At 41.7% G+C, this 60,948-nt stretch overlaps 1 protein-coding gene across 1 annotated transcript; it reads right to left on the bottom strand.

The window, feature by feature from the left end:
* Positions 1–18,565: 18,565 nt before the first annotated feature.
* On the bottom strand, positions 18,566–34,072 carry LOC145346989 (uncharacterized). Its single transcript, XM_080194875.1, has 5 exons — positions 33,968–34,072; positions 27,899–28,044; positions 27,724–27,804; positions 24,038–24,175; positions 18,566–21,033 (listed from the first exon to the last, which is right to left on the bottom strand). The coding sequence occupies exons 1-5, from the start codon at positions 33,975–33,977 to the stop codon at positions 20,884–20,886; spliced, it is 525 nt and encodes a 174-aa protein (XP_080051001.1). The 5' UTR covers positions 33,978–34,072; the 3' UTR covers positions 18,566–20,883.
* Positions 34,073–60,948: the final 26,876 nt, after the last annotated feature.

Here is a 60,948-nt window from a genome sequence, read left to right as displayed (position 1 = left end):
GGTAATTTGGAACACCTCTTCTTAGTGGTGTATATTCAATTTAGGTCAATGTAAGAAAAGATAGGCAAATCAGAAGGGAACAGTACAGTCATTTTGTGATCAATTCATAAAGAATATGAAACAAAAACAAGGATTATAATACATTGCAACAGGACACTTAACTATACATGCTGCTGTGTACACATACCCTCATAACTGTACCCCTTATTCACAATTACCTATGTTTACGTTTTGGATTTTAAACAACCTTTTAAACAAACCTCTTCTGGGTGTTCCAGTTTCCCCCCCTCAGTCTGAAAGACATGCTGGTTAGGTGCATTGGCCATGCTAAATTGGTACTTAATAGAATTGAGGGTTATAGGTAAGCTTAGCAGGTATGGATATCATCGGTGCAACTTGTGGGCCGAAGGGCCTGTTTGTGCTGTTGTTTTTCTATGTTCTATATTCTTAAATTCTCCCTCAGAATACCAGAACACGCACCAAAGTGTAGCAACTAGGGGATTTTCACAGTAACTTCATTTCAATGTTAATGTAGGCCCCCTTGTGACAATAATAAAATAAAACTTAAAAACTTTTAGTAGTAATTTTTTTTGGGAGGGCTTGCTTTCTGAAACTGGGTATGATTAACATGATGTGGAGATGCTGGCATTGGACTGGGGTAAACACAATAAGAAGTCCCACAACACCAGGTTAAAGTCCAACAGGGTTATTTGGTAGCAAAAGCTTTTGGATTTTAGTGTGACCAACATGGCAGCCATTTCTCTCTCTACCGTTCCTCTAGTTAAGTTACTATGGATATATCATTCTTTTCCTTTGATGTTATCCACCCTGTGAACCCAGCTTTTAGCATAAAAGTGCCAATAACCTTCTTGACTTTGAAGTCACCTCTTCAATACTCCATTGTTTTTCCTAGTCACGTAGGTAAAAACTTGATTTTCACTACTGGAATGCTGATTCGGATATCAATATACCCCTTCAAACAACTGCACTTATCAGTTCCATTTCTTTAATTCCAATTTTGATTTTTAACCTTAATTTTCCTCTATTCTTGACAGATCTTTCCAAATAAAATGTCATAATTTGAAAGAGAAATTTCATTTTGCAACCATTTATCAGCTCTACCTTATTTAATATTATGAAGAGTTAAAAGCATGCATTGACATAAAATATACCCCAAAGTATTTATACACAAGATTCCCATTAGCTTATTTTACACTCATGACAGTGCACCAGCAATGATGTTTTCATAGAATCCTACAGTGCAGAAAGTGGCCATTCAGCCCACTGAGTCTGCATAAACCACAATCCCACCCAGGCCCTATCCCCATTTTCCCATATGTTTACCACTAATCCTTCTAACCTATGCATCCCATGCCATTGTCCGGAAATAACTTTATGCATTAGTCTCTGTAAATGCATTCTTCATTCCAAATGACATAACTTTAAATTGATAAAGTCCATTTGGTCCAAGAATGCTTAAATTTCCTTGGACAAAGGTACTTGCCGATGTCCCTTTCTTAAATCTATTTTTGTAATGAATTTAGGCTGTCCAATTTTTTCAATGCAATCCCCCCACTATAGAAAACAAATCCCTCTTGGTGACAACATTCACTTTCTTGTAGTCCACACAAAGTTTTTGTGTTCCATCGGCCTTTGGCACCATTACAACGGGTGAACGCCAATCACTGGAACTCAATTCAATTATGTCATTTTGGAGCATATTTTCAATTTCCTTCTGTATTTGTGCTAACTTTGTTGGCTTTAACCTATAATATGTTGCTTTATTGGACCTGTTTCACCCTTGTTTACATCATACATCACTATCTGCATTCTATCTAATTTATTCCCGCAAATGCGTTGTTAAGGCTGCAGTAACTCTTCCAATTCCCTTTGGCTTGTATCTGGAAAATAACTTAGCAGCTGTTTAAATTTCCCAGTACTTCCTTATAACTCAAATAAATCAGAGGAAAGCCATTCCAAAATTTGATAAACAGGATGTGGAGGCATTTTTAACGAATTTGAAAAAATAGCAAGACAAATGAAATAGTTGCACAAGATATTTAGATGGTAGCTGTTACAGAGTAAACACATAGGTAGGGTTAATTAACCCTACCTATGTTTGTCAAGAAAAAGATCTGAGGTGTGTGATACAGTGAAGTAAGCTACATTGAGTGCTTATGAGTTAGTACTGGAGGCTTGACAGTCTGGATGGACTGGGATGGCCTGGTGGCATAGTGGTTAGCCTTGCTGCCTTACAGCACCAGGGACCCAGGTTCAATTAAGGCCTCGGGTGACTGTGGAGTTTGCACGTTCTCCTCGTGTCTGCATGGGTTTTCTCCGAGTGCTCCGGTTTCCTCCCACAGTTTAAAGATGTGTGGGTTAGCTGGATTGGCCATGCTAAATTACCCCTTGGTGTCAGGGGGATTAGCAGGGTAAAATACTTGGGATTAAGGAATAGAGCCTGGGTCGGTTTGTAGTCACTACAGACTCGATGGGCCAATGGCTTCCTTCTGTGCTATAAGGATTCTATGATCTGTATTGAATTTGAAAGCATTAAACAAAGTAACTTTGATGTGGGTAAGAGCATTAAAAATGCAAGGAACCTATGAGGCTCTGAGAGAAGTAATTCTGTTGGAAAAATTCAAAGATTGATTTTCTGCAGTGAAGGAACAAAGAGTAAAAACTGTGAGGGAAGCTGCAGAGGTTGCTGATGGCTATGAATTGGCTCATTAGTCAGTTCCTTTTTCAACACACTTTTAAATCTGAGAAAGATAGAAAATGGGAAGGTGCAAGAAAAGACAGTCAAGGAAGATAGGGAGAGGTCAACCCTCCAAGGAGACTTCACCTCAAAGTAAAAATGAGTGCTGATGGATATGAAGAAAGTTAGATGCTTTTGTTGTACTAAATGTGCCACACAAAATTTATTATGCTGGCATTAAAATGGTAAGTCCGTTGGAGTTATAAGTCTTAAGAAAGGAGATATTAAATCAGAGACTGGAGAATGAGAGAAACTGTTATTGTTTGTTCTTCTCGGTGTACAAACCCTTGGAGTGAATGAAAAGGTGAAGATAAGTGTGCAAATTGTACAGGGGGTAGAGTGAGCAGCAGGAGACTGATGTGTTTAAGGATTTTGTATGTGAAGGAAAAGTCTTTTAATGTTTACAGAATGGAATGGGGAAAGATATTAACATTGAGATACAGAAGCAAGTCCATCTCTCATGTTGTGGGATAGAGATTTTTGTTGTTCAGAAGGGATGTTGATAGGAAAGATTTTGATTAGCAGTATTCAAATAGAGATTAGAAAAAAATCCTCAAAGTAGGAGTGGTAGAAACATTGCCAATTGCAGGGATTCAATTCATACTAGAGAATGATATAACAGTTCACAGATAATAGTAATGTCTACTGTGGTTGAACAGCTGGTAGATAATCAAGCTACAGAAACATTGCAAATGGACCATCATGGGGTATTTCCAGCCTGTGTGGTTATGCAATCACAGGCACACAAGATGAAACAAGAGAGATAAGAGCGCAGGATGAGAAAAATTAGATCAGATTATCTGGTTGGGGTGGCACAGTGGCATTGTGGTTACCACTGCTGTCTCAGTGCCAAAAACCTAGGTTTGAGTCTGGCCTTGGGTGGCTGTTTGTATTGGAGTTTGCTCATTCTCCCTGGGTCTGTGTGGGTTTCCTTTGGGTGCTCCACTTTCCTCCCATAATTCAAAAATGTGCAGATTAGATGGATTGGGCCATGCTAAATTGTCCCTTAGTGTGAAAAGATGGACAAGTTAGGTGGATTAGCCATGGTAAATGCATGGGGTTACGAAGATAGGGCAAAGGAAATGCTTTTTCAAAGGATCAGTGCAGACCAATGGGGCAAGTGGCCTCTTTTTCTGTGCTACCATCTTTAGTAAGCCGAATGATTATGAAGGAGAAGAAAAAGAAATAGACGCGTTTAGCTCAAAGAGGTTACAGGATTGTAGAAGAGCTTTTCCCAATTAAAACAAATTTATTAAAAGGCTTACTAGCAATTGGAAACTGCATATTCCTTAATGTTATAAGAATTGCATATTAATAAGCAAATGAAACCAAAGCATATCAGTAAAAATAGATAAAAATAGATTACCTCTTGACTATAGGAAAGAAATTCTAAGATTAGCTCAAAATTCCATTTGGAGAACATTTTAGAATAAAAGAAACAAGCAATGATACAGAAACAGTTTTACTGGTTGGGAGTATATAGGGAAACCACAAGCTGCAATAAAGCACAATGGGCTGCAGGATGGCGCAGTGGTTAGCACTGCTGTCTCTGAGCCAGGGATCTGGGTTCAATTCCAGCCTTGGGTCATTGTCTGAGTGGAGCTTGCACATCCCCCGTGTCTGTGTGAGTTTCCTCCGGGTGCTCTGGTTTCCTCCCACAGTCCAAAGGTGTGTGGGTAAGGTTGATTGGCTGTACTAAATTGACCCTAGTGTTAATTGGAGTGAAGCTGGAGCACCCGGAGGAAACCCACGCAGACATATGGATTAGGAGGGTAAGTATGTAGGATTATTGGAATAGAGCCTGGGTGGGATTGTGGTTGGTGCAGACTCGATGGGCTGAATGGTCACCTCCTGCACTGTAGGGATTCTATGATCCTTCGATTCCTATTCCAGCTTTGAAATAACCTCTTACAAGAATTCTAGTCAACTGTGTTGAACCACTTTCAAAAACACAAAGTGGAAATCAATACTTGTTAACCATCATGGATATATCCATTGGATTTCCTGAAGCCACATTATTAAAAACAATTACAGCCAAGAGAGTGGTAGCGAAATCAAACAAGTTCTTTGCTAGATAGGGCTTACCAAAAGGGATACAATCTGATCAAGAATCAAATTTCACATCAGGATTATTTAAAGTCATGAATATCTTGGAAATAAAATAACATAAATCATTGCTCTACCAACCAGAGTGACAGGAAGCATTAATAGAACCCTACAGTGGAGAAAGAGACCCTTCGGCCCATCGAGTCTGCACCAACCACAATCCCACCCAGGCCCTTTCCCCCACATCCCTACATATTTTACCTGCTAATTCCTCTAACCTATGCATCTCAGGATACAAAGGGGCATGGCCAATCAACCTAACCTGCACATCTTTGGACTGTGGGAGGAAACTGGAGCACCAGGAGGAAACCCACGCAGACATGAGGAGAATGTGTAAAACCTCACACAGACAGTAACCCAAGCCAGTAATCGAACCCAGGTCCCTGAAGCTGTGAAGCAGCAGTGCTAACCACTGTGCTACCATGCCGTCGAGCGGTGGCATTAAACTTTGAAAACAATGATGAGAGCATGTAGTCACGATTACCCTCATGAATGGGATAAAGTGTTTCCACTTTTGTTATTTGCCATTAGGGATGTGCCAAATGGTTCTACAAGATTTACCCCTTTTGAATTGATTTGAGATACAAAGTTAGCAGACCATTAAAAATTAATTCATGAAAAGTTAAGAAATTAGACTATATATCGAATTTCAGAGAAAGACTGAAAGAGGTTTGTGAGATGGCAAAGGAGCAATTAAAGATAGCGTAGCAGGGAATGAAAGCAATAGCTGAAAGAGCAGAGGACAGACTCCGTTTTGTAGCAGGGCAGAAAGTGTTTGTGTGGAGCAAACCTTTCAAAGCTAGATTTTGTAGACCATATCAGAATGAAAGAAAACAGTGAAGTATCTTGTACACACAACCAATGAATATATTAGGAGCATGTCATTTAAATATGCTTACAAGGCATTGGTATAGAGGAAATGATGACAGTATGAGATCTTAATAGTAATGAAGTTACCCCTTGTTACCAACTACCTATGGTTCCTGAACTCTCAAATGCTGTTTTTCCCAAACAACATCCAATGTTATATAACTGAGCTAAATCCAGCAGATGATTACCACCAACAGGTGTAATGTTGGCCAGCAAATCCTGTAAATGGGTCATTCCTAGTTGCCTGAGATTTTCCAGGGGCTTGGCGGGGAGCAGGGGGACATGTAAGGGCTATCCACTTAAACACTTGCTGATTCTTTCAGTTTGCTGCCCTCAAACCTGTGCCCAGACGTTTTCTCATTCAGCAGACCAAAGGACTGCTGGAGATGCACTTAAGATGCCTGGGCCGCTCAGGTGGATCACTGCAATATACCCCAGAGAGGGTTACCCATATGATCACACTGTACTGTGCCCTTCACAATCTGGCTGTGCATAGGGGTGAGACCTTGCCAGAGAGTGAACTAGAGGAGGTTCAGAGCTCATTGCAAGATGATGATGCAAAGGTTCAGGTAGCCCAAGGGGCTACTTTGGACCAATATGAGCACGCTGATGCCATGGAGCAAGGGAGTGTGGGAAACTTGTCTATGATACATTAATAGCTGATAGATTCCAGGAAGAGTGAGGTTAAGAGAGGTCATCAGGACACGTCTCCCGTGGCCCTCCCATTTCCTGTCATCGCAGGAGATAGTAGAATCATCACTAAGAACAAGTTCTTCTTTCGTATTTGTGCACTCTGACCTCATGACTCACTAGGACAAGGTCTTAACTTTGGTCAGTGGTGAACAGCTAGTATGCTCACTCTGTAAACTTCAATTCTACTAAGAAACGTCAGTGATGTGGGATGAGGCTTCATGCATTTGACGCCATCTAATAATGCAAACAGTGCCATGAATGAGATGTAGACCAGATTAGGGCTCTGATCCTAAAATGCACGTCCTGGGTTTAGACACTAGCACTGAGGTGACTCAAATGCTGAGAGAGTATCTTTGCTGATGAGGTGCTCTCAACCATTGCCTCATCAACCAACCTGGGAACAAGGATTCAAAACCTTTCGATCATACACTAATAAAAATCTAATTGCACTGAGGGTGCACTAGGTATATGTTCATCTTATAATGGGATGTTATCACGTGAGTGGGAGGATGACTAAACCTTGAGATAAGAGGATACCAAAGTACAACAGCTTCAGTTCACCAGGACATTCACATACTATTCCAATGAGTTTCAAGAAGAGCAATTCCTTAACACTGATAGCACATGAACCAGAAGTTGAATCTAAACTCAGGGTCTTTCCAACTTAAAGGTGGCCCCTGATTCCTAAACAACAGCTTATTCCTTTTTTACCCTTGTTTGCTTTTCAAGTCATGAACTCTCAAATCACAATGCCAGCACTGTCTGAAATTAAACCAAAATCCCCACACATGAAAACATCTTTATTTAACATGAATCCAACTGAACTTTTACCCTTTCTTACACAGAAACACTAAATTAAACTTGTTTAAATCTATACCTTATTTCTAATATTCAACAATACAAACATATAGTACTTAAATCTTCCTCTTCTCCCTGACTCTCACATTCCTTGTTTCTTGTACACAAAACATCTGTCCCGCCACCCCTTGATCCAGCCGAGTATTGAAGTCCAGATCCTGATGGACTTTTGAAACTGTCATGAAAGTCTTAAATGTACTTTGAAGTTCCGAACAGTTTCAAAAACATAACTTGTCATTGAGCTGAGTGCAGACCTAATTGGGCAATTTTCAGATGGCAATGTCAAAGGGCTGATGACTTTGCCGGCACAATGCAGCTCTCAAAGCCCATCTTGCCCACTGGAAGCCCAATCTGCTTCCCCTTGATGGTGGGCCCCGCTATACAATGAGGAGAAAGGTTCCCTTGCAAGTAGGTAAGCCACTATTTTCTTTTGTGCAGTCAGCAGCATACAGCTTCATCGGCTCATGGGAAATTCTGGGCCAAAAGTGCACCATGAATTGGAGTTCTTTCAGAGCATGTCAGCACAATAATCATTAGATGTACAATAAACATTTCAAAACAACGACTAACCTTAGATGGACATATCAGATAAAATCACCTTTTCTCAATGCAGTGATTTAGCCACACATTAGAATATATTATTTATACTGTTCCTGTATTTGACTCTGTAAAGTGCAACATAAATTAATATAATTCTATTGTCACATTTAAACCAAGACTATTTCTTAAGCACACACAATATTCTCACTAAATGAACGTGGACAGTGGCTGGGCATTGGCTGCCAGACATAAGTACGCAGAAACACTACTTCTAAATATACAACAAGCTCAATAAAGATCACCAAATATTGGAGAATTTGTAAGAATAAAGTAAAGTTTACTTATTAGTCACAAGTAGGGTTTATACTAACACTGCAATTAAGTTACTATGAAAATCTCCTAGTCACCACAGTCCAGCACCTGTTTGGGTCAATGCAACTAACCAGCATGTCTTTTCAAAATGTGGGAGGAAACCAGGGCACCCGGAGGAAACCCACGCAGACATGATGAGAAGGTGCAAACTCCACACAGACAGTGACCTAAGCCGGGAATCAAACCTGGGTCTCTGACGTTGTGAAGCAGCAGTGCTAACCATTGTGCCACCTTGCCACCCCAATTAAAACTGATTATTTGCCAAACATGACAAAAAATACATAGAAATATGAACCCATTCTACTGATCCCACAGCTGTAAATCTGACAGAACCTCTATAGAATCATTGGAAATGGCTGGCAGTAACTATTTAAGGCAAACACAGGTTGAAATTAACGGAGAATAAAATCCAACAACGTGCTTTGGTGAAGCTTTTCTATAGTCTATTTTGAGCCACCACCCAGTGTACTTATAACCTTTCATTTCTACAAAGACATAAATTAGGATTTAATCATATATTAAGAAAAAACACAGCAAACATTCGCTGGAAAATTATGCCATTATATAGACAGTTTGATAGCCCTCACAGTTATTAATTCATGAATTATTCAGGAATCTGCCGTGAGGAGAGAAATGTCAGGAGTTCCAATTCTTTGCGAATTGCTGGAAAATTTGTGCTGTTCCACTGTTAGCCTTGCCTGAGTCAGTGAAAGTTCCTCCCATTGGAGTTAATAGTGATCATGAAATTGCTGGATTGACTTCATTCTAACAAATTATTCCTGCTGTAGCTATTTCAGGCTGCTGATTAATGTCACAGCGGATCCTGTTAATGATGTGATTTGTGCTCCTCACAAGACACTGAACCTTGGGAGATTCAGAAAGGGAATCGGTGAAGCTCCGGCGTCTCTCTCTGGCAGGCAGTGAATTGTTCCCATAGGTAATTTTTGTTGTCTTTTTTGTGCCAGCTTTACCACCCCACCCCCCCCATATTTCTGTAGCTATTGGAAGGCAATTATTTTCAGGACATAAAGCTGTTTCAACATTCAGACAAGGGTCACTCATTCAGATGCAATTTTCCAAGAAATTAAGTGGAACATTCCTAAGGTTCCAGCTGTCACAATGATATCACTGTGTCATTTACTCAGTGCTGGGCTACCTGTGGCCCAGCAGGGTTTCAAGTTTGGCCAACGAGACATTTTGTCAATTGTTGCCCACTCACAGGATTGCCAGACTCACTGGTTTCTGTCCGCATAGTTTTTTCCTATGTTACTTTACACGTGTATCATTGAAGTAAAGGCAAGTGAAGTGAGATGCATGCTGATCTCACACAATGACTGTATGAGCTGTGCACTTCCTCTATGTCCAATTGGCACATGTCGCAATTCTAAGTGTGGAAGTGCAATGATCAGAATGACCCTATCCTGGGAAACTGGCTTGTTTAACGACACCAGAGGGCATGGGAACTTGTGCTTTTTTAAGTACTTTTACTTGAAGTAAATATTTATTTTGTTTTTAACCATTTGGCATGATGACAGCTCTGTTAATGTATGAATGAGTAAAACATTTCCTATAACTTGTTATGAAATATTCAGCGTGTATTAAATGTAATTTATCTTGTTCACGGGGTCATGGTTACTGCACAAGCCTGCTTTCAATCTTGTGGCCTACAGGAGAGCTACTCATACAGCCTACTCCATAGCCTAGGTTTCCTGTGCACGCGCAGCTGGAGGCGCCGATTGGAGCTGCAGGGTTTCAGGCATGTTGAGCCCCGCCCACAGGATTCTGCAGTGCAATTCGGACTCACTGATATTTTTGCAGGCAGAGTGCACATGGGGACTCCTGAGAACAGGTCTAAAAGTTGGATCTGAAACACTCCCAGTTTCAAGTCTGTCCAGCACTTAGAATCAAAATGGTAAAATAGGGCCTGTGGTGTCATGGCTGGCAGCATGGCACAAGGACTTTGAATTATTAACTCATTAGTCTTTTAATGAAAACCTGGCAGACAACTGAGAGAGGTTTAAACAGGAGTGGCTCATTCTGCGGTGCAATGCTTTATGACAAACCAAAAAAGGCACAGATGTGCATTTTGCTAAATGTATTCGGGTCCCAAAGCGGTAGCAAAATTTCAAACATTTACCTTCCAATCCAATGACAAGAAAGACGACCCTGAGATCATTTCGAACAAAATCAAAGCCACAAATCCTCTGGTTAAGAACCACATTCTTGATTGCCTTCCACCAACCAAAAAACACAAGTCTGTTCAGTCTTACATTGCCGCTTGGACAATTTTACTAACAAAATGCATGCCTGGAAACTTCACAGATGAGTTTGTTAAGGATGGTTGGTTTATGGAATAAATAGTGATGTGGTCTGAAAACAATTACTGTGATAAAAAAAATTTAATAGACGTGGAATCCCTACAGCACTGAAGGAGGCCATTCAGGCCTTTGAGTCTGCACTGACAACAATCCCAGCCAGGCCCTAACCCCTTAAACCTACATATTTACCCTGCTAATCCCCACTAAGGGGTAATTTACCATGGCCAATCAACCTAATCCACACATCTTTGGAGTGTGGGAGAAAACCAGAGCACTCGGAGGAAACCCAACAGGCACAGGGAATATGTGCAAACTCCACGCAAAAACACACACACTGATGCAAGGTCTGAATTGAAAATCGGGTCCATGGCACTGTGAGGCAGCAGTGTTAACCATTATGCCACAGTCTGAATTGGAAGTGTGGCTGCTCCAGGAACAGTCTGTCACCAAGCAGAGAATTTAGGCAGAAAATGGTGCAGTTTGGTTGGAAGATTGAAGTTATTGCAATTCAGGGGCACCAGCACAACTTCAGTGGCCAGCACCCTGAACAAAGCACTTTGCTTTGCATTGAAATGTGATCGTTACAGCAAGTTGAACCACTTTGCCGAATGCCGCAGGTCCGAGCAACATTAGCCCTTTTCCATTAACAGCAGCAAATCTGCAAATTGATCTCCAAGGGTTAGGCCATTAGTAAGATCGATGAATTACAATTAAACCAAAGTAGTATGGTTACAGAACCAGCAACAACAACATCAACACCAACATCATATTGCAAAAGTGTGGAATCTGCCTCTGAAAAGGATGAGATCTTCACTACCCTACATGTACTTTCTAATAATACCAGACTTCCCCTGTAAGTTGCAAATTCAGGGTAAATCAGGTTTCTTTATGTCGGCCACTTACTTATGGCTGATGGCGTGAAAGCTGATTCAGACAAGACTGCAGCCATAAAACAAATGGCTATTCCTGTGAACAAGCACACTACCACATTTTCTGTGCATTACAACTCTCTCCAAATTCATTCCATGTTATAGTGAGCTCACTGGACCACTTACCAACTCCTTCTCCAGAATGTTTCCAGGGGGTGGCACAGTGGCACAGTGGGTTAGCACTACTGCCTCACAGTGCCGGTTTCAATTCCAGCCTTGAGTCACAGTCTGTGTGGACTTTGCACATTCTCCCCGTGACAGTGTGGGTTTCTTCTGGGTGCTCCGGTTTTCTCCCACAGTCTAAAGAAGTGCAGAGTAGGTGGATTGGTCATGCTAATTTGCCCCGAAGTGTCAGGGGGATTAGCAAGGGTAAATACGTAGTGTTATGGGGATAGGGCCAGGGTGGGATTGTGGTTTCTCAATGGGCTGAATGGCCTTCTTCTGCTCTGTGGAGATTTTATGAATATATGTTGAATGGCCTTGACAAGAACATCACACAGCATCTTTCAAGATTCAAACAAGCATTAGCCATTCCACTGGTATTATAATACTTTAATGTTCAAGAACCTGTCCTAATCTTGGCAGATGCCTCCAATATGAACTCTTGCTGCATGTATACAGAATGGCAGCCCAATAGCCTTGCCTGAAGGGCTGTCACCAACACTGAGACTCTTTACTCACAGGAACACCTTGCCTTAGTTTTCATGGTTTCACACATAGCCATCGCACAGCCATTGAAACAGACCAAAAACTGCTCATAACCATCCTAAAGAAGCCTTTCTATACTGCATCTGCACAGCTACAACACATGATGTTAAAGTTACAGCGTTATAGTAACAGCGTCATATACAAATGCAGAAAGGAACTCTACTTGGCCAGCCTTCCTACTCTCCACAGAGCTGGCTAATCATGAAATGGAAGGGGACATAGGGAATTAGAGTTGTTGCCCTCTTGTTGTGCGATGAAGGCTTTACAAATAGACATCATATGTACACGACTGCCTGACGTAATAATGAAAGGTTGACCAAAATCCTCTAGGGAACTTCCTCATGAAATCTGCATATATTTTTCCTTCAGAATAAAACTAACCATACAAGATGGCTGAATCCCGCATGGTCAACAATTTGGCCTGCCCTCTTCTGGTACTACACCCAACAGCTATACTAAGAGCATTCTGGGTGGGAAGCAGGGCCAAAGAATCACTGCTGTGACCTTCTGTGTACATTGATATAGACAGGGTGGAATCAAGATGCTCACACTTTGGCAAATCAGACCACAAGGCTGCGCTCCTGCTCCCGGCTTACAAGCAAAAACTGAAGCAGGAGAATCTGTCAAAGAAAGTCATGCAATGTTGGTCCGAGGAATCGAACGATCTCCTATGGCGTTGCTTGGAGTCAGTGGACTGGTCAGTATTTAAAAATTCTGTGATCAGCCTGAACGAGTACCCAACTACAGGAATTGACTTCATTAGTAAGTCTGTAGAAGACTGTGTGCCATAGAAGCAAATCTGCATTTTTCCTAACCTGAAACCATTGATGAACAGAGATGTCCACTGATATTGGGTCTGAGGCATTCGAGTCAGGCGACTCTGATCTATACAAGAAAGCCAGATACAATCTAAGGAGATGCATCAAAGAAGCCAAAGGACAGTACCAGACCAAGCTGGAGTCCAGGTTAGCCACACAGACCCTCACCAACAGTGACAAGGTTTGCAAGACATAACAGGCTACAAGATAAAGGCATGTAAGATCGCCAGCCCCAATGCACCCCTCCCTGATGAGCTCAATGCATTCTACACCTGTTTTATCAAGACGTCAGCAAGATCATGCCCTCCATCCTGGAGCCTCAGATGAACTTGTACCGGAGACCATCATTGCAGATGTCAGAGCATCTGAAGGTCAACCCACAGAAAGCGACTGGCCCAGATGGTGTGCCCAGATGAGCACTCAGATCCTGATAGGGATATTCGCAGACATCTTCAACCTCTCTTTACAACAATCTGAAGTCACTATCTGCTTCAAGAAGACGACCATCATCCAGTACCAAAGAAAAGCCAGGCAGTTGCTCTGATATCCATCATTATGAAATGCTTTGAAAGGTTACTCATGGCATGAATCAATTCCAGCCCCCCAGACTGCCTGGATCCAGTACAGCTTGCCCACTGCCGAAACAGGTCCAAAGCAGATGTCATCTCCCTGGCCCTGCACTCAACTCTGGAACACCTAGATAACATAGATACCTATGTCAGATTACCTATGTCAGACCTATGAAACTCATTTCCAAACTCCATGGCCTGGGCCTCAGCTCCTCCCTCTGCGAATGGATCCTGAACTTCCTAACCCACAGACCACACTCAGTAAAGATAGGCAACAACATCTCCTCCACAATTATTCTGAACATTGGTGCCCCACAAGGCTGTGTTCTCAGCCCGCTACAATATTTCTCATATACCTATGACTGTGTGGCCAAATTCCCCTTTAGCTTGACTTTCAAGTTTGCTGATGATGCCACCATAGTGGGTCGAATCTCAAACAATGACGAGACAGAGTACAGCAATGATAGAGAATCTGGTGAACTGGTACGGCAGCAATAATCGCTCCCTCAATGTCAACAAAATGAAGGAGACTGTCATCAACTTAAGAAGGTGTTGAATAGAACATGCTCCTGTCTACATCAATGGGGACAAAGTAGAAATGGTCAAGAGCTTCAAGTTTTTAGGTGCCCAGGCCACCAACAACCTGTCGTAGTCCCCCCATACCAACACCATAGTTAAGAAAGCCCACCAACACCTCTATTTTCTCAGAAGACTAAGGAACTTTGACATGTTAGCTACAGCTGTCACCAACTTCTACAGATGCCTGGCAGAAAGCATTCTTTCTGGTTGTATCACAGCTTGGTATGGCTCCTTATCTGCCCAGGACTGCAAGAAACTACAAAGGTTGCGGATGTAGCCCAATCCATCATGCAAACCAGCCTCCCATCCATTTATTGTTTGCACTTCCCGCTGTTTGAGCAAAGCAGCCAGCATAATCAAGGACACCACACACCCCTGAAATTCTTGTACCAACTGACTCAAGAACAACTTCTTCCCTGCTGCTGTCAAACTTTTGAATGGACTTATCTTGCATTAAGTTGATCTTTCTCTACATCCTATCTATGACTGTAACACTACATTTTGCACCCTATCCTTTCCTTCTTTATGAACAGTACGCTTTGTCTGTAAAGCGCGCAAGAAACAATATTTTTCACTGAATACAAGTGACAATAATAAATCAAATCAAAATTGTAATACACTAATGTCACACCAAACAAAAGAACCACTACATCGGCACGAGATCCCAGACCACCCATGGGGATTCACAGCAGCTGATATTTTTCAGTGGCATGACTTGGTCCTCATTGACTCATATTCCAGTTGGTTTGAACTTGACCGTCTTCCAAACGCAACCAGCAGTTCGGTGATTATAAAGTTCAAGAAACACTTTGCCACATACAGCACCCACAGAAAATCATGCCAGATAAGTTTGTCTCTGCAGAGTTTCAGAATTTCACATGCAGCTGGGACTTTGAGCATGTCAGAAGCAGCTCACACCACCCACACTCAAATGGGCTAGCAGGTACACTCAGACAAATTCCTCTTAGAAAAAGATGCATGGGACCACAATGTATACTATACTGCACTACTCAGTCTGTGTAATCTTCCGTGACAGGGTCTGCCCTCGGCTGCACAGTACCTTTTCTCCAGGTGCGCAAGGGCCATCATTCCCACAGCTAAGGCTCTGTTGCAACCAAACTTAAATCTAATGTACAAGATGCACTGCTGCAATGCAGACCATGCAACAAGGCTCAGTATGATCAACATGCTCACAGCCTTAGCTCTCTAACACCAAGCCAAACAGGCTGGATCCAAACAGCACACAGCCATGACCAGTGGGCAGTGGTCTCTGCAATCCAATAGTAACATTGTGGCTTCCTATGGCAACCAGTATGTATGCATCGCCATCACCTCTTGCAAGTATCAAAGCCATTACCAACAGGTGACGCTGCAGCTCAACCATCTTAGCTTGACCACAGGTCCTCATCAGAGTCTGATGCTGTTGGTTCCACATCTGTACAGCACACGCTTCATGAGTCCAGCAAATGGACACGACCCATACAACAATGCCCCCTCCACTTGTCGATGTTATCACATGCTCTGGGTGTCTAAACAGGCCCAACACACAATATCAGGATTTTGTCACCACATAGACTGTTTGGACTAGCAAACTTTACTTTTGTTCCCTCTGCTGTTCCGTCCCACTACATGTTGAAAGAAGGGGGAGGAGTACATGTAAAGGAACATGCAAGAGCCCAATCTGTGTTTCATTGTTCACTGTTGAACAGGTAACTGCTTTTGTACACGTCTGTATATAGTTTTCACTGTGTACACTGTTGCATCTCATGCAGAGCACATGTTTTCTTACAGCTGCAGAGTTAGTTAACCAAACTCACTGTTACTACAGTACTTGTTGTAACAAATCACAGGAAACTACAATTACCTTCTGTATTTGTGTTGAACGTTTCAGCATTTCCTTCTTTCGACAGATGTGATAGCACAATTATCAAAGAGGGTGTACATATTCTTTTAACTTGGAATTTATAAATACAGTCTTATTAATTTATAAATAAATCACTATTGCCAAACTGAAAATTCTATTTACTTGGGACAAGGTAACTTCATAGGAATCTCACGTGACCCAGTTTTAAAAATTAATTGCATTCATTAGTATTTTCCAGCATTCTTTGCTTGTGTTCTGCCAAGTTAGGGGCAGAAAGGTGACACAGTGGTTAACACTGCTGCCTCACAGTGCCAGGGACCCAGGTTTGATACCCGCCTTGGGTCACTATCTGTGTGGAGTTTGCACGTTCTTCCCATGTCTGTGTGGGTTTCCTCCAGGTGCTCGTTTCTTTCCACAGTCTAAAGATGTGCAGGTTAGGTGAGTTGGCCATGCTAAATTATCTCTTAGTGTCAGGGGTTATGGGGATAGGGCCTGGATGGGATTGTGGTCAGCTGTGACTCGATAGGCCAAATGGCCCTCTTCTTGTAGAAAGATAGAAAAGAAAGGGCTACTACAAGATTGCCAGATTCTACTAGGGTTTTTGTTTAATCAACTTGGATGTAGAATTCACTTTATAAATGGGGATCAAGTTTGCTAGTAATTGTAATGAGGTGTTTTAAACACTTTGTAGTTTTAAAGGTACATGTAATACCTTTAATTAGTCCATACATATAAATATATCTTCTATATACTTTTAGAAGTTAAAAAAAGAAACTTAGATACATAGTTACAGAATGCTCTTTGATACTTAATACATGTTGTTAGGTACAGTCCTTTGAAGTACCCAACTGTTGGAATCACAAGACACCTTATCAAAAACAACTGATACAAGAGTGAGTTTTAATGAAGCTGCCTTCACAGTTTCTAATCAAAAGAGAGTCAGAAAGATATTAACGTCTTAGCCAAGGGGGATTGAATATAAAAGTAGGGAGGTCTTGCTGCAGCTATATAGGGCATTGGTGAGGCCGCAGCTGGAGTACTGTGTGCAGTTTTGGTCGCCGCACTTACGCAAGGATATTTTGGCCTTGGAGGCAGTGCAGAGGAGGTTTACTAGGCTGATACCGGAGTTGAGGGGGTTGAGCTATGAGGAGAGGCTGAATAAACTAGGCTTGTTCTCGTTAGAGTTTAGAAGAATGAGGGGAGATCTCATTGAGACATATAAGACGATGAATGGGATGGATAGGATAGAGGTGGAGAGACTCTTCCCGCTCAGAAAGGACAGTAGGACTAGGGGGCACAGCCTCAGGATAAAGGGGGGGGCGGTTTAGAACGGAGCTGAGGAGGAACTTCTTCACTCAAAGGGTGGTGAATCTCTGGAATTCTCTGCCCATTGAAGTGGTGGAGGCTGCCTCGCTAAATATTTTTAAGACGCGGGTTGATAGGTTTTTGATAAGCGAGGGGATTAAGGGTTATGTGGAGAGGGCGGGAATGCGGAACTGAGCCACGACAGATCAGCCATGATCTTATTGAATGGCGGGGCAGGCTCGAAGGGCTGGATGGCCTACTCCTGCTCCTATTTCTTATGTTCTTATGTTCAATGAGTTATGGTAGAGGACTTAGTGGGAACTGACAAGAATTAATGGTAACATGATGACACCCCTTTTAATTGTAGGTAGTGATAAAAAGCTCATTCATTGAATTGATAAGCAATATATAGACATATTTCATTGTGTTGGCAATAAACAAAACTTATCAGGGCTATAAATCGAGGAATATCCTGAAGGCAACTTGAGTTGACCACATTACTTAGAGATTCAGTTAACTTCACTGACAAGGCCATAAAATGCTAATGGCTTTTGTAGACCCCCTTTATCAATTAAAAGGTACTATGTGAGACTATTTTAGTGAAGATGCTTTGTGAGGCTGCTATCAAAATAGCGTCTAAGAGACTAGAGGACAGGCTTAGGGTTGATATATGGGGTATCCCACGAGGTATTGTGATCTCATAAATCAGGGTGGTTCAGTATTTTTTCTATTGGATCAATATATAAAGTATGTAATTTGTAACACTTTTGATTGGATTGTGTCCAACTGACTGTGAGCTGCAGAATTGTATAAAGCAGGATGATTTTCTTTGTCCGGTAGAATAGTGTCTCTGACCCATTGTGTCAAGACTCTCCCCTTGCTGGAAGTAAATACAGACAATCTGTCAATTAAGTATCTTGTGTTAACAAGTGTTTGTGTTAAAGTCAAACTCGATTGTCGAGATTTCAACATTCTGCACTGTAGGATTCTATGATTCTAAGTTCAAATTTCATCTTTTCAAAATTTCTATTTAAAGTCAGGGCTGACAAACATGTCAGGATATTGACTTCGATACACACTCAAATTAATTGGACTACCTTAGCACAAACACACCTTAGTTATATTAAAGACATATACCACTTTATAGAGGAAGTCGATTCACTAACATTACTCACCTCATCCCCCCACTATCCAAATCATTCTTTTTCCAATGGGTGCTGGAAATCTTACACAACAATAAAAGATCCTGCACAGATATAGAAACAAACAGAGGAATGCTAGCTGTCCAAAATATCTTTAATACATTTCCCCAGCCTTGCAGACCAGAAGAGGCTATAATCTAGTAACTGCACTTGGGTTTAACAAAAATAACTTTGAATTCAATAATTTTTCTCTTCAGATCAAAAACATAGTATGAAATTTGTCCAGCCAGCCAGTACAAACATAATCATGGCAGAGTAGAAAGAGTGTATTTTCAAAAGGCATCCCAGGCTCCCTATGTGTTATTACAGATATTTGGTGAAATATGGGGTATTTGGATGCACGCAGATGCAAAATGAGAACAATTCATCAATATCTGAATAATCATTATCCCTCAATTAAACTTAAAGCAACAATACACAGGAAGTGAAGTATCCTGGATACTACATATTTAAATTGGTACAAGAAAACAAGACATAAGTTAGCAACCTTTTTTTTCCAAAATAACTGACACACACAAACTTCTATAAACAAAAAGCCATCACCCTAACCATACCTTCCATGGAGTAGTTGGGACCGTGGACACAAATAATAGTAAGAATATAAACCTGGACAAATATATCTTGGCAAATTTGATTGGCGAGTTCACAATACTTGGTTGAACAAATTCCTGCACTGTACACTGTTCTTTCAACCCACCTCCTAATATATATATATATATATATACCTATATATAAAAACAAAGGTTGGATCAGCAGAATGGGGAGGATGGAGCAGCAGGTTTTATTTCTAAGGGCAGAGATGATGATGCAGCATTAATGTCATTGGACTGGTAATCCAGAGTCAGGCTAATGCTCTGGGGACACGGATTCATATCCCACCTCAGCAGCTAGTGGTCAATTAATTAACTTGGAATAAAATACTACTCTTTGTAGCAGTGACTCTGAAAACTACCATCAATTGTTGTAAAAATCCATGCGCTTCACTAATGCCCTTTAGGGTAGGAAATCTGCCATCCTTGCCTCATCTGGCCTACATACAATTCCAGACTCAAAATTGTGGTCGGCTCTTAACTGCCCTCTGAAACAGGCTATTAAACTACTCAGTTCAGGAGCAATTATGGAACGGCAGTTGCAAAAGGATAACAAATGCCCTTACCAGCAATGCCCACATCCCATGAAACAAAAAAGAAATAGATCAAGTGGTCTCCCTCATCTGCACAGATCTATTTGGAAACTAAAACTGCAGTAAAGAAGTTATCAACAATTTGACTGCCCCTTAACAAAAGCCAATAACAGTACATAGCACAAGTGGACTTACAGGCAATGGGCAAAACAGACTTGGCTAAAAATAGACAAAGGCCTCTTAGCTGATTAAAAACAGCCTCCTTTAAAATAATTGGTGATGGTGGCAGTGGGACCAGCCCAAATAACTGCTCCAGCTCCTCCAATCACAGTTTTCCTCTCTGTGGCCCTTGCTGCTCCTCCAATCATAGGTTCTGTATCTGGAGGAGAGAGGGAACCTGTGATTGGAGGAGCTGGGGCAACCAGCCTGGGAGATACAAAATCTGAGGTTGGAGTAGGAGCTCCTCAGAGATTCTGGCTGGTATATTAAGACCTCACTCAGGCAAGGCTCGTAAAATCCTGCCTGAAGTCAACAGTGAATTCCGTTCTGCGAGCTGCGAGTTGTGAGTGGTGGTAAAATTTTGGCTTCTGTCTCTACCACATATGGAGAATTTTCTCTCATTGGTCACTTGTGATTGAATTTTGCCAGGTTTTTTGGAGACTTTTGAGAGTGCTACCCAGAGTTGTAATGATAACGCTGCTGCACTTTGATGCTACGGTTTGGACATTAGTAGGTGAAGAGTTTTACTTGTACTGAATAAAATATAACTCTCATCCACTAGAATTATCACTTCAAATCATTTTGACAGTTGAGAATAACGGGTTAAAGTGTTAATTCACTCCAACACCCAGAATTCCAGCAACAGGCAATGAAGTGTTTTCAAGCATAGTCATAATTATAGAGTAATGTGCAGTTAATTTGTGTACAGAAAAGTCTCATTAACATCAATGAGATAGTGAGAGAACTCCTCCACTTTCTGTGACTAATACCACGGAATTTTTCATACCTACCTGAAGTGGCAGACAAAGATTCAGTTTAATGTCTCATTCACGGGACTGATATGTCTGGCTAAGTAGAACATGGACTAACATTTATTGCACTGACCTGTAATAATGCATTATTTCAATAACGCATATCAATAGAGATTGCAAGAATGTATGCAGTTCAAATCTTGATGAACCATAAATCAGAACATAGCCATCAGCATGCATGTATAAATTGGAAGGATAGTCTCTTCATGATTAACAGAAAGCATCATGATAAAAGGTTAATCAGATTTCTGTGAACTTAAATATTTTTTTCCAGCATAAGCTTATATTGAAAATTGTTTCTGTTATTCTTTGAAGCTTCTTCTGTGGGCATTTTGGCTTGCTCCTCGCTATTGATGTCTTTGATTTCCTGTTGCGATTTTTTCTGCTTTGCTGTCAAAATGTGAACAGAGATTAAACCTATGAATCTCAATAACAAATTCATGTAGTTTAATCATTACTACTTTTAGTTCAAGTCACACCACAAGGCTGAAACATACTTTAATGCATGGTTAAACTTGCGTAACTTTAGAACAAAATACAAATGATAATTGTTTTATTGTATTTAAGTATATGGTCTATTCAAAATCAATTGCTTAAGTGAAGCCCAAAGATTACTATTCATAAATACTTCCACGTATTTAAATGACATTTGTGTCCATATTTTAAATAGAGGTGTTAATCCATTCATTTTAAACAAGTTAGTGTGTCTGTTAAAACAGAAGGTAAAAGGGCTCACACGTGTGCTTTAAGGATTCATTAAGAGATGAATGTCAAAACCATTAAATTTCTCACTGGAAAATTCCCATCAACAGGTCAGTGACAATTACACTTTAAACAAAACTTGATTAGACTACAACCCTTCTAGTTTAACACTGCAGTGAGTCCACAATGCTTGGGACCAAGTGATATCTAAATTTCAGAATTTTCTGAATTATTGAGTGACACTACAATGGGACTAACTACAAGTGCATGAATAGAAAAACATAGATAGATATAAACCATTACCTGAAGCATCCAACAGTGGTAAGATATTGTAAAGTTGGAATAAAAATTGTTTTATTTATCCAAACACTATACCTGCCACATTTCCACTCCCAAAGCATTGTGCTAAAATGAGTAGCTTGGATTTGGTCAAAATGATTCTGGATAACTAGTGTTTCCAAACAATAGATTTCCAGACTGCAGAGGTTAATGTGCAATAGATTGTGCAAACCTCTTAAGTATGATAAATAGAAGAGCCTGGGAAAACTGATCCAGGTTAGGATCAGAGTGAGTCACCCAATTTAACTAATGGCAGTTAAATCTTGGGCACCTGTCTAACAGAAATGGCTGAAAGTAGGCTGCTGGCTCTGGGAATGAAAATAATCCCTGGACATGATTCTGTACCCATGCCTATTGGTTCTCTTTGCCCACATTTATCATCTCCCCCTTAGAAAGATGTTTGTTCTTTGTGGGTCCAGGTTAGAACCAGACCCCGCCAGGTGTCCCATCCTCAACAAGAGGAAAATTTCCAAGGAAGGCCAGAACCTACATCTCTGGGTTTCAGCAAAACTCATGGCATTTCCAGTACATACCCACCGGATGTTTGGCAGGATGCCTTGAATTTAAGCCACAAGATAATTAACATAAATAGGGCGACAGAAGCACTTTTAGAGAGATCTCAAATGCATGATTAGATTGATGGAAAATATTGCCAATGAAGAATGCTGCATATTTTAGAAATATAAATACAATTATACTTGTTAATATAAAAGCCCAGAAATTTAAAGAAACAATTAGGAAGTAACATAATTTGAAACTGCAAACACCACAAAAAAAAGTTTTGTAACAGGTTATGTGCATTGATTTAGTAACAATATTAACGTTTGAGTATTGTTGAAAAAAGAGACATGGTCAAAGCTTTTCAGCTTGGAATCGACAGGACAAAATTTGCAAGAATAACAATGATTAAGGGAACACCAATTAATACTGTCTGAGATGAGACTGCTGATTGGTTGGCAGTGGGCTCTAATTGGTAGAGATAGAGGATCACTCCATTTCAAATGTGAAACTTGTGCAGGATGGAGCCCATTTAGGTGTATAAGGAAATTCTTACTTGCAACTGCAGATTCAAATATAGCTAAGTCAAATAAGCTCCTTTTCCTCAATGTGTTAGCAGAGAAATCTGCCAATGGGTTCTCTACTACTGCCCAACACAAATCTACCTTCATTGGTCAACATACATGTTGTGATTCCTACAGTTCTATGCACTATAAGATCAACTTCATTGACAACCTTGAAAATAGCCTGTTGTTCACTGTGCAAGCATGATGCTGAAATAGGCCACATCAAAGCTATCCTGTGGGATAATGGGGTCATCTGTATTTTATTGTCAGTTTGATGCCAGGTATGTAGGCTACATGCCCTAATTTCTGGAGGATTACAACAAATAGCACATCCCTTCAGTTGGTTGCAACTGGCAGAGTACTAACCATACTCAACCAGCTCATGTTTGCAAAATATAAGGCCCTATTTTACCATTTTGATTCTAAGTGCTGGGTGGACTTGAAACTGGGAGTGTTTCAGACCTGACTTTTAGGCCTGTTCTCCAGTGCCCCCATACGCACTCTGCCTGCGAAAATATCTGCGATTCCAAATTGCGCAGCACAAGCCTATGGGCAGAGCTTAACATGCCCGAAACCATGCAGGTCCAATCGGAGCCTACAAATATATATGCACAAAAAAAAATAGAATAACGTTCCCTGCCACATCATTCCTGGGTCAGATAATGCTTTAGCTCCGACAGACATTGCCCCACCCTCATAACATTACTGGCTCCCTTACACCCTCATCACTCAAACTGATCGCTGCCCCCTTCCCCCTTTATCGATCTCAAGCAGAGTGTCAGTGGACCCCCTTCCTCCCCACTGATCTCAGGCATCTCAGGAGCTGAAATCTGGGTGGGTGACGTACACAATTTTCTTGCCATTAGGTTGTTAGGAGCACAAAGTTGCACAAATAATGTCCGATGCGCTCTGGTTCTCAACTGGGCTTGAGCCCTTGACTTTCTGACTCAGAAAGAAGCAAGTTATAGAATTAAACTGACGCATTGAAGACTGGTAAAGTAGTTAGTACAAATTAGCTCAAAAGATAATTGAATGAATTTTCAAAGAGAAAAGTGGTAAATGAAGCAGTAAGGCAGATAGACTTAGATGATCTATTATCAAAAAGTTTGTTTCCATCACATGGATAGAAGTTCTAATGCTGTAAAGTGATACTAATAATCCAGAGCAAAGTATTTAATCATATTAAGCAATGCATCACTATTATAGGGGATAGATCGGCATTTTCTCACACTATTAAGAAAACTTAAGATTAACGTAACTAATGATGTAACTAAATGCTGCTGACGTACCTTTTGATTTTTGCAACTGCATTTCAGTGTTTTTTCAGTTTGCCTGGATAAGATTATTATCTCCTGATTAAAATCAAAGTCATTTTGCTTAGCAATATAAAGAACAGAGCATGTCATGCGATGAACTGAACGAATTTCCTAAAATAAAACACAAAAAGTTAGAATACATTGTTTGTTAGTCTTTCATACTCTGCAAATACATGTGAAACAGAATAATATTAAGTTGTGTCATGATTCTGAATGCCCACCAACACCCCTATTTTCTCAGGAGGCAAAGGAAATTCAGCATGTCCTTTACAACTCACCAATTTTTACAGATATACCATAGAAATCATTTTCTGAATGTATCACAGCTTGTTATAGCTCCTGCTCTGACCAAAACTGCAAAAAAACTACAAAAGGTTGTGAACATAGCCCAGTCCATCATGCAAACCAGCCTCCCACCCATTGACTCTGTTGACACTTCCCGCTGCCTTGGAAAGGCAGCCAGCATAATCGAAGACCCCACGCACCCCAGACACACTCTCTTCCACCTTCTTCCATCAGAAAAAAGATACAAAAGTTTGAGGTCAGGTACCAACCGACTCAAGAACAGCTTTTTCACTGCTCCCACCAGACTTTTGAATGGACCTACCTTATATTAAGCTGATCTTTCTCTACACCCTACTTATGACTGTAACACAATATTCTGCATCCTCTCCTGCTCCTCTATGTACTCTATGAATGATTTTGTCTGTAGAGTAGGCAAGAAACAATACTTTTCACTGTATCCTGATATGTGACAACAATAAATCAGATCAAATGGTGTTTATCAGAACTAAATACCGTAGAGCTATGCAGTTATGGTATCATGGGAAGTTCACATTAAGGTTGTTTTTTTTAGAGCATTTTGGTTTCATTCCTCGAATACTAACTTTATGTCCCCATTATAACATTTATCAAATGAACCTAGTCCCAAACATCATCTCAGCATCTACTTCAATTACTTCCTGGCACTTGCACTAAAGTTCCATATTATGAGGATAATTTTATTGAGTATTTTGCATGCTGTCACAAACAGATGTATATTCTTTACTACTTTAACTAGAGCAGGTTTGTGTACTCAGGCTGCCTGACGGCTCGCAGCCTATTTCTGAATGGGGGCAGGGTGGTGTTTTGCTGGTTTGATGGAATTGCCTTTTTAAAAAAAATCAGACAAAAACAAGACCACTTCACCAAGTGACTTTCCATAGGTTCAAATCCTTTTCCAAAATAAACGGTAGTGTTTATTTTGTAAATTGGTTTATTTTGATTACACATCCTGTGTTGTGTGTTAACATGGTGGTCCACCCAGTCTAGTTTAGATGTGGAAAACCATCATGAGATGGTGATAGGGGACATTCACTTCTATCTGCCACAAATTGAGTTTGATTTTCTCTTGGTAACCTGCAAAACTTTGTAGTCTTTTGTGTTGGCCCACCCTTAAAGGGATGTGTGAAGTCCCCAGATGGCTGTGAATGTGCATATTTAATTATGTATGCGCTTGAGACTTGGTACTGTCTGTAACTCAAATGCAGCAGCTATTTTAATAGCTTGTTTACGTCCAGTTTTCTTGAAAGTAGACAGAAAGTTGGTAATACGTCTCTGCCTCCAAAATGTTCTTTTTAAAAAGATATGTTTGCAACTGAACAGCTGCATAGAGTATTTCACAGTAAGAAGTCTCACAACACCAGGTTAAAGTCTAACAAGTTTATTTGGTAGCAAAAGCCACTAGCTTTTGGAGCGCTGCTCCTTCGTCAGGTAAGTGGGAGTTCTGTTCACAAACAGGGCATGTAAAGACAGAAACTCAATTTACAAAATAATGGTGGGAATATGAGTCTTTACAGATAATCAAGTCTTAAAGGTACAGACAATGTGAGTGGAGAGAGGGTTAAGCACAGGTTAAAGAGAAATGTATTGTCTCCAGCCGAGTTAGTTAGTGAGATTTTGCAAGCCCAGGCAAGTAATGGGGGTTACAGAGAGTATGACATGAACTCAAGATCCCGGTTGAGGCCGTCCTGATGTGTGCAGAACTTCCGAGGGCATCAGTCTCTGCTCAGTGACTCTGCGTTGTCGCGTGTCGTGAAGGCTACCTTGGAGAATGCTTACCCGAAGACCGGAGCCCGAATGCCCGTGACCACTGAAGTGTTCCCCAACAGGAACTGAACACTGTTGCTTGGTGATTGTCGAGCAGTGTTCATTCGTCCATTGTCATAGCGTCTGCATGGTCTTCCCAATGTACCATGCCTCGGGACATCCTTTCCTGCAGCCTATCAGGTAGACAACGTTGGCCAAGTTCCAAGAGTATGTACCGTGTACCTGGTAGATGGTGTTCTCATGTGAGATGATGGCATCTGTGTCGATGATCTGGCACATCTTGCAGAGGTTGCTGTGGCAGGATTGTGTGGTGTCGTGGTCACTGTTCTCCTGAAGGCTGTGTAGTTTGCTGCAGACAATGGTCTGTTTGAGGTTGTGCAGTTGCTTGAAGGCAAGAAGTGGGAGTGCAGGGATGGCCTTGGTGAAATGTTATTCTTCATCAATGACATGCTGAAGGCTCTGGAGACGATGTTGTAGCTTCTTCGCTCCGGGGAAATACTGGACGATGAAGGGTACTCTGTTTGTCTTCTGAGGAGGTCGATGCGGTTTTTCGCCGTGACACATCCGAACTGTCGATTGATATGTCAAGCGCCATATCCTGTTCTTCTGAGGGCATCTTTCAGCATCTGGAGGTGTCTGTTGCGATCCTCCTCATCTGAGCAGATCCTCTGTATATGGAGGGCTTGTCCACACAGATGGCTTCTTTAATGTGTTTAGGGTGAAAGCTGGAGAAGCGGAGCATCGGGAGGTTATCCATGGGCTTACAGTACAGTAAAGTCCTGAGGTGACCATCCTTAATGGAGATGTGTGTGTTCAAGAATGCAATCGATTCCAGAGAGTAGTCCATGGTGAGTCTGATGGTGGGATGGAACTTGTTGATGTCATCATATAGTTGTTTCAGTGATTGTTCACCATAAGTCCAAAAGAAGAAAATATCATCGATGTATCTAGTGTATAGAATCAGTTGAAGGTCCTGTGTGGTGAAAAGGTCTTGTTCGAACCTGTGGATGAAGATGTTGGCATATTGGGGTGCGATTTTGGTCCCTATGGCTGCTTACGCAGTATTTCAGAGTATTTCATGCAGCAGAATCAAAAGTGAAGCATTTTGGTTTGTAATATAACTGTGGGGGAAGTGGGTGCAGATAGCTAACTCAACTGACTGGGGAGAAAATTTGGGGTCTTCCTGGCTGACATTATTCATGCTTATTGCTGAGCCACTGGAAGAGTTTCAAGCTTTTTATAATTTCAGCTGAACGTAATATAAGGTTGCAGCATCTTAATATTCTAACATCACCAAATATCAAGCATTCAAATACTTTGGCGTCACCATGTATCCATGCATTCAACCTGATTGATGTAAGATAGTGACTGTACAATAGCAATCAATTCTAGGTTTAAAAGGTTCATCTTGTATAATCCCATTACCAGTTAAACCACCTTTCAACATCAAACTCTATTTGGATGATCTCTGTACCTGAACAAAAGTTCATGAAAGAGAAATGACTGATCTTTTCTCCACTGATTTATTCATGGAAATTAAATCTCAATGCAAAGTCTTGAAATCAGCTTACCATCCCGTCAAGGCAAAAAAGTTTTGATTTCTGGGGTTTTCTGCAGTTGTTATTATAACTCTTGGAATTCAAAAGTTCTAACTAAAGAAAAAAACACAGGTATTCAGTGAAAATTGTTCCAAAACTTCCAATATTTTTAACAAAATTAAATTCACAATTTTTTTTTGTTCCTTACCAAGTTTTGCAAATCTTGAAATATGACATATTGGAAATCACTCATTACTTCTGTCATATTTAAGTTTCTGTTCTTACAAGGGTGTGCAATGTTTGGGATCAGAAGAGTCATCAGGGAACAGATACCAAGGATACATCTAAAGAAAACTGAATTACAGTAAAAAGATTCAAAATGTGATTGCAATCTTATTGAATTGAAAACATTTTGTTGTACTCAAGCTTCTTTTACGTTAAACTGAACATATGTATAAGCTGTTGTGCATTGACACCATTGGCTATATTCATATTAAAAGCCAACTGTCTCTTGAACTATACATTGTCAGATTTCATCTGGTGCTAGAATGTATTAACACAGTTGTGGACAAAATTATAAGCCCAAAAACAGTGTCACTAGCTGCAACATCAATAATTACTCTGATGTGGTTATTTGTTGAAAATTAATAGTGTGTCCACATAATAGTTTGCCTTATCAAAAGGAACCAGATAAGTTTAAATGAATCGAATAGCTCAAGACAAAAGCAATGCATTTCCATTGTTAATCTCTGTCTGCTGTGGCTGTTTGACAAACAACATTTTGTTAACCAGTTCTTTAGGGTTCTGAGTGGCATGTCAATCAGTCAACACAGCAGATAATGGCTGAACATTAGTCTATTTCAAATGGTAGTTCTGGCTCACATGAAGCTGGCAGGAATAACATCATGCGCTTAAGGCTGGTAGTGTCCAAGTAAAGTAACAAAGTGCTGTTGATAGTACAGCAGCACAATAGATTCAAAGCTTCACTTCCAGGTTAATAGTTTTACTCTGTGGCAAATATCATTGAAGGCTGGACATAATGGATTTGAGAGAAGTAATTTCTCTTTCCTTTCTATTTTTATGGTGCAATGTCTTGTTTCTAATTGAGCAATTGCATCATTAAGTGCATCTAATCTGACAGCAACACGTACCATGACAAGAGAAATGAAAGAGGAATTATTCCTCTCAAATCCATTATATCTAGCCTTCAATGACATTTGCAACAGAGTAAAACTTACTTCAGTTAAGGGTTGCTAGCCTTAAGCACCTGATGCTGTTCCTGACAGCATCATGTAAACTGGAATCTCCATTTGAACAGCTGAATGGTTTAACCATTATCTGCTGCACTGACTGATTGGCATCAATAACCCTAAAGAAATGGTTAACAATATTTTATTTGCCAAACTACAAGCACCAGAACTTAGTAGTTTTAGGAGCAACTGTGGGCTTGCTGGGCTGATCAATGAATAATGATCAGGTACATCAGGGAGACTGATTCTGCTAACCAGCTGATAAATATTATGGAGAGCAAGTCTACCTGTCAACATCATGTTTTCACATCTACAGAGACCATAACAGTCAGGTAGCTCAATAATTCATACATTTTATTAAAAAGCTATTTCTTAATTATGTGGCATTACAGCATGATACATTTTAGGATTTATCATTCTGTGAATCACATGCATCCAGTTAATAGTCATCTGCGGAAGCTCAGTTAAAGGGTCAGGCTTCAAATATCAGTAGCAACCTTTGTATTATGTAAAATAGCAACTTGAGACTCAGCTTCAAGATTGCTCAAGTATTTTAATATCCTGATATATTAGTATTCTTACTTTGAAAACCTTAGAAATTTTATGGAACTTTTTCTTTCAAAATTATATTTTGGCCTCCTTGCTTTGAAATGTCCTGAATACACAAGAGGTGTCATGCAAGTGAAACTTATGTTCTTTCTATATAGAAGCTTTGAACAGAGATCAAATGGTGAATTGGGTGTGCAGAAATTATTTACCTGAAGATAGCAACATTCAGATTTGAACCATAGGCCAATCCACATGCAAGAAAACAAGCCCTGTAGAAAATCGACAGCTGAATCAGAGAGTTACCAGGAGGCTAGACTTCTGTATTGTGATTAGGGAGTGGGAAACACACTGATACTGCTTCATAATTCTCTGACTTTGGCACTGCTGACATACGGTCAGCTATCCAATTAATGTAAACCAGGAGTAGAGTTATTACTTCAAATTGACATGGAAAAGAAAGAAAAGAAATTACATGAGTTTTTACATTACAACACCAATATTTCCAAGTCATAAAAGCAGAGTATGACTTATTCAATCACCAGCAGCCTTTGAATTCAATTACAGAATTACAATCTTGAAATGCTGGAATTTCTTTTTAAAAATTTGCTCGTAGGATGTGGGGATTGCTGACTGGACCAGGATTTATTGCTCCTCCCTGAGGTTATTTAAGAGTCAACCAACCACACCGCTATGGATCTGGAGTCGCATATAAGCCAGATCAGGTAAGGGCAACAGATTACCTTCCCTTAAAAACATTTGTAAACCTGATGGGTTTTTATAACAATCAGCATGGTTTCATGGTCTCACTAGACTTTTAATTGATGTCATCTGATAAGTATCTTGTTCGGTCATTGAACGTCAAAATGATTTGCTCACTTTATAGGTGCTCTGCTCACACTGATAGCAATAGCTACAAGGAGAAACCAGTGGTTCACATGTCACTAATACATTGTACATAAGAATGCAGGGATGTTTGCAACCAGAAAAAAAAATCCGCAGTTCTCCCAATTGAGCCCAAAAGTCTACTCCTACTCTTTAAATTCTATCTATTTCCCTATTTATTTTTCCTTTATCCCACTTTTTTGGCATTTGATTCCATATATACACACACCACCTTAAGTTAAATCTAAACTGTCAGCACACCTTCCTTCTAATATTGAACCAATCTGTAAAGTAAAATAGCCTTGCCAGATAATTCCCTTAACTGAAACAAGTGACCATCAGGTTTCCACTCAACTTCTATCAAACCTGTTCTTTCTTTGAAAAGCATAATGTCATCCCTAGAAAACAAATTTGAAGGTTATTTGGCCATTGGCTTGGAATCTACTTTATCACCTTAGAATCAGCTTTTAGCTACAATTAGAAGCTGCAGGTGCACAGGTATCTTAAACACACAGAAACAATAACATAACATTTTTAATTTGATCTCTTTGACTCCATACACTGTACTGATGTTAACTACTTTTGGCAAATTGATCCTAACCAGGGACAGGCACTAAAGACTTGGTAGCCTACATTTCAGCTGAGGGATGTCAACTTATTGGTAAGGCCATACTTGGAATACTGTGTGCAATTCTGTTCACCCTATTATAGAAAGGATATTATTAAACTAGAAAGAGTGCAGAAAAGATATACTAGGATGCTACCAGGACTTGATGGATTGAGTTATAAGGAGAGGCTGAATAGATTGGGACTTTTCTCTCTGGGGTGTAGGAGGCTGAGGGGTGACCTTATAGAGGTCTATAAAATAATGAGGGGCATAGACAAGGTAGATAGTCAACATCTTTTCCCAAAGGTAGGGGAGTCTAAAACTAGAGGGCATAGGTTTAAGGTGAGAGGGGAGAGATACAAAAATGTCCAGAGGGGAAATTTTTCACACAGAGGGTGGTGAGCTTATTTATTGGATTTCTATGAGGACGTGACTAGTGCAGTAGACAGAGGTGAACCGGTGTATGGGGAGAAAGCGGGAAAGTGGAACTGATCCATTTCAGATCAGCCATGATCTTATTGAATGGCGGGGCAGACTCGAAGACCTACTCCTGCTCCTATTTCTTATGTTCTTATCTGTCTGGATCGAGCTGCCAGAGGTAGTAGTAGAGGCGGGTACAATTTTATCTTTTAAAAAGCATTTAGATAGTTACATGGATACGATGGGTATAGACGGATATGAGCCAAATGCGGGCAATTGGGATTAGTTTAGGGGGTTTTAAAAAAAAGAGTGGCGTGGACAAGATAGGCCGAAGGGACAGTTTCCATGCTGTAAACCTCCATGAGTCATTCAGGATCTTAGTTTCTGGCTGCTCATCTAATGTCGGAAATATTACTGTCATGGTGGGATCCCCTCCGTCTCCCAAAGTGTCAATGTAAAATATTTAGATTAGCTAAGGTGTGTGCAGCTCCTTTAACTCTAGCCAAAAGTAATGGACCATTGTGATTTATAACCAGTCATCCCAATTACTTTACTTAATTTGCTCATCCATGTGTTAAGTTTTCATCCACGCTGAAAACTTAGAGCATGTATGTATGAACAAATGGATTGAGCAACTAACAGGAAGAAGTATGTTTGTCATATTCAACCTGGAGTCAGCCCTAACCAATTCCCATGACACATTGGAATGATGAAATATAACAACTGAATAAACAGGTTTATTTAATAATTTTGTGGCAAATGTTTATTATTTAGAGCTTTGCTATGAATTTTGATCTTTGAATGTTTTAAACAAAGATGTTGGAATCAATTACAAGTTGATAGCATATTATCAGGTGATTATAGAGAAAAAAACATATAGGATGCAATAAATGACTATAATAACTAATTGGTAACAAACTTCCTTTGTACTGTAAATGTCAGGCTCCAAACTGGGAGCCCAAAATTAGAAAATTACCTCTATAAGTTTTAAAAGTTTATTTATTAGTGTGACAAGTAGGCTTACATTAACACTGCAATTAAGTTACTGTGAAAATCCCCTAGATGCTACATTCCAGCACCTGTTTGGGTACACTGAGGGGAAATTTAGCATGGCCAATGCACCTAACCAGCACGTCTTTCGGACTGTGAGAGGAAACCAGAATACCTGGAGGAAATTCATGCAGACACAGACAGAACATGCAGACTCCACACAGACAGTGACCCAAGCTGGGAATCAAACCCAGGACTCTGGTGCTGAGAGGCAACGCTGTGCCTACATATCAGTGCAAGAATTATACCAGACCTGATGGAGCATCATAAATTTGTGTGAGGATTTTTTACTTCAATACTGAGTGAAACCTATGTAAACAAAATCATATAACACAGGAGGAGATCATCATTCAGCCATTGTACCAATGGGAGATTCTTTGTAAGTTTTTCAATAGTCCCATTCCCCTGGATCCTTTCCCATCGGTCACTTTCCTCTAATGTCAAATTCGCTTTGGAAAGTTATTAAATCTGCTTCCACCTACCGGAGGGTGCAATCCAGATCATTACTGCTTTAAAAACATTCTGTAGCAAAGAGGAAATTCCCCCATGATTAATTACGATGCTTGGCCTCCTGCACTTTTTAACCAAGCTTACAACGCAAAGTAAGCACAGGAATTCTGACTCTTGTGTGGGAGGAGGAGCGCCAGTTATCTCGTTTCTCATGTTTCTGAGTCCTGTGGGATGTCAAACACGTTGGCCAGGTAATGTTGTTTCATAGTTACAGATTTATTTTTCTTACTCATTTTGAAATCTTCAATCCCACTAATCACAATTGTTTTACATTTGACTCACCCCAATTAAAACAAACAAGTTTCTTTAAAACATTCTCTTAAATCCTAACATAATTCCTTATGGCCCAGGAATGTTTCCAACTCAAATAACAAGTAGAATAAAAAATGCTTGCCTATTTCCACATCACTTATTTCTCTAAGGATAGGTTTATTTCACACATAAACTTGCTTGTGCCAACGAGTAAATAACTTTGTTTGAGTTAGTGTGTCAATCAGGTGTCCATTAATCACCTTTGCTCCAGCTCTCTCCTCCAGCTGGAAATGATACCCATTTTTCCTGACCCCCATCTACCGGAAAAAGTTCCGGTGGGGACGAAGCTTTCGGGTTAGTTTGGTTAAGCCTGAGAGATGAGTGTGGGGTTTGGGTGGGAGCCCGGTATAAAAGCGGCATTCACTCTGGGTCCGGATCCTGCATCTTCGGACAGCACACATTCCCGAGCAGGTGCCTTGTCAGATCGCCCTGAAAGCCAGGTGCAGACTTCCCTGTCAGTGAACCGGAGCAGCGGGGCAGCTCCCCTCTGCCCATAGGGTGAGCGCTAGGATCCGAACCGGGATTTCAAACCGTGTTCGCTGCGAATCAGCGTACGCGCCGCGGCATTCCTGCTCCCGTCTTCAGTGGAATCAATGCGACAGAAAGTGGGGAAAGCAGCTATTTATTGTTACTAACTTGTTATTTTACAGACACCTGCCTGTCATTCCGATCTCCACTACATTTCGTTTCCACTTACCATCTTTCATTTTATTCTGGGTCACCAGGGAACCAAGGAAATCCCGCTCATGACGAATGAGGCCGGATGGAAGCGCTTCCTGGTAAGGGAGTTCCAGCTCTTCCTCCCCGCCTCCACCCCCGGGACAGCAGCCAGCAGCCTCACACCGGCCCTTAACTTTCACTTTCAGCACTCGAGTGCACAGCGGACCCCACACACACTCACTGTGCGCATCACTGACCACACTGACTCATCAGTGTAAGCTCTGATCACTCACAGTCCACACTCACTCACAGTCCACACTCACTCACTGTACACATACTGTATACACTCACTTACTGTATACACTTACTGTCCACACTCACCAATACTCACTCACCACTCACTGTACACACTCTGTCCACACTCATTCACCAATACTCACTCATCACTCACTGTACACACTCTCCACAATCGTTCACCAATACTCACTCTCTCTCTGTGCACACTCCTCTGACCGACCACACTCATTCAAGTGTACAGTCACTGTCCACGCTCACTCACTGCTGTCACGAGAAATCTTTGTATCTCACTGGCTATGGGGGAGGTTCCAGAGGATTAGAGAATAGCCAACATTGTTCCTTTGTTTAAGAAGGGTAGCACAAATAATCCAGGTAATGACAGGCCAGTCAGCCTTATATCAGTAGTATGGAAATTATTGGAGAGACTCTTTGAGACAGGATTTATTCCCACATGGAAATGAGTAGATGTATTAGTGAGAGGCAACATGGTTTTGTGAAGGGGAGGCCATGTCTCATGAACTTGACTGAATTTTTTGAGGCAGTGACAAAGATGATTGAAGGTAGGGCAGTGGATGTTGTCTACATAGACTTCAGTAAGCCCTTTAACAAGGCCCGTCATGGCAGATTGGTGCAGAAGGTGAAGTTGCATGGGATCAGAGGTGAACTGGCAAGGTGGATACAAAACTGGCTCAGTCAAAGAGAGGGTAGCAATGGAAGAGTGAATTTCTGAATGGAGGGCTGTTTTGCTGTTTGTAATATATATATATATTTCTCTTCGGTGTTCACGCAAGGGGACATGGATATAGCTGAGGAGGACACTGGATTGCAGGGGAGTAGAATTGACAGTGTTGCAGTTGATAAGGAGGATGTGCTAGATATTCTGGAGGGTCTGAAAATAGATAAGTCCCCTGGTCCGGATGGGATTTACCCCAGGATTCTCTGGGAGGCAAGAGAAGTGATTGCAGAGCCTCTGGCTCTGATCTTCAGGTCGTCGTTGGCCTCTGGTATAGTACCGGAAGATTGGAGGTTAGCGAATGTTGTCCCATTGTTTAAGAAGGGGAACAGAGACTTCCCCGGGAATTATAGACCGGTGAGTCTCACTTCTGTTGTGGGCAAGGTTTTAGAAAAAATTATTCGGGATAGAATTTATAATTATTTGGAGAGTAAAGAATTGATTGGAGATAGGCAGCATGGTTTTGTGGTGGGTAGGTCGTGCCTTACTAACCTTATTGAGTTTTTTGAGAAAGTGACCAAAGAGGTGGATGGGGGTAAGGCAGTGGACGTGGTGTATATGGATTTTAGTAAGGCGTTTGATAAGGTTCACCATGGTAGGCTTCTGCAGAAAATGCAGATGTATGGGATTGGGGGTGATCTAGGGAATTGGATCAGGAATTGGCTAGCGGATAGGAGACAGAGGGTGGTGGTTGATGGTAAATATTCATCATGGAGTTCAGTTTCGAGTGGTGTGCCTCAGGGATCTGTTTTGGGGCCACTGCTGTTTGTAATTTTTATTAATGATCTGGATGAGGGTATAGTTGGATGGATTAGTAAGTTTGCTGATGACACCAAAGTCGGAGGTGTGGTAGATAGTGATGAAGGGTGTCATAGTTTGCAGGAAGACTTAGACAGGTTGCAGAGCTGGGCCGAGAGGTGGCGGATGGAGTTTAATGCGGAGAAGTATGAGGTAATTCACTTTGGTAGGAATAACAGATGTGTCGAGTATAGGGCTAACGGGAGGACTTTGAATAGTGTGGATGAGCAGAGGGATCTAGGTGTATGTGTACATAGATCCCTGAAAGTTGGGAGTCAAGCAGATAAGGTTGTTAAGAAGGCATACGGTGTCTTGGCGTTTATTGGTAGGGGGATTGAATTTAGGAGTCGCAGCGTCATGTTGCAACTGTACACAACTCTGGTGCGGCCGCACTTGGAGTACTTTGTGCAGTTCTGGTCCCCACATTATAGGAAGGATGTGGAGGCTTTGGAGAGGGTGCAGAGGAGGTTTACCAGGATGTTGCCTGGTATCGAGGGGAGGTCCTATGAGGAGAGACTGAGGGATTTGGGGTTGTTTTCGCTGGAAAGAAGGCGGCTAAGAGGGGATCTTATTGAAACATATAGGATGATTAGAGGTTTAGATAGGGTGGATAGTAATAGCCTTTTTCCTCTAATGGAGAAATCTAGCACGAGGGGGCATGGCTTTAAATTAAGGGGTGGTAGTTATAGGACGGATGTCAGGGGTAGGTTCTTTACCCAGAGAGTGGTGAGGGATTGGAATGCCCTGCCTGCTGCAGTTGTAAATGCGCCTAGTTTGGGGGCGTTTAAGAGATCCGTGGATAGGTTTATGGACGAGAAGGGATTGGTTTAGGTTAGTGGGTCATTGTTTTGTAACTGGTCGGCGCAACATCGTGGGCCGAAGGGCCTGTTCTGCGCTGTAATGTTCTATGTTCTATATATATATATATATATGAATGATTTGGAGGAAAATGTAACTGATTTAGTTAGTAAGTTTGCAGATGACAGACACAAAAGTTGGTGGATTTGTGGATGCTATGAGGATACAAAAGGATATAGATCGCCTGGAGACTTGAGCGGCGCAATGGCAGATGGAATTTAATCTGGACAAATGTGAGGTAATGCATTTTGGAAGCTCTAATACAGATAGGAAATATACAGTAAATGGCAGAACCCTTAAGAGTATTGATAGGCAAGGGATCTGGGTGTACAGGTACACAAGTCACTGAAAGCGGCAGTGCAGATGCAGAAAGTAGTCAAGAAGGCATACGGCATGCTTGCCTTCATTGGGTGGGCCATTGAGTTTAAAAATTGGCAAGTCATGTTGCAGCTTTATAGAACCTTAGTTAGGCCACACTTAATGTTCAGTTCTGGTCGCCACACTACCAGAAGGATGTGGAGGCTTTGGAAAGGGTACAGAAAAGATTTACCAGGATGTTGCCTACTATGGAGAGCATTAGCTATGAGGAGAGGTTGGAAAAACTAGGTTTATTCTCACTGGAACGACAGAGGTTGGAGGGGTGACCTGATAGAAATCTACAAGATTATGAGAGGTGTGGACAGAGTGGAAAGTCAGAAGCTTTTTCCCAGGGTGGAAAAGTCAATTACTATGGGACATAGGTTTAAGGTACGAAGGGCAATGTTTAAAGGAGATGCATGAGGCAGATTTTTTACACAGTCGTGGGTGCTTGGAACTCGTTGCCGGGAGAGGTAGTGGAAGCAGATACGGTAGTGACTTTTAAGGGGTGTCTTGACAAATACATGAATAGGATGGGAGTAGAGGGATATGGTCCCCTGAAGAGTGGAGGGTTTTAGATAAGTCGGGCAGCATGGTCGGTGCAGGCTTGGAGGGCCAAAGGGCCTGTTCCTGTGTCGAAATTTTCTCTGATCTTTGTTCTGTGTATACACTTACTTACCAGTATTCACTCATTGTCCACACTCACTCACCAGTGCACAAGGACTACTGCCCACACCTATTGACTCAGTTCAATATTCTCTCACTCACCATTTTCAACTGTTCACAGCTCACATTCTCTGTGCATATTCACTGACAGTCCACACTCCCACTGCCCATTCACATTGTCCACACTCATTTACACACTGACTGTCCACCCTCACTCAAATTCATTTACACACTCATTGTCCATGTTCAATTACAGTTATGCTTATTCGCTCATTGTTCACATTTACCACTGCAGTCCATGTGATGTAGATACACCCACACCCTGATAGGAAGGGAATTCCAAGATTTTGGCTTGGCGATATATTTCCAAATCAGGATGGTGAGTGGCTTGGAGGGGAATTTGCAGCTGGTAGTGTTCCATTGTGTCTGCTGCCCTTGTCTTTCTAGATGGTAGTCGTCATGCGTTTTTGAAGATGCTGTTTATGCAGCTATGGTGAGTTCTTGTAGTGCACCTTGTAGATGGTATGCACTGCTGCGACTGTGCAGCATTGGTGGAAGGAGCGATAGTTTGTGGATGGGGTGCCAGTCAAGTGAGTTGCTTTGTCCTGGATGGTGTCAAGCTTCTTGAGTATTGTTGGTGCTAAACCCATCCAGGCATGTGGAGTGCATTCCATTACACTCCTGACTTGTGCCTTGTAGATGGTGGACAGGTGTCTGAGAATTAAGCAGTGAGTTACTCGCCACAGGATTCCTACCCTCTGACCTGCTCTTGTAGCCACAGCTGAAGGAAGAAACAGGGGATATACCTACTGCAAAGGAAAGGCTGACAGTGACCTTTGTGTCCAGAGTTGGTTTTGCCATCTGGAATAGGATCTTGGATGCATTGCCTCACGTGACCACTTGTATAAATGACTCATAACGCTTCACCGAAAGCTGAACCGAAACTAATGCTGCTGTCCTCAGCACTTGTGTCCTGGCTCTTGAAGTTAAAAAAAAGTTCTGTTCTAACCTTGATAAAGTCTGTATCGCCATTCCAAAAGAATAAAAGATTAGCCTCTGGAGTACCTTATTGCCAGAGTTGGCTGTGACACTAATGTGTAGAGTGGAATCATTGGGAAAAGTCAATTCAAGTGGTGTCCTCCAGATGACACAATGTGCCCAGCAAGATCTCATTTTAACAGCTTCTTCCACCAGAAAAACAAATAAAAATCTTAGACTATGTCATTGCTCGGGTCAAGGGTCTAAGTGATGTCTGTATCATTCAATTCATGCGGGAGAACTGATGTCTGTGGGATAGATCATTGACTTGTTTAACTGGTGATGAATATCATCCTAACATCGAGACATCACAAGGCCCAAAAGTCCAAGAGGAAGATGACCAATGTTTCAGTCTGATGAAAAAGATAAACTTCATGTGAAGCATCAACCAACTGGAAAATCTTCCCACGTCTAACTTCATTTCAAAAAGATGGACTCAAATAAAATCAGCTGCACAAGATTCCTGTCTTCAGATAATTCGGTTTGAATATCATCATCACCAAGAATGTTTGACAAAAATGATGCTAAAATACATCACCTCCTGAAACAAAAATAAGCAGGCTTCATTGCCTGGTAGGAGCTCATTGAGCATGGTACAATGAAGATTCACGAAATTGGTCCCTGGGGTGAGGGGATTATCTGTGAGAGGCTGAGTAAATTAGGTTATATTCTGAGTTGAATTTTTTTAAAACCTACAAAATTTTGAAGGGCCTTGATGAGGTAGGCACTAAATTGTTTCCCAGGTTGGGGGATCTAAAACATGGGGGCATAGTCTCAGGATAAGTCATCAACAATTTAGGACTGAGATAAGGAGAAATTATTTCACTCAAAGGATTGTGAATCAGGTATTCTCTACCCCAGCAGTTTGTAGCTGCTCCACCATTGACTATGCATAAAACTGGGACAATTTTTTTTCTCAGACAATTAAGGGATATGTGGAGCAGTTGGGAAAATGGAGTTGAAGCTCAAATTTAGCTTGGTTGTATTGAATGGCAGAGCATGCTTGATGGACCACATGGCCTACTCCTGCTCCTATTTCCGAAATATAAGTCAAGAAGGCAATATTCACGTAACTCAAGGCTGACATCCAAATACACGTTCAGAGGATAACGGACGAATGTTGAGAAGAGAGAGCCTGAGGATCATCATGCTGACCATGACATGTCTTATTTGGCCACTTGGAGATCTCACCAATTGGATGTTTGTTGTAGGAATTCCTTTCATTGGATTGCAAGAGGTCACTACATTTTATACCAAAGATTTAAAGCTAGCTCTTATGTTGAAGGATGCACAGCAGCAGAAAGTTATCATCTTTTGGCTAGAGGGATTCTCTGATGTTTGCTTCAAGTTGCTTAAGAAAAGGTGACCACGTAGGCCACAAGTCCTTCACATGAGGAGGTCATGGTATTGGCACAAAATTAACATGTTGAGGTTTCCTATGATCCACACATCCTGAACGTAGTAGATTTAAAATTATATGCTATTGCATGCATGCAACAAATACTTTCACTTCAAACAACCGCATCTTAATTTTGAATGCCAGTTGATCGGGTGGGAACCTCTTAGCCTCTCCGGCAGGATTACAAGGAAATCTTGCTTCCAAGAACATTTTACTCACATGGCTCAATCACATGGCTGTTACCTAAAAATTCTCAAATTTTTCCATCAACAGTTAGTCCCAAGTTTCCTCTTCAATTTGAAGTTGAGGCACAAATCAAATTCAATTCTTTGATATTGCTTTATTCATGAAGTTATTCCGAGCAGCAAGACATAATTGATGGAGGAATTACCCAATCATCTAAAATCTGTCTGCTGTTTGTTGTGTCACTTTCTGCAGCCTGTAAATCATTCTTGTGTCAAATGTTTTTGTTATATTAGTCACGAAAAGCGTGTTGCTGCACAGAAAGTTTTAAAAATGGTAACATTTTGAATGGCTGCAGGCCAACGATCATAGAATCTTCCAGTGCAAAAGGGAGGTGGGTGTGAGGTAACCAATTAATTCCACTCACTTGCATGTATTCTTTTCTCAATTAACTTAAATCTGTGTCCTTTAGCTAATAGTGCTGTCTCAGTGAAAACAATTTCTTCATATCCACTCTATCAAAACCCTTCAGGATTTTGATCACCTCTACTAAATCTCCTTTTTAATCTTTTCTGCTCTTAGCAGAATAATGCCAGCTGTCTAATCTCTTGACATCCATAGAATCCCTACAGTGTAGAAGGAGGCCATTTAGCTCATCAAGTCTGCACCCACTCTTCAAAAGAGCATCTTGCCCAGACCTATCCTCTGCCCTATCCCTTTAACCCTACCCATTTGCCATGGCTAATTCACCCAACCTACACATCCTTGGAGTGTGGAAGGAAACTGGAGCGCCTGGAGGAAATCGACACAGATGGGGGAAGAATATGCAAACTCCACACAGTCACCCAAGGCCGGAATTGAACCCAGGTCCCTGGTGCTGTGAGGTACGGTGCTAACCAGCGTTACCGCCCTGGTATTATTCAGGAAAGTTGACGATTAATGTTGGTTCTCTGCAATACTGGATGAGAAACTGGAAGAAACAAAAGTGAAAGGCTACAATAACACCACTGGCAGAAGGGTGTAATTACACTGACCAGTTTACATGAGTAATCTCCATTATAAATGTGGGATAAGGAATATGAAATGGAAAAACCTATACAAGTGTGACAAACAGAAAATTTTTCATTGGGAAGTGTGTGCAGATAAGATTTTAATATAGATTTCTCATTTTTATTGTTAAAGCTTAACCATTTGAATATCAAATGAGGCAATAAGTGTAGTTATAACGATTCAATACTATCTGCGGTTTTTGTAATAATTTCTATTTAATCACACCTAATAAATGAAATTGTAAATGCCACTGAGACAGGTATGTTTGCCTGAAATGTTTAAAAGATTAAGTCTATCTATTGTCCTTAGCTTTTGTTTATACATTGAATCACTATGAAGGACTGATTGATTTGGATTTAAGGGTTGTTGGTGGTGTAGTGGTATTGTCACTGGACTAGTAATCTAGAGACCCAGGGTAATGTTCAGGGGAACCTGAGTTCAAATTCTACATGGCAGATGCTGTAATTTGAATTCAGTAAAAATTTGGAGTTAATGATGGCCATGGATTCATTGACTGTCATATTTTAAAATCGATATGGTTCACAAGTGAGTTTTAAGGAAGGAAATCTGCCACCCTTACCTGGTTTGGCCGACATGCGACTCCAGTCACATGACAATGTGTTTGACTCTTAAATATCCTCTGAAATAGCCTAGCATTAAAAATGGACAACAAATGCTGGCCTTGCCAGCCGTGCCTAATCCCATAATTTTTTTTAAATGGATGAGAGCTTACCAAGATGGTTACCAAGCATGCCAGGCTTTGTGAGTGGAATTAGAAGTTATCAATTTGGAAAGCAAAGAAAAACACATGCTTACGATGCCAGTATGCTGAAGGCAACACCTGAAAGACTTGGTAAAAATGAAACCTTCTCCCCTTGACAGGAGAATGTGTCCTTTTTCTTTATCTGGGTCCAAGTCTGGGAGCAACCAGAGATTGTTCAAACATTTGTGCTGGTGATGCACAAGTTGTGATGTCTTCATACCTAAAGATTCATCAGAAAAGACCATAGGAGACAATGTGTTTCAAAGCAATTTCCTCGAATGGCTATGGGATTTAATAGTGCCTTGAATCCTGAAAGATCAGACTAGTTCGTAAAAGCTCACCTTTCTGCCTAGTAAAGTGGAAACCATCTGCTAGGAAAGTAATGGGGACAGTGAATAACCTTTAGAATCTTCTCTAAAAATTTAATCCAGTTTCTAATCACCTTTTTATGTCTTTCATTGACTCAATGTCAGTTATTATCTGACTGTTACTGAGAAGCCATTTGAAATGTTTTTCTATGCTAGATGCATTATATTAATGCAAGTTGTTGTTGACTGAGATCTTATTGGTAAGTAGTTTCGATAACTGTTTCCCTCCAAGTAGAAGGTCCTGATCTAAGACAGTCTGGGGAAAAAGAAACAACTAGTGATAAACAGGTTTAGAGAATTCCCATAAAGGAACTAAATTAAGAAGATAACAGGTATAGAGAACTGTCAACGTACCAACAACCAATGAGAGCATGTGACACCTGTGACAGGATTGTCCATTGGGGGTATAGTTAAAAAGTGTTGAAATATAAAAATAACTTAGAGGAGGTCTGCAAAGAAAGAAGAACTGATGAGCAGGGAAGGAATGCCTGGAGCAGGCCAAGATTATAGGCCAGGTTCAACAAATATGGCAGATCCATCTGGCATTGATGACAGACGACATCTTAGGGAGCATCAGTATCTTGTCTCCAGGTCCCCAAATACTAGGATTAGCTTTGTTAAACTAGTACTGTCCATTGTTCAGAGTGAGACAATGGTAATGGACACAGTTCTAACGCTGCTACTGATTTGTTCCTGTTTTTTCCCTACAAGTTCAATTGCAGGGCAGTTTGGTGATCACTAAGTGGCAATGAGGAAATGTCAGATGCCAGAACACACACGCATTATTTATTCAGTCACTGGATACTGCTGTATGGGTGTCAGGCGTCCTCAGAGGCAGCTCCATATATGGTTGCATTTCATAAACACTGACATACACCACACAGCAAAGCCACAGCCCTCATTGGGAAGATCAGTGCAGTGAAAAATGGCTTTCTGAAAGGACTCATTTTACTAAAATTGTATTCACTGTAGATATCTATGTTTTTTAACTATTTTTGTTCTAACATCTTTCCCGCAATAGATGATGCTGTTCTCTCAGTTGTGACTTTAGTACTTCAGTGAGTTGTTGCTTATGTTTTTCCTCTTCTCTTCCCATCTGAAGCATGATTCACCACTACTTGAAGGGGTTGAGCACATAGGGGGTCTCAGAGGAGCTAGGCAGGCTGAACAATTGTATTATGGGAAGATCATGGATCTTAACAGAAAATCAAAATCAGCCAAAAATCAATCAGTGGTGTAGTGTAGTAATAATGTTCAGTTATTTGTTTTTGCTCCCTTTTTTCCAACAATAAAATTGGTGTAGCTTTTACTGAAACCTTTATTCTGAAGTTTGTGATTTAATGTCACTTCTTTATTTTAATTCTATTGTTCCCACAGGCCCCTGGACAAAGTCATCAAATTTGTTATGTTTTCAGACAGAAACCCCCAAATGGCTATGCTTCCTGGTGAGGAGGGATGAACTAGTTCTGTCTTTATTCAACCCCATTGGTTGGTCATTGTTTTATATTTAAAAGGGTTGCAGGTTGTTTTAAAAGCTGATCACATTTTTGATGGTAATGTCTTAGGATGCTGCATTCTCTCCCTGGTGTTCTATGCAGAGCACAACATCTCTTTCAATAAATGTGTTGCATGTCAGTTTGAATCTATGTGTGCAAACTACATCTTGTCTTTCTGTTAAAATCCAAAGGATTTTATATAATAAGGACATTACAGAAAGAAAATATGTGATGAGATGGGATTTTGTTTCACCAAAAACATCAAGAAAAGATCCTAAGACAGAAATTGAGAGTCCTCACATTTCACTTATTGGAAGGCTGATGTTATCCAAGATATATTATGAAGTTAGCCTAGATGCCAACTGGTTCTTTTTCTTTTGTATTAGTGCAAGCATTATGTGTTTTGCTCCAGGTATCTTATTGACTCACAAGCTTTTATTGAAACAAACTTTATTTAATAATGCAGTTAAAATATGTTATAATTCAGCTCAGGAAACCCTAAAGTGTTTTCTGAAGTCAACCTGGATCATAGGTTTTGCATTTTGAATTTAGCTAGGATACCCATAATATGTTTCACCTCAGGTATGCTTCAAATTACCCATTAGAGAGCATTTATCAAACAGTGTTTATTTAAGAATATAGTTAACGTGTATAGTAAGAAAATTAACAATAACTTTTATAGAAACGTAGAAAACTAAAACTCAACAGAGGCTCTTCGGCCCACAAATTGTGCCGAACGTGTCCCTACCTTAGAGGGTTATAGGTAAGCCTAGTAATCTTTATCTTACTAAGTTAAGAGACTTTTAGATAAGTACATGGAAAAGACCCTATCGAATCCGCCACTGTGCCATTCTACGCACCCATCAGTGAAAAACCTAGCCCAGACATCTCTGTAGCTACTCCCCAGCACCTTAAACCTGTGTCCTCTTGTGGCAACCATTTCAGCCCTGGGAAAAAGTCTCTGACTATCCACTCGATCAATACCTCTCAACATCTTGTACACCTCTATCAGGTCACCCCTCATCCTTCGTCTCTCTAAGGAGAAAAGGCCGAGCTCCTTCAACCTATCCTTGTAAGGCATGCTCCCCAATCCAGGCAACATCCTTGTAAATCTCCTCTGCACCCTTTCTATGGCTTCTACATCCTTCCTGTAATGAGGCGAAGAGAACTGAGCATAGTACTCTAAGTGGGGTCTGACCAGGTTCCTATATAGCTACAACATTATCTCTCAACTTCTAAACTCAATTCCTCAATTGCTGAAGGCCAGTACACCATACACCTTCTTAACCACAGCTTCAACCTGTGCAGCTGCTTTCAGCATCCTATGAACTCAGACCCAAGATCTTTCTGATCTTCCACACTGCCAAGAGTCCTACCATTAGTATTATATTCTGCCATCCTATCTGACCTGCCAAAATGAACCACCTCATGCTTATCTGGGTTGAACTCCATCTGCAACGTTTCTGCCCAGTCTTGCATCCTATCAAAGTCTTGCTGCAAATTCTGACATCCCTCCACACTATCCACAATACCTCCGACCTTTGTGTCATCAGCAAACTTGCCAGCCCCCGGAATCAGAGCAGGTGTGCCAGTAAAATTCTGCCCAATGGCTCACTTGCCATTTTGGACTTGAACAACATGATCAAAGATGTGTGGTCTGGATTCAGTGTATCTGAAGTGGTGAAAATACAGATGCTATGCAACCAGATTTTGTGGCCTTAACCTACAGCACTTTGCTGGGAATATATTAAATGTACCTTCCTCCTGAGAGACAAGCCATTTTGTTTTGGAATATTTACCACATGATCCACATCAATACATTATATCAGTTAATCTAAAACACATACCAGTTAATACCATGGGGGTATTTCAAAAAGCAATTCTATTACCAAAATATTACAACGGCTATAAATGATCTGGCTGCATATATATCAGTGCATTGAATTTATTGTGCTTTCGTAATGAAGAGTAACTCTCTTAATTCCTTATACAATGTTAATAATCTACCTCCTGTTTTTTTTAAAGTCTCAATCACACTGAATCTAGATCACACGTCTTTGATTATCAGACAAGGTAGAAACATATTTTAATTATGACAGTAGAATTATAAGCTTGATAAATACTATTTAGTTTATAGATTTAATTCAGAGAGAGAGAGAGAGACATCCCGAGGCACTCCTTAGCAATATAAGCAAAATGGATATCAAACCAAAGGACGGATTAGGAAGGATGACCAACAGCTTATGAAGGAGTGGGGAGGGGGAGACGAGCCTTTAAAATGGGTCTTATGGTAAGTGTGTATAGTGGAAAGGCACAGAGATTCAAGAAGAGAATTCCAAAGCATGAAGCTGAGGCAAAGGAATACATCATGACCTAGAAGCTGAAGCCAGGTATAGAGGGAGGATGAGGCAGGAAAGGGTGGAGAACTGGAGATGGATATTGCCATAGACAGGAGTTTAGATACAAGCTCGACTGGGTGCTGAAACCCAGTCTGGATCAATGAATACAGGGGATGATGGACTCTGTGTGCGATAGGATGCCAACAATAGAATTTTGGATGAGTAGAGAGGTCAGAAGATATCTTCTTAAAGTATATTTATTATTGTCACAAGTAGACTTACATTCACACTGTAACAAAGTTACTGTGAAAATCCCCTTGTGTCCACACTCTGGCACCTGTTCAGGTGCACTGAAGGAGAATTTAACATGGGCAATCCACCTAACCTGCACATCTTTGGAGTGTGGGAGGAAACCGGAGCACCTGAATGAAACCCACACAGACATGTGCAAACTCCCCACACACACACTGACCCGAGCCCGGAATCGAACCTGGGTCCCTGGCACTGTGAAGCAGCAGTGTGAAGCAGATATAAACATTTATATGTTAACATAAACATTATAAACATTTCCAAAAGTTATCTTCTTGCACTAGCAGCTGTTTTCAATTTGCCACACAAGGTCAGCTTAATCGGATTGCCCCGACCAGATGCACGGGATTCATGATGCACGTTTATTCACATTTGTTCTTTGGATTGCAGGCAGCACGTACACAAGGAGCCAACATCGACAGTAGCTGACACCAATCAAAGCTAGGAAATTCTGGAGTTACTCAGCAGATCAGGTTGTATCTGCGACAGAGAGAGACAAGCAGAGTGAACATTGTCAGAACTGGAAACAGCTAGAGATGTAGAAGGTTTTAACAAGTACAGAGGTAGGAAGCGTGGAGAGGTTTGGGGAAGGACAAAAGGTGGGATGCTCCGGCCATGCACGCCCCAAGACCAGGAATTCCCACCCAAGCAAAATAAACCTTTAAATTGTCCGCTGAATTTTCTGTCTCATGCGCTACGATTTCCACGGCGGGTGAGATGGGAGATTTTCAGCCCAGGGCTAGGTTGGAATGGAAAGCAGGAGAGATTAAATGATACATAATGATGGTGTAAGACAAAAGGAAATGGCAATGGAGAAGGAAAGAACTAATAGATGGATCCAGCAGAGATGTAAATAGGAATAACAGAATGATTCTCAGCAGATGCCACTCTAAAATTACTGAACACAATTTTCAGTCTGAAAGTCTGTTAAGTGTCAAATCAAATATTTCCCGTGCGTGTACTTCCAGCTTCTCCTGTTTTTATTTTAGACTTCCAGCAGAGATAACGACCCCGAATGCAATTTAAATCATAGGAATGGGATGTATATGTGATGAGACGCTGGGCACGAGTGACCTGCAGCAGGGCAGGATAGCAGGGATGCCAGCTCACTGGAAAGTAAGGTCACACCTAGTTCAGCAGCAGAAGTTTCAGATAAGAACTTTGATAGGGCAATGTACAGAAAATCCCTGATGGCTATGCATAAAGAAATATCCGGTACATGGAGAAACCTGCCAGGAAACCTGTATTCAATATCAGGAAGCACGGAGGAGTCTGTCATGGCTGTGGATACCACCGTGCAATGGGCTTGGCAATGTATCACAGCAGTACAGCTATCTGTTCACCTATAGATCACCAGGAAGGCTGAGACGTCCCCATGGGAGAATTATTGTGATTCCATGGCACAGTTGCTGTATGGGTTCGCAATCAATCCTAGCAAAATATCTTTCTCGCCCAACCTGCTTCTCTCTAGCAAGTAGGTAGTTCTCTTATTAGAGAACCTCAGTAACCTCCTATATTTAACACTGAATTGCAAACTGTAAGATGTTGCAGATATCTCCAAATCCATCCTGAAAGGAGCCAAAGACATGAAATTTGATCATCACAATTACCTTCACAGCCACAGTGGAATCGTTGTGGGTGGAGATTAGGAACAGCAAGGGGAGGAAGACGCTGGTGGGTGTCGTCTATAGGCCCCCAAATAATGACCTGGAGGTGGGGCGGGCTATTAACGCGCAAATAAATGATGCGTGCAGGAATGGAATGGCGATAATTATGGGGGATTTAAATCTACATATTGATTGGTTGACCCTTATTGGACGCGGTGGGCTTGAGGAAGAGTTCTTGGAATGCTGCCGGGATAGTTTCCTTGAACAGTGTGTGCTGGAGCCAACGAGGGAGCGAGCTATCTTAGATCTGGTGTTATGTAATGAGTCAGGTAGAATTAGGGACCTTGTTGTGAGGGATCGTCTTGGGAAGAGTGATCATTGTATGGAGTTTCTGATGCAGATGGAGGAGGAGAAAGTAGGATCCTGGACCTGTGCCCTTTGAACAGAGGGGAGTACAATAGGAAGAGAGAGGAATTGGCGAATGTAGATTGGGGGCGCAGATTGGTCGGTAGGTCTGCTGAGGAACAGTGGAGGATCTTTAAGGAGATCTTTCTTGGTGCTCAGCAGGAATTTATTCCGATGGTAAAGAAGGATTGTAGGAGAAGAGATAATCAGCCGTGGATAACGAAGGAGATAAAGGAGAGTATTAAATTAAAAGCTGATGCGTTTAGAGTGGCTAGAAGTAGTGGGCGAAAAGAGGATTGGGAGAGGTTTAAATATCAACAAAGAATGACTAAGAAGTTGATAAAGGAAGGATAGACTATGAATCTAGGCTAGCACTAAATATAAAAAAGGATATTAAGAGTTTTTATAAATATATAAAAAGGCTGGCTTGGGTGAACGTTGGACCCTTAGAGGATGAGAGGGGGGATTTAGTGGTGGGGGATGAGGAAATGGCTGAGGCCTTGAATAACTTTTTTGCTTCGGTCTTCACGAGGAGGACGCGAATAGTTTGCCGGGTGTTAACGATGGAAAGATGGTAGGAGTGGAGGGCCTGAATGAAATCATTGTTACTAGAGAGGTAGTGCTCAACAGACTAGAGGGACTGATGGTGGACAAGTCTCCAGGACCGGATGGAATGCATCCAAGGGTTCTGAAGGAAATGGTGGTGGTGATAGTGGATGCCTTAGTGATTATTTTCCAAACCTCGCTGGATTCCGGGGAAGTGCTGGAAGATTGGAAAATAGCTAATGTTACGCCGCTGTTTAAAAAGGGTAGCAGGCAAATGGCAGGGAATTATAGGCCGGTTAATTTAACTTCTGTAGTTGGAAAAATGCTTGAATCCGTCATCATAGAGGAAATAGCGAGGCATCTTGAGAAGAATTGTTTGATAGAGCAGACGCAGCATGGTTTTGTTAAGGGGAAGTCGTGTCTGACGAATTTATTGGCATTCTATGAGGATATGTCTAGTGCGGTGGATGGAGGGGAACCGGTGGATGTGGTGTTTCTCGATTTTCAGAAGGCGTTTGATAAGGTGCCGCACAAAAGGTTGTTACAGAAGGTTAGGGGGCATGGAGTTGGGGGTAAGGTGTTAGCGTGGAAAGGGGATTGGCTGTCAAATAGGAGGCAGAGAGTGGGTGTCAATGGGTGCTGTTCGGATTGGCGGTTGGTGACTAGTGGAGTGCCCCAGGGATCGGTGCTGGGGCCTCAGCTATTTACCATTTATGTAGATGATCTGGAGGAGGGAGCTGAGTGTAAGGTGTCGAAATTTGCTGATGACACAAACATAAGTGGAACAGCAAATTGTGCGGAGGGTGTAGAAAGTCTGCAGAGGGATCTAGATAGGCTGAGCGAGTGGACGAGGACCTGGCAGATGGAATACAATGTTGGCAACTGTGAGGTTATCCACTTTGGTAGGAATAATAGTAGGAAGGACTACTACTTACAGGGCGAAAAGCTGCAGCATGCTACGGTGCAGAGGGATCTGGGGGTCCTTGTGCATGAGTCGCAAAAACCCAGCCTTAAGGTGCAGCAGGTGGTCAGGAAGGCAAATGGGATGCTGGCCTTCACAGCGAGGGGGATTGAATATAAAAGTAGGGAGGTCTTGCTGCAACTGTACAGGGCACTGGTGAGGCCGCAGCTGGAGTACTGTGTGCAGTTTTGGTCGCTGCACCTGCGCAAGGATATTTTGGCCTTGGAGGGAGTGCAGAGGACGTTCACTAGGCTGATACCGGAGTTGAGGGGGTTGAGCTATGAGGAGAGGCTGAATAAACTAGGCTTGTACTCATTAGAGTTTAGAAGAATGAGGGGAGATCTCATTGAGATGTATAAGATGATGAATGGGATGGATAGGATAGAGGTGGCCAGGCTCTCCCTCTCAGAAAGGACAGCAGGACAAGGGGGCACAGCCTCAAGATAAGGGGGTGGCAGTTTAGAACGGAGTTGAGGAGGAACTTCTTCACTCAAAGGGTGGTGAACCTCTGGAATTCTCTGCCTGTTGAAGTGGTGGAGGCTACCTCGCTAAATATATTTAAGACGCGGGTAGGCAAGGGGGTTAAGGGTTATGGGGAGAAAGTGGGAAAGTGGAACTGAGCCACTTCAGATCAGCCATGATCTTATTGAATGGCGGGGCAGGCTCGAAGGGCTAGATGGCCTACTCCTCCTTTTTCTTATGTTCTTATGTAAATAACTGTGCAAAGGGCCTCAAGATGGGGACATCTCTATATGGGACATCAAAATTAAATGGTTCGGGAAGGACAGGGATATCAACAACAATAAATATGGAATCAAGGACTAGAGGGGGATGAAGGGGAATGATTTGAGGGACAGAAATTTCACCCCACTGTGAGGGAAATGACTAATGATTCTTAAGACAGAGCTATAGCTGCAAGGGATGATCTTGGGATTGAATGGTTGGAATGAGTGCAATTTGAGGGCTTCATGGTGATCCCCTAAATGGTGAATTCAAGATAATCATTGACGAGTTATGTTCAGCCATATCACCTTTGAACTCCCTCCTTAATCCTTGCACCTATAACCATCCACCTCCAGATGATTCTCTTCCCTCCAATTTACATCCAGTAATGTCCACATACCATCCTTATTATCCAAGCCCTCTGTTATATCTATTTCCATACCCAACATGAAACCTTCAGCTATCTGACTACTAACCTGCCAACCTCCAGCACCCCACTCCTCGCTCACTCTGCTGCCCAGTACCCTCAGTTCAACCCCCAGGACTCACTGTCAACAGCATCAATCCTGTCTTCTAGGGTCATCTCTCTCAGACTCTCCCTGCCCAGACCCCTCTCCCCCAGTCAGTCACAGGAACCTCACACCCAGCAATCAAGGCCCTTCCATCATCCTACATTGCTACACCCTCACATTCCCACTCTGTTTGCTGCCCTGCTTGGACAGTCTTCTTCCCCAGACAACCACCTGCTCTTTTCCCGCCTCTTCTTGCTCTCCTGCCCAGTTTCCATTCCACCTTACTCCCCTCCCCCTTCTGTCTGCCTCCCTGTCCAGCCTCCACTCCACACTACTGCCCCCTCCATCCTCCCCAGTCAAGTTTCCACTCCACAGTACACTCTCCTTCCGCGTGCCTCCCCTGTCCAGCCTCTACTCTACACTATTCCCCCTTCCTGCCTCCCCTGTCCAGCCTTCACTCCAACTATTCCCCTTCTCCTTCACCTGTCTCCCCTGTCCAACCTTCACTCCAACTACTCCCATTCCCCTCCACTTGCCTCCCCTGCCTAGCCTTTGCACATCCTGTCTGGCCAGCACCCAATATGAGTTGATATTAGTGGGCAGTTCACGAGGGCCAATGCAGCATCTACTCGCTTCAAAGTCACCGAAGAGGTCAAACTCTTCAGTTGTACGCCACTTATAATGTAAATGTGAATGTTCTCACTTCTGACTAATGGGGGGCTTAGTTTGGAGGGAGAACTCAATTCTGGTGAGGTGGCCTTTGAATAAGCATATCTCACATGCTAAAAGGCTTCCTGACATTTTCAAGTTTGAAGTCCCAGGAACAGAAGGTCATGCTACTGTTGGGAAACTGATACCTTACTTCCTGCCAGATTAAGTTTCCTTTCCCACCAGGCTTCCCACTGCTGGTGGAACTGGATGATTCCACAAACTGATTCTGAAAACGATTCCAAGTGCTTCCTTGTCTATCTCCACGTTGTTCCGTTCATTCTTGGTCAGTGTATGTGTCACAAATGCCCCAGGTTTCCCTTAATCAGCATTTACGGAATGACTGATACTGTCCCAACTCCATAGTTTGAAGTATCACACGCAAGTTTCAGGTTGTGGTTTGTATCATAATGTGTTAATATGTTCCTGGTTAAATTTTTGTTACACGCATTGTAAGCACCTTGTTGTACTTCAATCTACTCCAATTTCACAACTTTCACATCTTTAAACTCATGTAGTGGAGCTCACACTATCGTAAACTTAGACAGATGTCATTAGGAATACTGAACCAGCTGTAGAAAAGGTTAGGTACATCTTTTAGTTTTGGAGCACTGACTATAGCCTCTGTCCAATCTTTCACCAACTGTAGCCTTTTTTAATTGATTTTTCCAGCCCAGGTACAGTGCCTCAGGATATACAAAAGCACATAGTCCTTCTAACTTCAAATTGTGATCATTGAGCCTTTTTACCTCTTCATCCATCTTATGAAGAATCTTATCCTCTAGTGTGTTGCGGTCAGATGTTATTCTGATTGCATAAGCATTGGATTTCTACCTGGAAAGGAAGAATGCGATGGCTGTAGGGAGGAGTCAGGGAGTGGTATGAGATAAAGTGCTCCAACAGGGAGCCAGCACCTACACAACAGGCTGAACGGCCTCCATCTATGTTATAGTAATTCTGTAATAATTTTAGAGCTTATGGAATTACAAGCAGAAATTCCAGAAGTCACTGAAAGATGGTTTTGACCTTCTTTCAAGAGCTAGAGATCTACGCTATGAACCAAGTGAACTAATCCGGTTACAAGTACTTGGTTCCATACAAAAATGCAATAACACCAGAATTTCACCATTTACCATCAGTCAGAGACAAATCTGGCATCTGCTGTGAATGAACTGCTATTATACACGAGATAGAACATGCCGATGATCTGAAAAGAATCATGATTCTTTCTTGTTGGTAGTCACGAAAGTAACATCCAGATGGATTTCCCATAGCCTAAGGACTAATTTGTTATGAAATTTCAGTTGCTCATATTGCATAAGGAAAACAGCCTGTCTACTTAATTTTTAAGAAATAATTTACAAGGTGTGGGCGTCGCTGGCTCGACCAGCATTTATTGCCCATCCTTAGTCACCCTTGAAGGTAGTGGTGAGGTGCCTTCTTGAACCCACTGAAGTCCCTGAGGCATAGGTACACTCACTGTGCCCTGAGGGAGCGAGTTCCATGATTCTGACCCAGTTAAGGAATGGCAATATATTTCCAAGTCAAGATGGTGAGTAACTAGGTGGTGGTGTTCCCACTTATCTGCGGCCTGGGCCCTTCTAGATGGTAGTGTTTGGAAGGTTCTGCCTAAGGGACCTTGATGAGTTATTGCAGTGCATCTTTAGATGGTACACATTCTGATACTGTCAGTGGTGGTGGGAGTGTTTTGTGGAAGGGATAGTAATCAAGTGGTTGCTTTGTCCTGCATGCTTGTGAGCTTTATGGGTCTTATTGGACTCAACACTCATCCAGACAAATGGAGAGTAGTCCATCACATTCCTACCTTGTCCTTGGTGGACAGGCTTGGGGGTGGTTGGTGTCAGGAGGTGAATTATTGCCACAGGATTCCTAGACTCTGACTTGCTCTTGTAGCCACAATATTCATATGGCTAGTCCAGTTCAGTCACTGGTCTATGAGATTCAGTAATTTAATTGAATGTCAAGGGACAATTACATCTTGCTGAAGATGGTTATTGCCTGGCACTTGTGTGGCGTGAAAGTTACTTGGCATTTGTCAGCTAAAGCCTGGATATTGTCCACCTATTGCTGCAATTGGGCATGGATTGCTTCATTATCTGAGGAGTCACAAATGGTGCTGAACACTGTGCAATCATCAGCCAACATTCCCACTTCTGACCATATGTGCGATAGGCTGGCATGAGAGGAAGGTCTGGATCTTTCCAAGGTCTTGAGGGAGTGTGCTACTTGTTAAACAGGGCTTCTGATGGAAGCGCCACTCCACCTGCCCACCCAAGATGAAGGTTTCATCATTTTTCTTTCTCCCTTGATCTGTTATTTGCCTGTGGGCCTAATAATTGAGACTGGGCAGGAGAAGACCTTAAATGGCAAGGAAGCGTAAAATTCTGGACTTACATGGCAAAAGACTCAAGTCAGATTCTGATCAAAAATTGGAAGATTGGCCAATTAGTCTGTGTACTGTTTGAAAAATTTGTGCAAGGTTGAGCTTTCTTGGGCCTTTTGTTTATTTCCAGAAAGATTGTACCTTCAAATGTCCTCCAACGATCCCATGCTTATATGCTCCCATTTCAACACAGGAATTGCTAATATCTTAATTGTAGCTTAACTCTCTTTTCTGAACTTCCCTGGTTCTAATATTCTTCAATTCTGGAGTATTGCATCTAGGATCTCTTCCTCTCTTCTCAAGTTGGCCAGCCCAAAAGTCTAACTAACTGTTAGTAGAGAATTTCAGCTACCAAAAGGATTAAATGCTTTTGGTCAGCATACATAATTTCAACTGAATTTCTGGGAACATGATGTCACCATGCAACCAGCTTGTTCTAACCTAAACTGCTTGAAAAACAGAACCACAAACAGGAATCTACACTCCCCCCAGTAATTAAACTTCCTTTTTACCCATCTTTTGCAATTGTTTATCTCCCAGGCAGCTTGGTTACATAATCATTTCTGGAAGCAAGTAGCTTTTACAAAAAAAAGCTTCCAGTGAAATCGAATTCTTAAAGATACCATCGCTACAGTATAAATTATAAGTTTATCCCCAAAGTATCAGTTACAGATGGTGACTGATGGTCTGAACATTTCCACGGTTTTCTGCATTTCTTCAACTGACTAACATATATAGCTATCTTGCCAAACATTGCCAAATTCCAAAAGAGCTTGACATTAAAACTTTAATCTGGTCTTATTCTGAAAGGTGAGATTCTGTACAATTCGAATTTCAATTATTATGATGGAGATTTATAAAATGAAAATGACAGAAGATTATTTTTGGGACATTGTTACCTGATAGAAAATGTGGACAGGCTTAATCCCTGCCACTCTTGCTTTGTTTAACAATTCTTAATGTTTTTTTGGAGACTGAAGGTCAGCAGATAGGAGCACAGCTGCATGAGTTTCAGGCTTGCAACTACCTTTCATTTTACCTTCAATTCTCTATGTGAGGCATTAGCAGAGGATGATATTTGTCTTCACAGATGCAATGCACATCTGTGATGACAAACCTATACTACTCAACATGCTGGAGGGAGGAGAGGGAAGGTTGAGGAATTTGTCTTTTTATTTGTCTGCACCACGTTCAGTGGAAAATATCAGAAATGGAGAGCCACTAGAACTGCTCCTGGACAGGATTCCACTACATTCTGTGGTTGGAGTGGCTTAAAAGCTAAGACCAGGCCTCAATTAGACACTCTGGAGGTAAGGAACACAGTCCTAAAAGGGTTTGGGGCTGGAGCAGCAGAGTGGCCAGGGCACGGGCATGAGGCATGAAGGCTTAAAAGCAAAGTTAACGTTTCAGTTCAATGAATGTTCCTCAGAACTGGGAAAAGTTAGCAATATAATTGGTTTTAAGCTGATGAAATATGGGAGGGTGGAAAAAGTACAAAGAATAGGCCTGTCTTTGGGAGGAAGATAGAAAAGATTAAATAACAAAAGAATCACTTATGCATACCAAAATAAATGGTAATGGCGCAATAAAAGAAACAAAAGATGTGCCTTGAGGCAGAACGATGGACAGCTGTTGTCTGAAAGCAGAAACAAAAGAAGAACAAGTATAAGGATGAAACGTGCTAAGAGAAGGAAACAAAACAGGGATGTAAATTGCAGTCTGAAATTGTTAAATCCAATGTTCAATCCAGAAGGCTGCAAATTGCCTAATCTAAGGCTGAGGTGCTCGCCTCAAATTTACATTGATCTTCATTAGAACTTTGCAGGGGGCCAAGGACAGAGAGAGCAGTGTGGCAGCATGAGGAATTAGAATGACAGGCAACTGATAGTTTGGAGTCACCTTTGCAGACTGAAAGGAGATCCCCACAAAGTGATCACCCCCATTTGTGTTTTGTCTCCCAATGTACAGCAGTAAATACAGCATGCTAAATTGAAAGAAATACATATAAATTGGTGTTTAACCTGGACAGTGAGATAAGAGAAGATAAAATGGGGGTCTTCTCCTGCACTTGCATGGAAACATGCTATGGGAAGGGGAGGAAAGCTCAATGGTGACAGGTACTTGTTACCTGTGCCGAGGTGACAGCCATAATGCAGACCAAGACACAATGACTCAGAAGACGGACAAGGGTTGGTGTAACAGCAGAATAGAAATGTGGAATACTATGGGGCTTTATAATTAGAGAATAGATAGTGTCTTCTGCAGCCAAGAATGCAAATCTCAAAGGGTGTGTTGCCTACCCAGTGCCAGGATAAGAGATATCTCACAGAGGCTGGGGAGGAACTTGAAAAGGAAGGAGATAGGCCACATCAACTGGATTTATCTTGGAACAAATGACAGAGGTAGGAAAAAAGAGGTCCTGCTGAAAGAGGATCAACCCTCTAAAACAAAAAGCAGGGCCTCAAGAATGATCATTTCTGGGTTACCGTCTGAGCTACGTGAATATTCGTATGGGAGTGTATAGAACAGGATCATTAACACATAGCTAAAGAAATAATGTGGGAAAAGGGGTTTCTTTTCATGGGATACTGGCATTAATTCTAGGACCCCAGAAGGAACTGTACCACTGTGAAGGGCTCCACCAGATCCAGCATGGCACCAATGTCTTAGCGAAAAATGGCAAATAAGGATGTGGCAAAGGTCTTAAACTAATATGGGAGAGGGAGGGACCTAGAAGAAGCACAATGATCTTAAATGTAAACAAAATAGGCACGAGAATACAGGAGAGAATAAAGGAAGAGAGCAGAGTTTACCCACGTAGTAGAATAAAGGAAGGGAACACACTGATTGCGAGGAAATAAATGGGTAGAATGGATGTCTAAAACATGGTTAAACAAAATGGAAGAAATTCTGTTTAAAATGAATTAAAAGGTCTGGACACTGTATCTATAATAAAATGGGGGAGCTGGAGATAATCATGGCTTAAACAACCAGGTATCTTAGCAAAGGCTGAATAACCAGGATTGGGAATAAAACTGTGCAGGGTATAACATATTTAGAAAAGATCAAGATCAGGACAACACAATGGTAATAGGAAAAAGGGACACAGCTATCAGTGAGACAAAAATAGAATCCATATGGATAGAGATTATTGATAAAGGATCAATCACACTGATGAATGTAATCTACAGATTATGTAATACTGGAAGGGAGATGAGGAAGCAATATCCAGACAAATTAGGGAACTGAATAAAAAACAAAGAATAATAATCATTGGGGATTAGGGAAGAAATTAAAACTCCCATTGTTCCTGCCCATACTATTCTGTCTTAATGAACTGGATTTAAATGATCCCATTAGCTCTAAAACAATTATAACAAAATGTTAAGAATTTGCAGATTGCAGAATGGCACTGAGTCACACAGGGCAGGAATATCATCAGTTTTAGAGTCAATGGGTTTCAGTTGGAACAGCAGTGAAGTGTTGTAAAACTGCTAACGGTATTCCTGGACCAGCGAGATATTATTGTGAGCTGGACTTTCTAAGGCAAGGGCTCTATTTCCTAAAAAGGCAGTCATGAGCAACTAACAACGTAAGAGACAACATAATACTAATAGTAAGAGTTACAAAAAAGGAATATGGAAAAAAGTTTGCCCTTCTCCATCTTTTACAGTATCACTGTCCCAGTGTACATTTGGGCAATTCAAATTCCCCATTATAGCTAATCTACAATCCATCTAACTTACACATTTTTGAACAGTAAGGGACATTTAGCATGACCAATTCATCTACCCTGCACATCTTTGGACTGGGAGGAAACCAGAGCACTCAGAGGAAACCCATGGAGACATGGGGAGAATGTGCAAACTCCACACAGTCACCCAAGGCTGGAATCAAACCCTAGTCCCTTGTGCTGTGAGACAGCAGTACTAACCAATGTGCCACCATGCTGCACTTTTTATAGAATCCCTGCAGTGCAGAAGGAAGCCATTGGGTCTGCACCGACTCTCCAAAAGAACATCTTATGCAGGCCCCCTTCCCTGTCCTATCCCCATAACCCTGTGATTTACTGTGGAATGTTTGCATTTCTCTGTAATTTCCCCGTAGATTTTGCTCTTCTACAGTCTTCTCACTAATTGGTAGTCTATAGACTACGCCGAGCAATGTAGTTGCGCCCTTTTTGTTCCTTAGTTCTGGCCAAATTGATTCTGTATCTGAATCCTCTGGACATTCTCTTTCTCTAGTACTGCAATGCTCTCCTCCTTAATCAAAGTAGCCAGCCCTCTTCCTCTCCTTCTTATTGTATTTTCTCTGAACACCTTGTATCCAGGAATATTAAAATTCAGTCCTGCCCTTTCTTAAGCCATGCTTCTGTTATAGCCACTACATCCCAGTTCTACAAAGCGAGCTGCCCCAGCAACTCCTCAAACTTATTAACTATACTCCGTGCATTCACATAATGCACAGTAACCCAAATTCAGGAATAGTAGTAGGAGACAGGGATAGGAATTTTGGGCAGGTACTTTAAATGGTGGGTTAAGACAAGTGGTGTTTTGCAAAGATCTGTATTCGGGCCTCAGCTATTCACTGCATTCATTAATTATTTAGATGATAGCATGGGAAGACACATTTCCAAATCTATCAATGACACAAAGATAAATGGCATTGTGTTATTGTAACATAAATAGAAACATAAAATTATAAAGAGCAATTGAGACATTAACTGGGCAAAAATGTGGCAAACGTTTTTCGAAGTAAGCAAATGTGAGGTAATTCACCTTGGGCCTAAAAAGGGTAGAACAGAGTACTTTTTAAATGGGGAAATGCTAGAAACAGTGGTAGTCCAAAGAGACTTGGGGGTTTAGGTACATGGATTACAATGTCATAAGCAGTTACAGAAAAAATCAAAAAGGGAATAAGTAAATGTTATGCATGCGGTTGAGCATACCTTGAACCTGCAATGATGCAACTGTCCAATGTAACTATGGTTTCCTATTCATTTCACTACTCAAATGACAAGTGCAGTATTGTAACCAGCCTTTCTAACTTAATAGATGTTGCTAAGATCACACCCTATAAACATAAGAATAATATTCAATATTATGCACAAGACAGGTTATAACGTGCTTTTGGTGTTAAAAAAAAATCAGATCCAGACAGTGATAGATCAATGGTTCGGTAACTTTTATTATGGGTGAACACACCTCTGTTCTCATTGTACAGTGAAACTCCTGTGCATCCTGTTGCAGGACCTGGCACTTCAGGATGGGGACGGAGGGGTACCCACTCTTGGTGGCTGTCAAATTATGGCTGCTCTGAACTTTTATGCAACTGGCTCCTTCCAGACCTCTAGCGGAGATGCATGTAACATCTCCCAGTGATTAGTAAATTATCCCTCTGGGGACCATATGCCGCTTTTCCATCTCATTCACGTAGCAGTAAAGGTCACTCTCATATCTGCCTCCGCGACCTCCACCGGCAGTGAGTTTCAAGTACCCACCACCCTCTCTGTGCAAATAAACGTGCCTCGTACATCTCCTTTAAACCTTGCCCCTCACACCCATAACACATGCCCCCGAGAAGTTGACTCAAATCGAGTGGAGGATTGACAGGTGCTTACTTCTTGACTCCAGTCCAACCAGGCCGTTGCTGACAGTCTGCATTTCCCTTCACTGGACATCTCCAGCATCTGCTCTTCAAAGGGGGTCAGGACCCGGAGGTCTGGATCACCACCCCATCTTTGCCCTCTCTCTGGTGTTTTCTTCTCCTGTGGAGACAGGAGCGGCCATGAAAGAAATGATGGCGTGACTCCTGCAGAGTATCAGGTGGTGGCCCTTAGAGGACAAGCGCAGTGGTACTCTTGGTGGGAATAGGAAGGAGGTGCTTGGGGTCAGGGACTGGAAGCATGCAGGACACTGGGGGTGGGAGAATCTGGGGGTGATTTGGGGGAAGCAAGGTGAGGTCATTGACCTTCTTGTGGCAATGCTTCCCAGTTCTGGACCAAAGCGGCAATTGCCTCCCAGGCCACATTTCCATCAGCTCCTCAGGGTCTGCATGCTCCTTGGGGGAAGAAGGTGTTCGGCCTCGCCTCTGGTGCATCCAGCAGCCTCCCCAGGTCATCCTCAGTAAATAGGGTGGCTGGTTGTGTAGTCATTATTTCCTGCACTGCCTGTCTGCCTGTCCATCCTCATGAGGGCAGATCAGCCACAGGTAGTTTGGCAGAGCATCCCACCCCGTTCCATGCAGTTTGCTTGTTAACATTGAGAGGAAGGCAAGTGAGCACTTACAGGTGTGCTGATGGGGAGCGGGGGGCTGGTAGTGGTGGATCAGTGCCTCAATGATAGGGAGGTATCACACAGCCATCAGAGTCCGGAGCAGATGGGGGTCTTGTGCAGGAGGGTCCAGGGTGAGGAGGAGGGGTGGTTCACTCTACCTGAGATCAGTGTGGGGAAGGGGGATCCACTGCCACTCTGCCTGAGATCGGTTGGGGGGGGAAAG

Source organism: Carcharhinus amblyrhynchos, chromosome 8 (assembly GCF_965287045.1).
Source record: "Carcharhinus amblyrhynchos chromosome 8, sCarAmb.v2.hapA, whole genome shotgun sequence".
Lineage (NCBI taxonomy): Eukaryota > Metazoa > Chordata > Chondrichthyes > Carcharhiniformes > Carcharhinidae > Carcharhinus > Carcharhinus amblyrhynchos.
The sequence above is the reverse complement of the archived record's forward strand: the minus strand, read 5'-3'. Positions and strand labels throughout refer to the sequence as shown.

Bases quoted from the DNA above. Each gene is read 5' to 3' on its own strand.
- LOC145346989 (XM_080194875.1), bottom strand. The intron at 27,805-27,898 runs GTAAGGAACAAA...TTTTTTCTTTAG, and splicing joins TTCAAGATTTGCAAAACTTG to TTAGAACTTTTGAATTCCAA. The intron at 24,176-27,723 runs GTAAGCTGATTT...GTTTTATTTTAG, and splicing joins TTTTTTGCCTTGACGGGATG to GAAATTCGTTCAGTTCATCG.